This window comes from Aplidium turbinatum, chromosome 8 (genome assembly GCF_918807975.1).
Source record: "Aplidium turbinatum chromosome 8, kaAplTurb1.1, whole genome shotgun sequence".
Taxonomy (NCBI): domain Eukaryota; kingdom Metazoa; phylum Chordata; class Ascidiacea; order Aplousobranchia; family Polyclinidae; genus Aplidium; species Aplidium turbinatum.
In genome coordinates, this window is record NC_137479.1 from 24,000,769 (window position 1) to 24,068,638 (window position 67,870).

The 67,870-nt window shown below is 37.4% G+C and overlaps 2 protein-coding genes and 1 pseudogene across 2 annotated transcripts; 2 read left to right on the forward strand and 1 right to left on the reverse strand.

The window, feature by feature from the left end:
• The first annotated feature begins 25,695 nt into the window (after nt 1-25,695).
• LOC145775296 (RNA-binding motif, single-stranded-interacting protein 2-like) lies at nt 25,696-45,103 on the forward strand. The gene is made up of 14 exons (XM_082586560.1): nt 25,696-25,917; nt 31,435-31,602; nt 31,947-32,083; nt 35,215-35,273; nt 36,335-36,426; nt 37,762-37,919; nt 38,017-38,093; nt 38,655-38,799; nt 39,256-39,310; nt 39,705-39,767; nt 40,878-40,988; nt 42,399-42,464; nt 42,972-43,038; nt 43,263-45,103. Exons 1-13 carry the CDS (start codon nt 25,834-25,836, stop codon nt 43,026-43,028), a joined length of 1,272 nt encoding a protein of 423 aa, XP_082442686.1. The 5' UTR covers nt 25,696-25,833; the 3' UTR covers nt 43,029-43,038; nt 43,263-45,103.
• Nucleotides 45,104-45,729: 626 nt separating this feature from the next.
• LOC145775773 (cytochrome b-245 light chain-like) lies at nt 45,730-59,267 on the reverse strand. Its single transcript, XM_082587139.1, has 6 exons — nt 59,137-59,267; nt 53,773-53,857; nt 53,292-53,366; nt 52,493-52,573; nt 47,599-47,680; nt 45,730-47,467 (listed from the first exon to the last, which is right to left on the reverse strand). Exons 1-6 carry the CDS (start codon nt 59,204-59,206, stop codon nt 47,300-47,302), a joined length of 561 nt encoding a protein of 186 aa, XP_082443265.1. The 5' UTR covers nt 59,207-59,267; the 3' UTR covers nt 45,730-47,299.
• LOC145776486 (U6 spliceosomal RNA) lies at nt 48,827-48,923 on the forward strand (annotated as a pseudogene).
• Nucleotides 59,268-67,870: the final 8,603 nt, after the last annotated feature.

Here is a 67,870-nt window from a genome sequence, read left to right on the forward strand (position 1 = left end):
AATTGTCCTTTTTTTAGATTTTTATACTCAAAATAAAACATTTTATCAACTTTTTTTGTTGCAGGAATAAAAAATTTGATCACGATTTCGAAAAAGAAAGAGTCAAACCTCAGTCATCATAGATTTTTACCCGTTTAAGGAGAATGGAAGTTGCATACGTAACGGCATTTATAGTTAGTCACTGCTTGTTAGCCAACAAGGGTTTATCATGTGGAGTGCCTTCAGCAACATAGATCTTAGCTAAATCACGATTGCTAATACTGGACCTCTAAGTTGTCATGCGTCGTTGCCAAAAGCTTTAATGTAACCTATAAATGTTAATCTTTGGATTAACAGCTTATGATAAAATAGTGAATGCAACGAAGACATTACAATTTGCTGCAATTAATGACAAGATAATGAAAATTGCCACGAATCAAACCAAAAGTATAAAAATAATAATACTAATAAGTAATAATAAAAGTAATAATAAAAGTAATAATAATACAAATAAGTTAAAGTTAAAATTCTTGCACAGCGAAGGGTTAAGAAAACGCATTGCAAATAAATGTAGCATACGGTACATTGTAGATTTCCTTGATTTTATAAGTTCATAAATAGGACGAGGCGTTTGTGTAAGCGAGAAATCTGTGCAAAATTCCATGCGTGTCTGTAATGTAACTTATATAGCGTATGACTAATTGACTATGCCAATATGTGACGTATTACAAAAGTAGCCTAGATGCTGAACAATGGATTTGTTGGAAAGATTCCCACAACTTGAGCAACATTTCACTTTTCACTGCGCAATGTGACCTATTGTTTTATCACATTTTAATGCAAATTATAAACCATCATCACTATCCATATGGTGGCAACTGACTTGCAGACTGCATGGTCGCTCGTTGTCGCCTTGTCAAGGTGCCACCGTGCCAGATCGATATGTAGCACCACAATTGACATAGCCTGCTTAGGTGTCACTGCACACTAAAGTCGTGAAGTGCGTTGCTAAGCTTTCAATATAGCGATCTATGAAACAAACCATTGCGATGGAATGAAAGAATATGAATGAATGCTGCTCACGGCAGTGGAAACCGTTATTTTAAATTTCAAGCTGTTAGGTTATTTTAATTTATTAAAATGTTTGCAGTTGTCAGCTACTGCCAAATGATCGCCTGTGCAACTACTTTTCAAGCTTACGGACAATAAACTTAAAACGAAAATGATCTCATTCAAATAGTTTGAAGCAGTGCGCTCCAGTTTGAGTCAGCACAAGCTTTCCATAGAACTAGAAAAAATTTTCAAAATTAACGAAACAAACCTCAACAAATTTTTTCAAAAGTTTTACTTTTTGGCAGGAAAGTAGGTGCAAGTTCGTGACGTCATTACGAGTTCTCAAGGTCGCAACAGTGCGTTGCGAAATCCATGTTGGAGCCTTTCACTTCAAACAGTGAGATCTGTTCCTTTTCGTGTGTCATGGCCCGACAATTCAGCAATTTTCACATCAAACCTATAGGGTAACTTGGCTATTCTTTGTGGTGGAAATGTTTAGAGTGAATGTATGTTTTAAATGCGTCAATGAGTCATAAATTCGTGTGAGTAGAGAGCGACTGCACAAATAAAGCGAACATCTTTTTTTCCGCCGAACCCAGCTAGAACCGAACCAAGCCGAATTATGAATCCATATATCTGCAATATCTGTTATAATTTTCTTATAATTAAAAAATAGAATACAGGATGAGACTATTTACCAGGATTTTAATTATAAACTAATTTCTTGTATTCTTTCGGTGACTGGTAGACTAGACTTAGAGTACTAGACTATCACAAGATGTTGAAATGATAAATAGGTTTTATTTTTGACGTTTCGTCTGTCAGCACGACTGATTTTTCAAAGGGGTTGAAGCAGGTAAAACTACCTGCTCAACAGCAAATGAAACAACAAAGAATCACATTAAACGAAATGAAAAATTACCAAATTCTTCATTTTGTTTAGGCCATGGCGATCTATACTACTGGCCTTCCCAACGTGACAACAGCCAAATAATGTGGGGGCCTATACGAAAATTCAATTTACCAATTGAGATAAGTGTTACAACATATTTTCAGCAATTTTCATTGGTCAAGTAATGTTTTTTAGCCTAAAAATTGTAAATACAGTGCCAAAAAGTAATCAAAATGTAATATTATTAAATAAGTTGCAAGAAAGTAAGACAATAGCTACATGTTAAGAATACCATGAGAATCAAGATGTCAACAGAATCAAGGTACACGAAACCAAGACTGACCCAACTTTCAAAACACTCAGTATGTTAAAAAATTCGTTTTCTAATCCAGAAGTGTTTGTTTGTTAGTAATAATTCATGCAAAGACGCTTTTTTGTGCGCCTAATACTTGCTAGTTAAAACTTATAGGCCCCACATTATTTGGCTGTCGCTACGTTGGGAAGGCCAGTAGTATAGATCGCCATGGTTTAGGCTAATATTCTTGTATTGGAAACTTTAAATACCAGATTGGAGACTTATCAAAGCAACTGAATTTTAGGCAACAGAAACAAATATCCTACAAACCACTCAACTTGTAGGCTAAGCAGAAACCTGAAGTGTAAAAAAAATCAACAAATCGCCAAAACAGAACCAACAATTGGAAAGCGCGCAACAACAAAGAGGAACGGTAGACCTGAAAGTGCGTATTCAGCAAAGGCTGTTGAATTGAATTTGTAAAGCTTGAAGAATTCTAATTACAAACTTAAGTTTCCGACTGGGTAAGATTCTGATCCGATCCATCGAAACATAGGCTCAGCAAACTACAGTGAAAGCGTGCTTTAATCAGAGTTATTAAACAGAAAAAAATCTGATCTACAGTTTGTTTTGTTGAAGTGTTAGTCATTGCACTGGTAATTTGCCGCTGCAACTAATTTGTTCAAAAGTAGATCACATTTACAAAATTTACAAATATTTTTTTTGTATTTGCTTCCATTTCTGAAGTTGTTGTGATCGTAGACGAAAGAGAATAAAAATATGTGTGGGTACAAACAAAATTTGCCCAAATCTTGTCTTTGCAAATGTATTTTGTAAACGCAGCAATATATATATTTTTTACAATTTGACGAAATAACTGGACAGTGTACATATTCCCACAAGTTCAAAGTGCTTTTTTGTAGCGTAGGAGCAACCACTTTCCTTCTTGCACCCCCATCGCCAAGGGGTATGGTTGTGACCGTGTCTAAATCCTTGTATAAAGTATAGTAAATATTTTCTCACTCGAGCAAGCATCAACGTCAGCGTATTGTCACTTCTATTTTTTCCAAACTCCTACTATGTTATGACAAGTGATATAATTTTTGCTTTCATAGTCAAAAATAAAAAAAAGTAAATGAATGAACGATCGAAAATTGACAATTTTTTATTCGTGGCTGGCAACTGTCTAATTCTATGCATAGTTGTTAAAAAAAGAGAAAATAGTAGGTCATCGAAAAAACGACTATTAATACCACCATGTTGCATTTGTGAATCTTACGCAGATCAACCTATCCGCATAAAGCCACGGCTTTTTCTGAAATTAAAACTTTCTATAGTTTCCTTCAAACGATAGATTAAGTTTGCTTTGCTTGCGTAGCTCAAACGGAAGTGAGTGTTGCAAGACAGTGGACGTTTGTTTCTTTTACAAGAGTTTCACCACTTCCAAATGATTCTATCAATAGTCAATGTTAACACCTAATTATGTTTCATTTGGGAACTCGCACCGACTGCATGGCTATTTAAAAAATGTAACAAAAAAAGTTTGAATCAAATTAATTTTACGTTGAATTATTTTCATTATTTTGACCGATTTATAAATAAACGAATTCAGTTGTCATTTTAACTACAAAAGATAAAATTGCGCCATTTACAAGTAGGTTACAAAACAGGATAAGTTTAGTTTGTTTTTTAATTAAGATTTTGCATTTTGTGAACATTTTGTTTTTTGCATGCCCGTCCAAGAATCGAACTTAAGTCCTCTGAAAGTAGTTCCTTGGACTTTAACCAACAAACAAATATGCCACATAAGTAATCTCTTAACGGTCGGTAGTGGTTAATGGTAGAGTAGGGCCCATGTTTTCACAATAAAATATTTTAATTTTTTGTTTACATTAAGAGCCTAAACATGTCGATAGTGTATTTTGCTATTGCATCACTTTCAAAATGTGATTTACGTATGCGCCACCTTACTCGTATCGTCGCCTCTTCATTTGTACTTTTTTTGCAGTTATTCCCTGGTAAAAACTTTTTGAAATTTAATATATTTCTTCTGTTGCAATTATTTTAAAATGCGAATCTGTCGTTCTCTTCAAAAGAAAACCCGTTCGGTGATTGCATCAAGCGCGTAATTGGAGGCGTGAAATGGGCGTCGTCACACTATTTCAGACGTAATCCTTTACACATTGGCAAGACGTAAGTATTTTAAAGTTCACTTCTAAAATTTAACGCGTCTCACGTCTTTTCAGACCACAATGGCGCTTTGCGATATTATTGAAATATTCTATTAGGAGAACATTTGTACCTAAACAAAAAACAGAAAAAGGGAAATTAGATTGTTTTCAAAAGAAAAATTCCCCATCAAGTCGCTTTTATAACCCAGGCCTGCGAGTGATTTACATCATAAATTAAAGAGAAACTCTTCCTGCAAACAACACAAGGCAGTGCAGACAACACAAGGCAGTGCAGACATGGATATTATGGAAAGAGTAAGTTAAACAAGATTATGTTGGAATGTTTAGTTATTGCTGTAGATTGAAGTTTGTTTGATGATTTGCATTTTATTATATATGCACGCCATAAAATAAAGTACAAAGAACAGAGATAAAACAGCAAAAAAAGTTTTTGTGTGAAGTGATCGAGTGGAAAACGCATTTTGAGCATTTGAATTCACTTGTTACATAAGTAGTTATCACAAAATGCAAATGGTATCATTTTTAAATAAAGGCAGCTCGATGATTACGAACCCCCATTGTTCTGTATTGTGTGCTGTGTCTAAGTTTGTTTCATCACAGAAGCAACGTTTTTCACTGTTTTGCTGGAACTTCATACAATAGAAAAAAATAATTGACAAATTTTCAATGTCAATTCAGCCACTAAAATTATTTTTAAGATTTCAAAAAATATCGAAACATCTTTTTTACAAAAAAAAAAGTTAGACAAAGTAGCCAAATTTATTGTAGACTCAAAGTAACCTTTTAAGAGTTTCGATTCATGCAGTACCACTGCTCTAATTGTCATTTGCTTGCCTCTCTACTGTAATTTTGTACGTTGTCTCTGCTTGGCACATTTTTTTGCGAGACCAATTCTGCTTAACGACTTCAACCCTGGCACTTTTCCAGCTAGAAAGTTTATTCGCTAAACGTCTGCAGACGTTAAATAAATGTAAAATAAGTGCTCTATCCGAAGATGATCGAAAATCAATAGTAAGAAAAAGTATCCACCCACACAGCCTAATGTACAAGAGTATTGAATTTAAATCAAAATAACTTCCCCGCATAAAAAAATTAGTTATCAGCAAGGTGGTTACGACGACAAAATACCCTGGTTAATTTGTTCTTCATTGTTCTGTTTCAGTAAAAGAATTTACTTTTAACAAGCTGTACGAAATTTCTCTGCTGCTTATCCAAGAAGTGCGTCTATTTTCAATACAAGCTAGTAAAAATAAGCTCTTTTTTACATTGATTTAACGTCTGCCATAGAATCAGTGGGAAAAAAGATCAACGTCATGACAATGACTTCCCAAGTCGCGTAAAAATTACAGCTGTTATTTCTTCAATGGAGAAAAGGGGTATGGGTAGTTTATATCCTACTTGCATGCACTGTCTTTGTTTTCTTTCCCCATTAAAACCTTGTCTGTTATCAAGAATCTTACACCATTTATATTTTTATAACAGATCGTTTTCATCATATACCTGGTGGTTGTCTTCATTGACTTGATTTTTGCCCGTTCAATGAAACTAACTCCACTGAATACAAACTCTCGAAGGGGAAATTCTCAGCCAACAATCCAAACCCCGATTGTATGGCCAAAAAGGTGAGCCTAAGTAGTTGACTTATTTCATCACGTTTTGATCATATTTCATAAGTAACTTAGATGCTTTTTTTCCATAAGGTTGTTTCCATAAGTATTTAAATCAACGCCACACAGTGCAGTCACCATGTAGTTTGTTGAAAAATATTTTTTTATTAGTTTGGGTGTCAACGTTTTTTTACCGCACGTCACATGTTCGCAACCAAAAAAGTTGGCAAATTTCCAATGCGATTTTGTGCAAAATTTTTTGCAAAATGTTTTGCTTTTTATACTACGTGTTTTGAGCAATAAATTGTAGACATGTTAATTCGTTTTGGCTTTAGATAAAATCTAGCAAAAGTCATATATATTTTGTCAAATAAGCTCTAAGAAAGGGAAGGAACACTTTTGAATGAAGTAGGCTTACTGCCAGTGAATTGTTAATGATACTATTAAATGAATCCACTAAGCAACTTGTTTCTATTACTTTTTCAAAAGATGGTGCAAAAGCGTAAATGTATCTAATTGCTTACAATATTTGTGTTGAGCAACAACACCGCGTTCAACATTATAAAAACAGAAACAAAATACAAAACGTTTTTGGCTATGCGTTTGCTGTTTTGTTTCTGTTTTTATAATTTTGAATGCTGTGTGTTTGCTCGGTTATGTCTGTTTGTGGTTAAAGAAAGTAATCTTCATTATGAGATGATAAACGAGGTCATACTGGGTCATAAGATGATAAATCTTATATCAGCGATTGAATTCGAAGAAGTATTATCTGAAATCAACAATAGCTTTCTTTTAAAGCTAAAATTAACTCAAGCGAATGCTATTCTTAATATTTGTATTTAGTTTTTGTATTCAAGTTTCAATTTATTAGAAATGTGACTGACTCGGATATCCGGCTTAATGTACTATGAGTTACAAATTCAAAATGTGAAGCAAACAAGCAATCGCTCAAACATCTCGAAATGCAGTTATCCCAGCTAGCAAAATTGATACTTATTAAGTTGGTTCAATGTCTGCAGACGTTGAATCAATCTAAAAACTATCTATTTTGCTGACTGGATAGCAGATTATGATCATCCATTTTGTCTCACGACATTTCACGAAAGCCAATGATGCGTTGCATTGTGAATTCACAACACAAAGCTACACTTCCTGCATCGCGTTTAGTCTATATTTCGAGTTAGTCAGCTGTTATTCTTATTATAGTAAGTCTATTGCAAATATAGTTCGGTTTTATTTATATAGACATTACAAAAATACTGCAACGCAATAGTGAATAAAAATAAAACTAGTTTCAAACATATCAAGCTACAGAATGTACTACTGTACTAATAATGATAAAAGTTTCATGCAATGGTATTCGCTGATTGTACCTATAAATAAATCTAACATCCATTTTCTTTGAAACAAATCGTTGTGTTAACAATGTTGAGTTTACTTTTGCTCTGGTGGTTAAATTCGCCACTTAGTTTTCTAAAATCGCATCATGCACAGTAGCTTACCAAAGTGAGTCTAGAATACCTTTCTAGTACGATATAGGCCTAGGATAACCTACACTAGAAAAAGTTATAGACAGAGCCCAACCAAAAGAATAAAAAAGTATGTTTGTAAATCTCTTTGAGTTAACCAAAAGCTTTTCGTCACATTTTCAAATTGTGTTCGATATAATGAAACATTAGCGGATGTGAGCAATCAGATTAATGTTTTCACCGAATGCAAAACAAAAAGCATGCTAATAATAACGTCGCGGACTTGTTACTGTTTCTCAACAACTCAAAAACAGATGCTGGAACTAAGAAAGTTTTAATGTTACTGTATCATGTATTTTTAGTATCACTGACAAAGTGGAGACGAGTAGCTTTCAGCTAAGAAGTAGTCGCTACCAGACTCAAGAAAGGAGACCGGTTAGTATGACCTGTCTATTCAACTGGTGATATAATGTTATGCAGGGGCTTCGGACACTTCCTGAGAGTGGGGGGGGGGTAATTTAAGCAGGGGCGGGAATGATGTTTTGACGTCGACAGGGGGCTTATTGGATTATCACATCACATATACTTCTGGGAAGTCACCCCCAGACCCACTTCCCATTACTGAAAGCTTCAGTTTCTTATACACCGTCTTAGCCGACATGTTTCGCGCCAAAGGCGCAAAATTTTTGCTTTTCAGCAAGATTTAAAATCAAAAAATTATTTCAACAAATCTGAAATCGCGAGCAAAAGCTTTTTAACATTTGCCACATTTTTTGAAGTTTTGAGACAATTTTGACTGGAAGAGTACGCAAAAATACCTCGCAGTATTCTTCCTTGACTCAAGTCCTTCAAATTTTGCACTTCAGACAATAAAAGGTTACATTTAAAAGATCAAAAGCCCAAAGCTAGGCCTGCATTCAACTCAGAAAAAAATAAAATTAAACCTAAAATGCATTAACTTTTACAACAACTGAAAATAGAGAGACATCTTGATCGATACTACAGGAAGGCCTACCATCTGCGCCGTGCAAGAAATAACACTAAACAAAAAATGGAATTTTATAAATAATAATATTATTTAAAAATAAATAGGAATTTAACTTGACTCAGAAAATAGCTGTATCTTGACTCAGCTATCCCTTGCAATCAATTTAAAAAACTACCCATCGTCTCGCCATAAGCAAAATCGCATGGCATGGCAAAACCATCAAGCCCGCATGGTTCAAACAAAGGCGAAGAAAAGCTGTCTCCGCGAAAAAAGCCGCCGAGTTGCAACGATTCAACGCAGAAAGACATTGAAACAGTGCAACTGTAGTAGATTTCGTTGGTGAGTGGTAAAAAGCGAAATTAAACACTTTGTAACAGTGAGAAATTATGACGTCACACATACCGCATTCTGATGCGTATATTTTTGACAGGATACATATTACATAGTTTGGCGTTGTTTTGCGAGTCGGAGTTTCCAAGTAAAAAACTCAAAAGTTGTGCAACAAAATAAAAATATGAAAATAAGATCTATTAAAAATGAAATTTTTATCTCTACATTAGTGAGGGAGTAATTTTCATTAGTTACCCCCCACTCCAATTGGTGGGGGGGGGTAATCTCCCCCCGCCCCCCTCTAACGGAGCCCATGATGTTATGGTTTTACTTATTTTATTAAAGACCTTAGCAGTTGTTGAGCGACAGGGCTCATTAATTTAGTATCAAATTTAGAAAGTCATTACATTATTAACTGACTTAAATTGGTTGTCCCGAGAATCCGTCATGCGTAGCTTGCACTTGAGTGATCTTATGGTTTTATTATAAGTATTTTGTGGTTACAAACCAGCAAAAAGCGTCCTCAAGACAATTGCGTTTTCTTTTTAATATGAGTTATCTGTAAAATATGAATCGTGAGAGCTTGAGGAAATAGTATATACAGTTGTAACATAATCCGCATGATTTTTCAGACTTTCTGCAAAAAAAGAAGAGACAGCTTCATGTGTCCTTATGTCAATCCTTTCATGAGATTCTTTTCGTACACTACTCTTCAAAGCAAAAGCTTGAGCCCGTGGCATTACATGTATGTTAGTTTTATCGAGCAAGCTTGGGAATTAAAAATTTCAAATAAGAATTCTATGATGTACTTATCCACTTTGCAAGACCAGTAGACATTTTTCTATAGGCTGCTCATTCAAACGCTTTTAATCACTACGGTTTTCAGCAATTAAATCAATTCGTGTTCTGTATTTACTATAATATGAACTATCTCCTAGCAAAAGTTATCCTTGATATCATAGATTTTTCTTCTTGTTAAAGTATCTTACGTCGTGAAAACTCTTTGCAACGTTATCTTAACGTGTGCTGAATTGTCTACTTTAGATCAACTTACGACAACACAAGATACCCTGCCACGATTTATCAAGCGTGTTGCAGCTGCACAAAATGTGTAAAGAAGTTTCAAGCCACCGTCGGAACATACAGTCGTGAGATAATCGTGCAAGTGTTGGTTGGCAGAAGAAATTCCGAGGGACATTACTCCACTGAACACCAAGATGTATCTGTTGGTTGCACTTGTGTTAGTTCAAGAAGTAGCAGAAACGGCATTTTAAGCTAGACCCAATCATCTGATCGAACTTTAAGCGCTTTCTTCCAAAATAACAAGAAAACAGTAAAAACTTTTGCACTTTTGTCGCAATTTATATTTATTCACTTTTTCATTGTATAGGCTAATATTAGATTTCTTGTTTGGTTAGCTTTTTCAACTGAACTTTTTGAACGCCAAACGACTACCTTTTTATAGTGTAATACTTATTTATTTAATCGTTATTATGTCGTGCAACAGCAATATCTTATTTAAGAATTTTTTCTACTAACTTATGACTGATGTTGGCGGTGAGATGGCGCAACGGATAAGGCGTTGGCTTTCCAATATTATGTAAACCTGGTTCAACTCCCGGCTTAAGCTGTTTGTTGAAAAACACCGCTCACCTCTACCCAGGGTGTAATAAATTGGGTGGGCGTAGTTGCTGAAGTAAAGGCGGCCGAGAGAAAGGAACTGCCCACCCTTCTCTCGTTAGTGACAAAGGCTTAGAAAAATGAGAACCTTATCTTGTCATCCCCGGATGCTTGGATCAAGCATGGGACTCACCTTTACCTATGACTGAAGTTATGTTATATTTCAATACATGGTCATTGTGAATTTGTTCATATTTAATTTTCAATTTTCATGCAGAGTTAATGCACTTACTTTTTTACGTTATGTCAAATGCGACGTGTTTTGCCAACCCAAGCAACGCAATATTATGAATTTGACCCTCCCTCGCAAAGATAACAAACAATTCTTTGTATTGATGATGTGCTGTATCTAACCAGACAGCAAATCCATCATTTTTTTCATTGATTTAACGTCTGCAAACGTTGAATCAATGTAAAAATGACGGATTTTGCTGAGTTGATATTACGATGTTACGTTTTATAATCTAACCATCGACTTAGCCATCGCATTCCATTTGCTGTATCACCATTTATGATCATCTATCGTTTGTAAAATGACGAGCAAGCAGATTGCGTATGCATATTTATTACAATTACTGTTTTCTTACTTTTGCTTTGAAGATTATATTTATTGGTATTGCAGTTTTTTCATTTTTCCATGTAGCCAACTATGCCTTTTAAAAGTTCTATTCATGTGCCAATGTTAGTTTGCATCATCATTATAAAAAAAGAAGTTTGAAAATATGATACACCCTATGCTGAACTTTCAAATGTTAAAAGTGATTATCAGATTTTACACCACAAAGCGCCTATGCCTATCATGTTTTTGAGTTTTAAATGTCTGGTAAACAGTTGTTTAAAATAATAATGGAGTTCAGAATTTTGGGTTTGTTATGTTGACCGATTGCACAATAGCAGCTGGCAGCTTAGTACCAAGCAAACACAAACTGTTTTCGCATCGTTTCAACGCCAGGCGACGTGAAACCGATATAAAAGCAATTCATGTTTGTCGAAAGCTAGTTGAAGGAACAATGAGATAAAAAAAGACTTTCATGTTTGTTGAAAGCTAGTAAAAAAACAATGAGATTAAAAAAGAAAAGTTTAGATTGAAATTAATTTAAGATAACTTGTTCACTGCTGAGCCACAATTTTTCTCCTCAACTAAGGAGATATCACATTAAAACCTAATGGAAGTCAAAATATGCCAGTGTAGCCTACTTCTATTAGTTTTTATGGGGATAAGTACCGTAGCTCAAATATTTTAGTTTGTTTTTATTTTTGACCATCACAACGAAAAACAATATAGGCAATGTTTAACTTAGCAGAGGTCTAGACTTAGGTAGAAGAGGCAAAATGCGAACGTTATAACGTTTTTGATACCAAAACAGGATAATCCCCTGGTGAGCTCAGTAATTACTCGCGACGCAAGATCACGCGTTGCTGGTTCGGCTCTCGGGGTGTGCGCTTGAGCAACGCATTTCAGGACTGCTCTCCATTCAGCGTCATCTAGTGGATGGAATATCTTTCTTTAGAAACAACATTTCAACAATCGGAAACTTCACTCTGTCAATCTTGGTAACCAGCTCTGCGTCAAAAGTCACTCGTCAAAAGCTAACCCGCCCTGCGTCAAAAGTCAAACTCAAAAGCCACTATAAGTAGCCTATGTGAAACTACCAGGAATAACCTAGCAATGCTTTGTCAGTCAGAGGATAAAGATTTCAAACTAAACCAAACCAACATGTTATGGTCGCAAACAAAGACGGCAAGTCAGCATGCACAAAAAAGACGGTTGCCTATTCACATTTCACAATCATTCCGTTTCAACTTTTGAAGTTACACAACGTTTACTCATGTAGGACATCGCTTTGACAAGATAACGCGTGAGATATTTTAGAAATTGAAATTTTGTAATGTAACTTTGCGACAAACCGGTGGGTTTTTGAGCGGTCCAAACCATAGGTGTACGAGCCGGGGGTGCAGGGGGTGCAATAGCACCCCCAATCTGTCGAGAATTTGGGCAATTTTTCATATTTGGGCAAGATTTCACACCTATCTATCCTCCTTAGTCTTCAAAAGGAAAATTTTGGAAGATACAAATAATGCCAACCAACAAAGCTTGAAGTTGATATCTGAATTCTACACCGTGGAACAGGATTTCCTGGAATCGGAACATCAACTTTTTCACCAACTCACTCGCAACAGAGAAATCAGAACTGTTGTACAATGTACAAAATTCCTAATTTCAAATGGATTAGATAAAACTATGCCCCACTTTGCCAAAGCTGCAAAAATTCTAGCACAGTTCCTGCAACTTCATGTTCAGCTGAGAGTTCTTTTTCCGGATTACGACGATTGAAGACATATCTGAGATCATTAATGGGCCAAACACGACTGTCAAACTTCGCTTTGTTGCACTTAGAAAGAACAACAACAAATAAAGTGGATGTCAATCGCATTGTAGATATATTTGGACAACGAAGTTGGCAAAACAAATACTTCTTTTAAATTTGTGTAGCCTATACCACCAGTCTACCACTAATCAATACTTTTTAGTTCAGTTTTGCAGTTTTAGAGCCATGCACTGGTAGTACTGCATTCTACTGGTTCGTTAGTGTAGTGTCAATTACTCCCTTCAATTGTCTTTTGATGAATTTGTTGTTTTGCAAATTTGCATAGCCTAATGGTATACCGTACCGCATAAGCGTAGCCAGGGGAGGGCGAAAGGGGCCATGGCCTCCCCAAATTTTCAAAGATTGGATTCCGAAGTTGAGCCCTTTGTTGAAAATATAATAAAATTTGTAGAAATTTATAAAGTTTTCCTAGACATCTGGCTATTTACACCCCCAAGGATTTGTTTTAGACACACAGAAAGACACCAATAAATTTTGCAAATTGTAAATCGCGCAAAATTTACGCGATTTACGTTTCTTTTAACTAATTTGTGGATCAATTTCAGAATGGCTTACTCTGTTGGGTTTTTGTGTAGTTATTGGGTTTTTGTGTAGCTGAGTTTTTGGTGTTCTCTAATTTTAGCCGCAGTTTTTGCCCGTTCGTGTGTAAGAGCTACCTTTAATAAGTTAATAGCTGTTTTTCTGATAATAAATTTCATACAAATATTACCCTAAAAGTGTTTCCAGATAGCGCTATAATCCATTATTTGAGTCTAAACTTGCAAAAATTTTCCGCGGGAGCATGCCCCGCCCGGACTCTCCTAGAATACGCGTGCCTTCGGCACGCTCTAACCCCTCACCCCTTTTATTGCTTCCCTTGCTCAACCCACCAGGATACGCCACTGCACATCAGGTGCCGATGACTTAATCAAACACTTTGTTGTTCTTTTCATTTCATCAAATATTTGGCCTCTTCAAAAAAATTTTGTGGCTGCGCCACTGCCGTACCGTACTTATCATACCAGTGGCTTTGTGGAAGACTTGTCAGTTGATGCCTTATGCTGTTTTTTTAAGGCTATATTATTGCTTTTTCTTACATGTATAGTACTTTTGTTTAGGACAGTTGATTATATTTGGGCAAGAATTCTTTTGCACCCCCAAAAAATATGCTTCCCGTACACCTATGGTCCAAACCGTATCATTTCGAGCGTTGCGTAGGACGCAGACACTAGGCCTACCCACCAGAGGCAGTTGCGTTAACAGGGCGGACCATGATAGGTTCACCCAGGCCATGGTTCACCGTATGTCTTCTTTAAGAGGATTTGTCATCTTTTTTTAAGAAAAATAAATGGTCTTCCAAAGCCATTCTAAAATGCTCAAATGTCGTCTTTTTTGCCATTTTAAGTTTTCTTGCTTACTTATATTTTCTACAGGATTTTATAGTTTGATGACTTTTCGGCGACGGCTTGTAGGCTAGGTTGTTTGATTTCCATGAATTTTTTGTTCCAATGTAACATGCTGATTCATAGATTCTACAAGAATTAGGTACACCTTGTTGAACTGTTATAAACAATTTTAAACGCTTATTGTAACATATTAAACGCCATTGTTTTGCGGTTATCGTAAGTAGGCTAATGGTGGTTATTGCAAAAGAGTTTATTACGGTACATTTATATTTTACGGTCCTTACACTTTTACAATATTTTATTCTTTTTACTAAGTATGTTTTACATTGATTCAACGCTTATAGACGTTGCTAATTTGCTCCTCTTTGCCTTGCTCTTCTTTGCTATGAGCTAAACGAATCAAGACGTGTTCCCCTTACGACCATCAGCACTCTTGATAACGCACCATGGCCGATCTTCATAGCAACTGTCCATACAAATCTTAAAGGCATACTAAAGGAAAATTTCAAACCGGAATTAAGCATTAAAATGAGTAAACTGAACATTCAAGAATACATTTCAAAAACAATTACCCAAAAAAATTTGTTTTCAATGGCGCTGGCAAGGCCCAAAGTCCAGTGTTTCATTTATTTTCATTTTTTTCAAAATGACCAAAACGTGCAAACACAGCTCAAGAATACGTCATAAAGTCCAGCAATAACAAAAGCCACGTTACCAATCTGATGTTTTGAGCAAACTGTCTGCTGTTTTGATGTTAAAATGTGCTGTTTTGATGTAAATACATACATAGCCTACAGTCAAATCGCCCGCAGTAACAATTATTGCGTGATCGGTTGATTGCTAGACTTTATGACGTAGACTTTATGACGTTTTTTACAGTCGCACGCTTCGTTGCTCAGGCCAATCTCGTTTTGAAAGCTCTGACAAAAGCACTCGCACAATGGTGGTCAGACCGCAATGGGGCAAAATTTTATTGAAAATCGTTTTATGGTAGCATGTTAAACACAAAGAACGTGGAAAATCGCCAAGTCAGGTTTTTCCTTTAATACCCCTTTAAATATATCAGCTAAAGCTATGTGGGCTAATAAAGCTATAGCCTAACCCTAAATATATGTTGTTTAGTTGTTTTTTTTTTTGTAACTTTTTCTTTTTTTATTTTCCCTTTATACCTTAAATTTTTCTGAAGGTGTTGCGACCGTGCCAAATTTCTTTCAACTCAATAACTTACTTCGGTCTCAAATCTCAAGCACGTTTTAACGTTCGCGTTTTGTCGCTTCTACCCTTTTCTCGACCTTTGCTATGTTGACGTTCACTATTGTTTTGATATGATGGTCAGAAATAAAAACAACTGAGCTGAACTGAAATCACCAACTTAAAAGTTTGGCTCATTTGTTACGTCAAACGAATCAAAAAGAATATCCAAAAGTGCATGACAACTAACCTACTGCAAAAATACATAGTGGCATGGATAGGCTGTGTAAATGCAAATAGAACACATTTTATCCATGATGCAGCCACAATGGTGCAAGGAATAAACGGCCTTTTAGTTTTTAGCATCTTCACAGTTATGTATTATTTCAATCATCATTCTTGCAAGTGCTTTTATAATTTTGTTAAAAAAACATCCCTTACTGAAAAAACTTTAGGCATGACTACCGGGAGATGCCTCATTTGTCACATATTATAAATTTTGGCGATCGTTGCTGTCTGACTGAAATTTTCTTAAAATCAGAATTTTTTCACTTTTTGGTGGCTCTAAATCTAAATAATATAGGCTACTGTAAAATCTTTTTGTTGCTTTAGGGAAGCAGGAAAAATTTAGAAAAGTAAGTTTAAAAACGTTCTATCAGATTTTTAGCAATTACCTAACGGTGTAACTGAAATATTCTAGGTCAAACTGTCTTCGTTTTTCCAATTCTTTCAGAGTAAAATAACGTTTCGGAAAATTCCATTGAAGCTGGGGAAGTTTAGAATCGTCGTCGGTGTCTGGCAACATTACATTGTATTCGAGTTAAAAATTAAAAAATGGGTGGGGCGCTGGGAGTGGGCTGGAAGAGGGTGTACCGGGTGCAAGCAGCTGTGTGGTAACTCGACAAGCTCTCAAGTTACGCATATGTGGTTACGCAAAAAAAAAAAAACATATGTGGATTGGCTCGTCAAGTACGGTACTGCAAAGGCTTTCAATTTACAATCACGGTTATACTTGTTTTTTTGTAATATAATGCCTAGAAAACATTGCTGACAGCACTTTTGACGTTGCCAAACTTTTCCAAGTGTTTTTTTAAAGATGGATGGTTTATGTTCTTTGTGGCAATATTAAGTTGACAGGCTAGGCTACGGTACTTCAGCATAAAGAGTCGTCTGAGCTGGACACATTGACGTTGCGCTGCAAAGGAGTAAGTGGAGTAAGATGGTGCATAGATTTTCTTCTCTATTTAAGATGCTTTGTAATTTCTTACATACCGATGTTCCAATTTTATCGCGTATCATCCATTCGGTGTACTTGGCAAAATTGCATAGATCTGCTTTTTCTCGTAAGTCAGTGAGGAAAAAGTTAAAAGGTTCACTTACGTTGGTTTCCCAGAATCTTCGAGTGTGAACGAGTTCGCGTTCTGCTTGTGTGAAGAAATTTTGCAGTTTTTCTAGCAGGACTTGTGGATTCTTCTTGTCTTCTTCACTTAAGTATGTGAATTGCTTTGCAACTTTGATTGCCTCAGGACCAGCACAGTTGAGTATTGTTGCTGTTTGAACTTCCTGACTTTTCTTGGACGCTCCACTGGCTATCATGTAGATTTCTACTTCGGTTTTCCAATCTGGGAATATTTGCGCCACATTTGCATTGTGTATCATATATCCAACAATAATGGTTTTCTCGCGTCTAAGCTCATTGTAGTTGCTTGTCTTCTGAACTTACTCAATTTAGCATTTCATAATAATCCACGCTGCCACCATGTTGATTGCTGTCGTATCTATTTAATGAAAGACACAATCAGGGATGTATTGGGCTTGATACGGGCTAATACAACGTTCACCTGGCGAGACAAATAGCAACTGGACTGATAGAGCGAAAGGTAACATAGATTGCGCAGCAAGGACAACTTAAAGGTCACGTGATAATACGCACACCAGTTCGTGTGTTGCAGATGCAAAGGGTAACATCCAATATATCAACACACTGAGTATGAGGTTTATTTAATTTTGACCATGAAAGTCAATTATTTGGACTTTGGACTTGTTATAACATAGCAGGAGTCTAAAATAAGTTGTCAGCAACAAATTTAAGACTTTGACAATATCATAACACTGACTCACAATGACTTTCGTCATTTAGCAGTAATGTTAGCGATACGTCTGAACAGCACAACCCAAGCATTAGACACAAGTCTAACTAATTCGGGTTTAGAGTCAATGAGTCTTGCAGCTTTTAGGTCAAGCGACGTACAAATTGCATATTTCATACAAATTGCATTATTTGGGTTTGCGCATTTGATAATAATGCCATCTACAATAATACACCATCATCGTAATGCCATCTACTCCAATGATCATCAACTAAGATTATTACCATTCCATTATACATTTCTAAGGTCATTATCAAACAAAACGGAGAGTCACCATACTCGAGTTTCACTCTTGTTTGGAATCATCAGTATATGCACCACTGATGACCCAAGCAAGGGTGAAACTTGAGTAGACATGGCAACCTCCATTTTCATTCGATTTTGGCCTTAATGATTGATTGATTGATTAATGACTTCTACAAATCCCCACATTTCTAAAATTGTACATTTGTCTATGCTTTTTCAATTGTGAGTAATAAAGTTCATACATGTGCATTTTGTGCAAGCATTTTAATTGTGTTGGTATTCGAAAATTTGTCTACCAGCTGGGTTTTTTTTTCGCTGAGACTTCGGTCATTTGTCCAAAATGACTTGAAAAAATTCGGTCATTGTTTATTTATTTCGGTCATTTTTTCTGATGAAAATGTTTCCTTTCAGGTATAGGCGCCTAACTATTTTTTTGGCCGTGGGGGCAAAAGTGTGTTTCATCAGCAGCAACGTAAATTCAGCAAAATGCCACGCAAATTGATGATGTAATTATGTCGTCACACTAGGATTGCTTTCATTGCCACACTCGGAGTTATCGCTACGTTCGACCTACAGTTAATTATTATAAACAAAACTCGGCCACTTCAGTTAAGCAAACACATGCCATGTGTCTGCGTTGGCTAGCGGTTGAACGACTGCGACTCTATACCCAGACAACAAAATCTGTCATTTTTGCATTGATTCAACATCTGCAGACGTTGAATCAATGTAAAAATGACAGATTTGTTGTCTGGATAAGCACAACATAAACTTTAGCAACGAACTAGATTTATTAGCATGAAACACGAGACGAAAAGGTTTACTAAAAGGTATTCAAGAAAATAAAGTATCTTCTGACAGGTGTCAAACCCACAACAATGCTTGATATGAACGACTCGGTTACATGTCTTGTAATGCAAAGAAACGTGAACTGACTGATGATTGAACTGACTCGTGTGAAAACAAATTTCTTTGCATTACTAAAAGGTATAATCGTTTATAGCACTAGTTGCAACAGTATTCAGCAAAAGGTATAATGTAAATGGAATGACAATGTTTTAGAAATGGAATGCAAATACTAACTTGATCATACGCTTGAAAATATACCTGTTGAAAGTGAAATCATTTATGTTTACGTCAATTCAAGAGCACGTCACCTTGAATCAATTTAGAAGTTGCTGACATTCGTAAACAGCCCTAGAAAAATATCGTAGTTACGGAGAGACGTTTGATTAAGTTTTTTACTTGACATTGCTTCCTTTTCACTACAATACAATATCGCAACTTATGACTGACCTGCTTTCAATTTGCTGTAAAACGCCCATTTTCGTGTTGCAGATGAAACAAAAGATGAGCATATTCCCGCCTTTGATCGGGTTTCTATGGCAACGGTTGTGTGTGCGAGTCCGTTACTGCGTTGATTATGCCGTGTGTGCGCCATGCGGTTTGTACCAGCCCTTGTTGCGTTGGTTAGTGTTGGTGGTAACCTCGGGCCGAGACTTCAAGTTCATTTTCACAGCGAGCGATTCACTGCAGAGGTTTCGACTTTCGAAACGACGTCGAGTCTTTTGCAAGCGCATAAGCTAAACGCACGCTCCATCTACGTAGCAAATTACGTTGTTTTTGGGTGCATTCAAATCTGATGACATTGAATCCATACAAAATGGTAGATTTTTGCCATCCCAGGCAGTAAAATCAGTCATTTTTACATTGATTCAACGTCTGAAGAGTAGACGTTATGGTGTGGGATTGTAGCATCGCTACTCGTTCTAGTGATTCACTGGCCGACACAATTTTTGGTGCCGGCGGTTTTTGAACTGATTTAGACTAACTTTGGGGCGCTGAATCCGAAAATGCAATCAGTTTTCCTCCATCAGGTCAACTAGTCGGCTGCATAGCCGAGTGGTGAGAACACTGGAACGGCAATCGAAAGGGCGCCGGTTCGACACCGCTCAAGAGCATGCGGCTGTGTCTGTGGCAGGACACTTGAAGGCATGCCTGAAGGTGGACACGAAGATTGGCTTCCTTGCCTTCCCGTCCACTTAATCTAAATCTTCAACCACCGGGTGTAAGCCTGGATACGACAAACAAAAAAAAACAAAAAGGTCAACTTTTTAAGTTACAGTGATTCCACTGCATGAGTGAACTTGTGCATAAGGGCCATTCCGTGTCAATTCACACAGTCAAGAAATTCAACCTTTCGATTTTCTTTAAATTTTACACACCTTTTTACTCTTCTATATGATGAACACTTGCAAAATTTAAGTGAAATATATTGAGAAACACGAGAGTTATGAACCATTTAGTTTGGGGGGGTCTGCTGAGGGGTACAATTTTTTTATTTTTGGCCATGTTTGAGGCCCTATTACTGCTAAACTAAATTAGGTAACAACCTAATTTTTTTACAGGTGATAGTACTTCTGCCAACTATTGAAAAAACAACATTGTTTACTTTGTCACTCTAAAAGGTCAAAGGTCATAGACTCCCAAAGTTGGCCGTTTCCAGCTCTCGGCTAAAATTTTCCAAAATTTGAAAAGCTCACCAAGACCCCATTTTTGATTGATTTTGGCTAAAATTTGGTGGAAGTGTTGTTTACAGGATTCTCTATGAACTGAAAAAATTTTAGTACAAAATATTAAATAGGTTGGGAGATATTTTATACGAAACATGGGTCAAAATGGAAAAAAAGCTAAAAGTGGGGTCCTTTTAATATCCCGGTTACCCATGACCCCAGAGAAAATTTGCACTGAAATTTTATCCACATATTCACTAAGATATGACAAGTCCACCATGTAAAATCGATCCATGGTTCTTAATGTTTTATAGAAAGTATGCGTCAAAGTAAATCCAATTGTGGCAACCCTTCAAAAACAGGAACAGGAAGTTCTTCACTGTGTACAAGTGTGTAGCACTGGCCTGATTGCTGAAGCTAGGTTTGGATATTGCAAGAAAATCCTATTTTTCCTGTTTATGTCTTTTGTGTTTACTGCACAAAAACAGCAGTCGCTATTATGACATTTTGGCTCATGCCACACCATTAGACTTCTTTTGTTTCGTCCATTGACGTAAATGTTCTTTCAAAGTTTTGCAAACAATGTGGGGAGCCCAAGACTTATCTTGATCCCCAACTTCACTTTACAGTAAAGTAAGCAAGAAAACTTTAAAGTAAACAGTAGTAAAGGCGTGGACACACAACACCTCCAGACTCCACACCTTTACTTTCCTACTGTAAAGTGAAGTTGGGGAAAAATTTTGCTAAAAAATTGGTCAATGACCGGTAGATGAATTTTTGTTTGCGAAAAGGAAATGTGGCTACGTTTTTGAAACAAAATTGCATGCAATCTCTACTGCACATTGCACAACTGTTTGCTCTGATTCACTCAGCCAAATTGTGCTAGTCTAGTTTAGTGTGGGGGAATGACTGCTCGTACACGCTGCATTTTTTTTATTTAAAAGGAGTAGTTTTGGTTGCTGTGCAAATTAACAAGACTGATTTTTCAGGAATATATTTTCTAACTTTTTTTTTGTTTTGTTGATTGTCCTTATACAAGTACCGGTACCAAATTTGTATATCTATAGTGTATGCGCAATATTACATTTTTTTGCAAACTTGAGCATGTACTGTCATAATTATAGCAATATGATAGATATTGTAAGCACTGAAGTGCTTTTTTATCTTTCTGATTTACATAATGCAGTTGCTGTCAAATCAGGTTAACAGCTGCACTTTCGTAACTAATAACAATGAATAATATCTGATACCATATTATACCATAAATAAACCTTCGTAAGAGGTAATTATGGAAGCTCAGTATGCAAAATAAACACTGTCATATATTATATGAAAAATACACAGCACAAGAGTACTGTAACTTCGAAGCAGGACATTAAGGCGCAAACAAAACGGCGCAGAAAAAACGGCGCAGAGACAAAATGGCGCACAGGCAAAACGGCACAGACAAAACGGCGCCAAAGTCAATGTATAGAACGATAATGCTCTGCAACCATAACGAAAGTTTATGTGTGAATAAGCATTTTTGGAGCTGGTATACAAGTCCCCCCCCCACCACCCTTGGGCCTTGGCAACTCATGACAAAGAGGAATTGACCAAAACATGTGAAAAAAATAAGGAAAAGGTTTTGAGCTTGTTACGTTGACTTTGGCGCCGTTTTGTCTGCGCCGTTTATTCGCCGTTTTGTTTTGCGCCGTTTTGTTCGCGCCTTAATGTCGTGGACCGCTGTAACTTTATATAATACACATATGATGATTCCAAGGTAAATTTTAATGGATCACTGCTGCAGTGATTATCAAGCCTCGCCTTGAATGCATGTAGGCTAAGTGCATTTATGACTGTTGAGTGTTGGTGGTAAATTATTCCAGGCATTTACGACGCGTACTGTGAAAAAATTACTTCTTAACCTTGATATAGTTTGTGGCTTATACAATTATAAGTTATGGCCTTTTGTCATATGTATTTGGATGCATTTGAAAAAATACAGTATAATTTACTTTATATAAATCATTTGAATATTTACTTGAATATTATGGCAAAGAGGTCAAAATGCCAAATTAGGCAAGTATGATTTTTTCTAATCTTGCAGGACTAATCATACTTGAGTAATCCAAGGGTCATTAGCCTCGGTCTTAGAAAGAAAGTTCTAATTAGATAAATGATGCCAATAGATATAAGTAAAAACTGTACAATTACTATAGAAATAACTTTAAAGATTGTTATATATTTTTTGATGGTAGTGGCTGTACCTGCATGTAATTTTGTGTTTTTTAGTAAAACTTTTGTTTTATTTTAAGTTTTTGTAAGATTACCTGACTATAATCTCAAAATAAAACACTAAAAGCATCTATTTTGGACAGTTAACTGGAGGAGCTATTTTTAAAGAAGTGGCATAATTTAGTGTGTCGTGCATAAGCCACTTCATCTGAAAAAAAAAAGTATATCTAGACTGTGGGTTTATTAAAGTGACCAATAATATTATGGGAATTTCAGATTTGAAGATCTTTGCTCAATATAGCCCAAGCTCTTGAAAATGCTTTGGTGGGGAATACGTTTCTGGAGGTAGTATCATCTATCTCTGAATGTAATGAATTAAGAAGTTAAATGAAACCTGTAAATTCTGTGCTTCTCCATCCCTGTGTTGGCATAGTGATTGGTTCTGCTCAGTCAGTTTTTTGTTGTTGCTGTTGCTGTGATGCCTAACAGTTTAGTACCTTTGTTGGCAAATGCTGCTTCCTATTTCTATATGCCGGTGCTCTTTAAATTATACGCACAATACTATCTTTTATTTGAAATAAATAGAAACCTTCTCAAGATCACATTTTTTAAGGTGAAACAGGTTAATTTGATTTTTTAAATAAATAGTGGTTTCATTTTAAGTATGCTGCTCAATGCTCATAGCATGTAGCACTTTCTATCACTCTCTATTTTTTAAAGGTGGGACTTCTGGTTGTGCTGGGTTATATATTTTTAGTTTAAAATAGTAATGCTTTTCTGTAACTTTGTGCCCTTGTCAAATGAAAGTCCGTTCCAATGTTTCTTGTTTTGGTGAACGTTTAGAGAAAGAGGTAATGATTGACAACACGATAAATAGGTTGAATAACTTTAAATCAATGTAAAAAGAGCACCAATTCAATATAAAAAGAACGGATTGTGACATTGAAGCACAGTATTTGAATTTATACTCTTTTCCCGAGATCATTCATGCACGTTGTGGCGTGCTTGAGCTGCTACGTAATCACAGGCGTGTCTTGGATTGTATGAGCTCAGGAATGTAGATCTGACGTTTGCGTTTGAAAGTTGTAGCGGACTTTACTCAAAATCTCACCAAACACTGTGTCCTCAATACGTTTTTACACTAGATAAACACAGCCTTTTGTCGTTAGTATCGGACAATATCTCTTCTTGATCTGGTAAGGCCTTTTTTACTTTTGTAGCCATTCTTTCTTTTATAAGCTGAGTGACGGTTGGTGCCGTGTTTGTCCTGGCCACAGTTGCTCGGTAACTTCGTTATTTGTCTCGGTACAACGTAGGTTTTTCTTTTTGAAGCGTGATGGATAACTCTTAAACTTGTGAAAGCAGATACACAAAGGCAGTTTAGGCAATAACTCGGACTCATCGCATTGTCGTTGCTTTGCGTGCTTAATCACGTCGCAAACTTTAGAAAAATGTGTAACGAAGAAGTTAAATGCATGATACAGCGAGCCGTTTGATCAGGTTTGGTTGTTTTCTGAGTGGGTGTCGTAATGTCTAATTAGCAAATTTTTAACTTGTGCAATCACCGGTTAGTTTTTAACTGGTTTGCTTTTAAAGTCCGTCAGTGTTTTGTGCTGTGTCCTATTAATGAAGTCTGAATCAACATAGACAATCAAATACATTTACTGGGAGTGGTAGAACGTGATTTTTTCCCCTTTGCTACCTAAATAAACAAAAAGGCAAAATACCTGATATCGGTCGAAATAGCGTAGTATGGACAGATTAAGCTATTCTCATTTTCTGTCAGATACATTGCCAAACCTTAGGTCTGTGGAAGCAGACCAACTGCTTTGTGCTGTGTAATGCAGACGTTTTAACTGCTTAGAATGGTTAGGCACTGACCATTCTAATTTATGGGCATTGAGCATGGATGAAAAAAATCTGGGATTTCCAAAGAATTTGTTTAATTAATGCTTCTTCATGTTGTCTCACTGGTCTGTTATTCTTCCGAATGTGTGAGGTGAGTGTGAACAGAAGCAGTGATAAAAAAATCTGATGTTGAAAGGCTAGGTTGAAAGATTAGGACTAGGTTCATGTTTGGATAGCAAAGCAAGAAGTTTGGACGTATCCTATTTCATGGAAACAGAAAACTCTGGACAGTGGACAAGCGCAAGTGTGATTGCGCATTCGCTTGTTCCTCCGACTAACCATGATCGATCGATACTAGTCTACAAATTTAGATACTACTACAAATTACAATCAGGTTCTATCTTGTAATTATTTTCCATTTTCTCTTTGATCTCAGTCAGATAATACTCACGGTGTATGATAGAAGTGTTTTACCAAAGCTCTTGGCCTGTGTAATTTGGCCAAGCGCTGTTTTAATAATAACCTACCAAAGAACGTGGATACTCAGCTACCGATTCTGCAAACAGCCCACACAACCTCCCACCGTAGCGCCGATACAATTTTTGATATCACAGTAGCGGGGCAATTGATAAGCCTGTGGAAGGCTGTCTGACTACCTGACTCCATTGTTGTGTACACCTCTGAAGGAAGCCAGCTAGCGCTAGCCCGGATGTTACGTTCAACCCACGCCAGTATTTCCACTTTGAAAATAACGCTGTGCATTCAAATCGTGATAAAAATTCGTGTGCGTTCGATTATATTACACTGCTTGTTTTATCTGCCATAATGCATCGGTTCTCCAGTCTCCATGTCACCCCTCAAGTAAAACAAGAGTAACGGTATGGTTAATATTTAGTGATGATATGTGTGGCAGAGACAAGTGCTTTAAAAATAATTTGCATGTGCCTTTCCCATTACGCTCAGTGCTGTCGAAACGTGTCGTTTTGCATGGGCGAGCGTGGAGAATGAGTAATCAGCTTCTGTTGAGATGATATAGTTTTATTGCAGAGATTTTAGCCAGGGTACAAGATAGCTCAAAGCAAATACTGGGTAGGGTGGTTAAAGCGACGAGGGTAAGATATTTAGCTGTTTTGCAGCCGAAGGTTACAGCACAGTGTGATGTATTCTGTTACGTTGAAAGGTCTTACTTGAAGGTAGTGATGAGAATTTTACCGAATGTAAGTAATTGATAAGTTTCCGTTTACTTTAACGATTTTCTTTTTTCAGGTATCTATCAGTGTTAATTTGTAACAATAGCTCAGCTTGTATAAAATAGCTCTAGATTATTTGTACCTTTTTATGTAACATAAACTGCTTTCATATTGCACCAACTACCGAAACCGTCCCAGATACCTGCACTGTCTGTAACATGGCTACAATGGCGATACGTGCTGATGGCCCAGTGCCAGGAACATTTTACTTTGCAGCGCCGCCTCAAGTTTATCAAGCACAGGTAAAGTATAAGTTTATTGAATTATTTCAAAAGAAGCTTTCTGTTCTTATATATTTTGTGTTGTTCTTGTAGAAATTTCACAGTCTCGTCCTCAAAGTGTTTTGCCAGGAAAGTATTTCACAATGAATCTTAACTTTGCGATTCGTTTTAATTAAAGTTTTGTCACAAATTTGTGGTTTCCGTGTCAACATTTCCAAATAAAAACGTCTTGCTTTGAGGAAACTTTTTGGCTTTTATTAGCACTAATGGGATAACAAGAAGATGCAATATCTCCAAGTGCCACTTCTGTATCCGACTTCAAGCTGACAATGTTTACGCGTGTTTTGTAAATTGATCTGAGACTTGCATGCTTTGTCGACTTCGGAGTTCAATGTCCACAATTTAGTCTTGGTTGATTAAAGTTCATCAAGTTCATTTTATCATTAGGATGGTTAGCTGTGTGCGGTGAATTGTTGATGTGTGTAACTGGATATGCAGGAATTGAATAGCAGTTTCAACATTTTCCTGGTTTGTATAAGACGTCAGAAAACAATTTCGAGGTTTGTCGGGTTGAAATTGCTAAGTTTTTCTCAGGACAGCTGCCAATTCATTACTTTTTTAAGTTTAGCCACGAATAGCTTTCGGGAATTTTCTTAGGAGTTTCCCCATAAAAATGTCCATCGTCAGAACATTATTTCAAATTTGTCGGCTTTTGCCATAGAAAGTTCACGTTGGTAAAATGGGCGAATTTTTACAGTATAGATTTCTTCTTAGTAATAGTTTGGTTTATCTCGTTGCATAGAAAACGGACAAAAATGCGTTCAATGACTATAGGTGTAGTAGAGCATTTACAGAGCGCAGTGTGGAATAATATCCACAATTATATACGTAATAGTCATTACTGTAGCGGTATGAAGTTGATCAACTAGGAGCTGCAAAGGGACAAAAATTATTGTCTTCGTGTCAACCAGCCACATTTATAATATGCAAATGGAATGACATTCGTCATACCGCAAATGGAATATATGCCTGGCCAAGTTTGACTGGTCGGCCTTATTTTCTACGTTATTGGCTCTGAGGCAAATGCGACGGCCACTTAAAGTAAACTTGTGTTTAAAACAATGTTTTAATAATTTAAATACGGTCCAATTTTTTAATTCCACATTGGCGCAACTAACATGAAATGTGGCAGGGTAGTTAGCCTCCTCCAGCCAGCAAATCAGGCTTTTTTGCATTGATTCAGGCGTTCAATCAATCTAAAAAGGCTTGATGTTCTGGCTGGCATCCTATCAATGTGAATATTTACTGGTGGAAGACAGCTCATGAATAAATACGCATTTAAACCGACTTGGAACCTCCCATTCATTGTTTGTTCTAACTCAACGAAACCTTGAAACAGTCTGACTGAAGGGTATCTCCATTCCGTATTATCAAGCAACCGTGAAAATGATATTCTACTGTAACAGATTTCATTTACCTAGCTAGGCTATGTGAATATTAAAAACCCCAATTAGTGACAAGGTGCAAAATATCTCAGTTATATCATAACTTTTTCGCTTTAACTATGCGGGGGGCCACGGTCGTTCCAACGCCATTTCGTTTTTGTTTTGTTTTTTTCTGTAGAGAGAAATATCGTTTTATTATTCGTATTGTATTCATGGGATTGGGATTATCGTTTTATTATTCGTGCGTAACTTGTTTTGATGACCAAGAAAGGATCAGTTGCAACACGCGGTATACTAGCACGACGGTGAAATGGGAATGGTGGCGAAACCTTCTGAAGTTTGAAACATACATGAACTATTGTTTGGAATACTAAAATGTATATAATACTTATAGGAATGTGGACATTAGTCAATCAACACTACAAAAAGTCTTCAATGCCAAGTAAAAAGCCAAGTAGAGTGAAAGCAACTAATCACCCAAAACTTGCCTGATAGCCTTGTCAGCCAGTTTCATCCCGATTTGTTTTCATTTTCAAGGTCGATAGCAATTATGTTACATATATCAAATAGCCTAATCGTATTTTGAATATAATTTTCGTATTTCGAATTTAAATATATTATAATTCTATTTGAATAAGTGTTGCGCCTGACGATTGCTAGACCACCTAGCATGAAACTTTAGGTAGCGCATGACTTAGCCAGTTCAGTCGTTTTTTCAAATAATATAGATATATAATAAAGCAATAAATACTATTAATACTTCAAAAAGTGATCAATGCCAAACATAAAAGTCAAGCAGAGCAAATTACATCAAATATCTTATTACTTTCTAAAACCTCTATAGCCTGTTTCACCCTAAAAGGGGTATCATAAAAGGTATCCCTAAAAGGTATCCCTAAAAGGGGTATCATCAGAAGGTCCTTATTCCTTATTCAAATAGAATTTATTCAAAAAGATTGTACTATTGAATAAGGACCTTCTGATGATCCCTCTTAAGATGAAACAGGCTGTAGTGTAGATGTTTTAGAAAGTAATAACTATGTTTGATGTGGATTTTATAGAAATAGCTATGACCAGTTTGACACATGTCTATAAATCGTATGACCAGGAAACCACCTACATGTTTCTATACTTGATGAAAGTTTATTGCGAAAGAATTGGTCTCATTTGTTATTGCATTGACGCGCTACAGACAATAGAGTGCTGTATTATTGCAGTTCAATATAGCGTTTCTCTATATCTGGTTTCATCATCACCTGCTCAATGCTAGCTTTTCTTGCTTGGTTTCTTGACACAATGAAAACTGAATAGACCTTATCTACAAAGTCATATCCGCGTCATGATGCTCAGCTCACAAATCAACACTTCTCTCATGTTGAACTCGGGAGAAAAGAAGGATGCTTCTTCATATTGTTCCTCATGACGTTAACCTTGAACTCGAGTGACCCCAGTCAGTCAATCAGTTGCTTTTTACATCGATTCAACATCCGCAGACGTTGAATCAACGTAAAAATGGATGATTTGCAGGCTTGGGCATCACTCGTTGCCTATACCTGTTTTCGTACATTTTTTTGAACCAGCACCTACTGCATTCGTATTATAAATCAAAATTTGAAAGTGCCGTTTGGATGTTTACATAGATCTGAGGTTTCCCCCAATTCTAAATGTTGATAGATGCATTTTTGAAGGCATTGATTTGGAGGCCTTCTTTTTTGCTTAACATTCAAAACAAATGTATGATGGAAAAACAAGAGTGCATTAGCTTACTGACTGGTGGGTGTGCTTATCGCTGACCGGCATCTCGACTTGAGGCATGATACTAGATAAGGCACAACGTAGACTGTTTTCTACTGTTGTAAGCTTGATGTTTAACAGAGACGAAGATCTTACCTATCATTCACACAGGCGACATATTGTGCTGACATATTTGGATAACCAACTATTATAAAATTAAAAAAATTTGGGGGGCAATGGAGAGTTATATCAAATCGTCTGCGAGATGTTACGACGCATCTGCTCTGAAACAAGCCGAAGTACATTGCCAGTGCGCTAATCGACAACGTACTGTGTGCTTCATAGAAAAATTCGGTGGATCCCGGGTTATTAACGCCCTGCGAAAAACCGATGATGACCTACTGGAACTACATTGACTTTTGAAAAGTGCGGATGCTCATTAGGATTATTTTCCTAACAGTAACTGCAGTGTTTATTGGATAAACATTAGTCGTTGTTACAAAACTCGAAATTAAGGATTGTATTGGGGTTTCACTGTTTACTGAGGCAATTGTGTTTCTCCTGATATTCATAATGCGTCTCAATAGTTCATCAAACTTCTCTAAATATATAACTCCACTCTTGCACGGTCCATACCGCTTCAAGATGAGCACTCTAACGTAAGCCAGGCCTTTTATTTTCTGCTTCATTTAGCATCCTTGGTCGTCCACTCATCACAAGAGGCTTTATGCGCAGGTTTTGTTGGTGTTTCAGTCGTTGCCTGTTCATAGAAATCAATGCGTTTCAGATAGGCGAGCCGCATCATAATACAATGTACCAGCGCTACATACAAAGCGGAAATGGCTTTCCGCTTTGCAATTCTGATACGCTAGTATGGCTTGACACCTGTGCTTATGTATGCACTGTTAGTCTGCTACAGATACACAATGCTTCTGCCTAGCTTGATTGAAGCCCGCTGAGTTGAAACGACTGCGTTCCGAACAGCTCAACTATGTGAAAGATTTAAAAGTTGCCGTTTGTTATGGTGAATTACCGAAACTTAGTTTGCTTTCAGGTGTTGCGATCCAGTATTTTCGCCTTTTAGTGTTTCAGTTATCATGTGAGGATTTTGTAATAACGTCATCTGCTTCAATTTTTCGTGTTATGTCCAACTAGTATTCTGAAGGCGTTAGTTGTGTGAGAAGATTTTGGAGAACTCATGTCAGTGTTGTTGCATTGCTTTTGCGTTTTAAGGTCTTGTCCCAGTATCAGCTGAATTTAAACAAGAATGTAAGCACTCACGTATTTTTACAGTGGCTGTAAAACTTTTCTGCTGCTGAAGACGAAAACTTCTAGACTTGGGCGTTTTACGAAGGAACAAGAATCAAAAGCGAAGCCGCATGAGAAAAAAGTTAGCCGGTATCTCGTGACGCCTAGAGCACCGGCCTTCTTCGTGTGATTACGTGATTGCTACTCTGTGCTCGTCATAAAAATAGCTCAAGCCAAGTCACAGCGAAACTGCTGGTTTTTGTCTGTTAGCTCAGTAGCGCAAAGGCAAAGCAAGGAAATGAGCTTCAAGTAGTGGCTAGCAGAGCCATCATGAACTTTATGAGATTTAAAATAAAGGACAGAAAGCAATACTGTAATGCGTATTTGAGATTTGACGATGGGAAGACGTAGCCTGTGATGTAAACCTTAGTCTTTGTTTTTCAGTTACCTGTATTAAATTATTATCCTCATATTTATCAATTGTAATCATTCCTATAACCCCACAATACTGTAATTTTGTAATTAACCGGGCAACTAATACGAAACTGTGTACGCAACGTATCCATTCGTACACAATCGAGGTGTCTATACTAATAGCTGGCTACGAACGCATCATATTACCTTCTTCTTACTGACCATTTTCTATACCGTTTAAACTACATTTACGATGTACATTTGGACAAGCAACCCTGTACCTTACTTGGTGAGTCGCACTTTTAGTCGAGCTGATTCTTTATCAATAGGTGAAACGACCATTGATTTTCTGTAGTTACTTTTTGGATAGCATTACGTTTTTGATTTTAGTTTTTAGTAGTACCGTTGCGTCTGTATATCCAGTATTCGTTTGCATGTTTTTACACTGGTGGGTTGAAGGAAAATGTACACCTTTGGTTATTGACATTACTCATCCACTTTGGGACCACGGGGATGGACGAATATCAACAAACCAGCAAACACAAGTTGTTTTTGTTACATCATTTTACTGCTTCCCTGTTGCTTGTGAAACGCACAGCTTGTGTTCATTGGGATGGTTTTATGATCCTCAGTCTATCAGGTCATTTAAGTCTTGAGGCCTGTTTCTAACAGAGCTGCTTTGTATTTTTGTCTTCAGCCATATGCCCACCCGGCCGCTCTTCCTCCAACCACCCGTAGTATGTCCTCGCCAAGTCCATCCACTAGTAACACATCTTCCAACCAGTCCAACAGCTCTGCAAGCGGCTCAGGAAGTCCACAGAACGTGCCAGTAACTCCAGCTATGAACCATGTTATCTCCCAACCGGTATGTCATGTTGGCTGCATGAACCTTTTGCATTGGATGTTCAAAACGTTATTTGATGTCGATTCGATTTGAAAACTGAAAAACTGGTTTTTGAAACCATCTTCAACCACTCAACTTGTTTAGATACATGTTATCTTGTTTGTCGTTTAAGCATTAATATAGAACAACTCGTATTATTTCGTTCTTGTCTTGGAAAAACAAGATTTATTTAATTGAAAATTCATCAGTCGGGGGATTTTTTCCAAGTTTTTGGTCATTTAATATTAATATGACGTGCTTGTCTGTCGCTATTCTTTCCGCAATTAACTGTCATCATACGTAAAAATACCCCGTTACTTCCTCAGGTCATCCATGGATTGGGAAATGGAGTCAGCCACAATCATAATCTCAACAACTCTGACCAGTTGAGCAAAACTAATCTATACATTCGTGGATTATCTGCCACGACCAACGACGAAGATCTACACAACTTGTGCAAGCAGTAAGAGCTTTAGGCAATTTGTTACCAACCTACGGCATTTGAAATTGTATGAGGTAGTGATATAGCACAGTTTGAACACATTCAAACGTTTATGAATGTAAACAAAACCCGGCCTGATCGGATCCAGTTTCATTTCGACCGCGTCAGTTAAAGGGCGAAGCTTTTGGATGGTCTTGTCATGGAAGAGCGTTTGAGTGACGTAATCAGCCGATTGTAACTATATTTGGTGGACACGCTTCACTGAAGCGTGAAGCGACTGCATTGTCATGCTTTCCTGCTCTGAAATCAAAGGCTTTCTTGCAGTTTACTTCGTTCTTGGATTTAAATATTAAAGGACAGTGCTCTGAATATAGGAACTTGAAGTTTTCTTTCGCGAAACAGATTGATAAAGAGGTTTTAAATAAAATTATCAAGTAAAACAAACAGATTTGATTTCTGGACAGGCAAAACTAATGCTTTACCTTTTACGATTTGTTGTTTTAATCTGAATGCAAGTTAGCAGTACTATCCACTCTTGCTTGCGAGGAAGTTTTTTTGGGGCCCTTATAATTACGAAAAACACCAATTGTATAAATAAATTGCAAACCACAACCCTTTAGGTGCAGAGGCAGAAATCAAGTATTACTATTTTGCTTGGAGATTCAAAACTTCTATTTCATCTGTTTTCAATTTAAACTTTGTCGCGTTTGTAACTTTTGAAGTCAAGTACCATTGAAGGCCAAATATGTTTTAATATTAACCATTGCGATTGGTTTAAGAACTCAAGACTTTTACTGTCTTCAAGAATTTAAGTCTCGCAAGGCCATAACAGGTTTGATTGTGATGTATTAGGATTTTAAAGTTTCAATGCAGTGCAAACCTAAAGGCCTGTTTGCTCTGTGGCTTTAGAGAGGATGGAAGTCATCGTGGTTTGAGCGAAAGCACAGACCACTGATTCACGAAACGATTTACCGGTGCAAGATGTGACGTCATTTCCGACCGACGGTAGCCTTATCTTTACTCTGCGTGACAAAAAGATGTTGCTAATGCTTTTTTTCTTCTTTAAATCCACTTCTTGGTATTAAAATTTATGAAAAAAATGCAACCTAGTGATATCTTAGGTATTGGTTCACTGGTCATAACCTGGCCACTCAACAGAGCCCTGTTTGATATAAACAGGATGCACAATGATATCCGGATTTTGCGTTCGAGTTGCCGGAAATTATGCTGCAAAATGGGAGCTTTTAAACGTTTTAAATCCCGGGTGCGTGTTAAAGGTCCATGCAGGTGGAGAATCCAACTTGCTCACAACAAACTGATGTGATATTATTGCTACCTTTTTTTCAAAACACAAAAGAATGCTATTTAACATTGGTTGGACGCTTCGCATCTCAAAGCATCAAGCATTGAGCTAAGTGTTAATACCAGTTTCCAGTCAGCAAGCCAGTACTTATCGTCTGCAGACGTTAATTCTATGTAAAAAAATTCAGATTGGTTTGCTGGGTTGATAAAAGTTTATGGGAGGTGCTGCAATGGAAGGTTTCTAATGCACTAATTCCTTTGTACTCGTTTGACTTGAGCTTTTCGCTAAAGCATCCTCGTGTCATAAACCTTTCCAATCCTGCTTTCGTCGCCTTGGTGAAACGTTGATTGCAGCATCGTCTTTGCTTCATGTTCGAAATCTTATCAACATCTTCATCTGAGCTCGAGACATGTTTGACTCAAAAGCAGTGCAGAGAAATTTCTCACTTGAACGCGAACATTTTCTGCAAATAATAATTAAACTTCCATGCTTTTTTGTTCAGAATGTAGCTTTTCAAATGCCACATGTTACGTCATCATGTATTAAATGGCTGCTGAAAATCGATATATGGAAATAACTTCAGAGTTGTTTGAGTAAAACCAACTGAGTTTTTCTACACGGCTTCATCATAACATATTTTACTACCAGTATCTAAGGTTCTTTTATTTATTCAGTCGGTCGTTTGCCGGTTGTGACGTCATCGCCGGTCAACCGTGAAATAGGAAGCTTGGAAACGGAACGTTGACGATAAAAAAGCTTTCAGAATAACATCGTAAACTCTCGAATTCCAACTCAAGCGTTTTCAATTGCTTTTGCTTGGTTGAAATTTACGCAAGGAGCTATTAATTTAATTTGCATTAAAGAACCAGAAATCTGTCTGACAGTTTGACTTTCTTGCACAACTGGTCTGTCGATGCGAAAACAAGATAGATAGCGCAGTGAACTCCATGATTTTGGTTTTCGGTCACTTGTTTGTTGTTCGTGTGATCTAACAAGCGCGCTTGAAGAAACTGAAAGTTATATCTTGCCTTGTAGGCATGTTTCCATTCTGGCATATACTGCCATTGGTACGCTACAGAGGAATACAGTTGGTACGCTCTTTTGCGTCTTTTTAATTACAATTCTTTCCAATTCAAACTGTGATCTGTCACATTGCTACCGCCCAAGGCAGAAAGGACTGAAACGTAAAACGAAGAATGCGACGCATTGCTGTGGAACGCCAATTCGTGGTTTCGTCTTGTTTACCTTATCAGTGTGGTATTGGCTGTTGGAGGCCCATATACGGGACATTGACACCGGATTATGGCCATCGAGAATTATACGTCTAGTTTACGTCACTCTCGCAATTACGTACAGTTCACCTCAGAATTTTTCTTTTTAGTATGAACGTGTAACGGCCATTTGACGAAAATCGCGGACATGCCTCAAAAATGTCTCCGCAGTTGGTTTCAGCTGTTTCGCGTTCAATTAAGTTGTACCTGGTACATTACAAAGTCGAGTGTGTTGCTGTGGTGGTGTATGTCGCTTGTAAACTTGTATTGCTTCATAAAAGCGAAAGGATGTGAACCAACCTGTCCTAACAAATAGTTGCATTGAAATCTCCAACAGCACTGTGAAGCATTGCGTTTCACCGAGTGAGGCTGCTTCACAGCCACCAAATCAGTTTTTTTCACATTGATGCAACATCTGCAGACGTTCACTAGTTTACTAGCTGGGATGTCATACAATGTAGATGTAGGTTTCCTGACGTGAAACTAGTTCATTGATTTGCATGTGAACTGAATGCATTCACATGATCGGTGATATATTGATGTGACTTTCTTTTTCAAAACAAAATCTACTTGCGCAGGTATGGAAAGATTGTATCGACCAAAGCTATCATCGATCCAGCCACCAATCTTTGCAAAGGTATTATCTATTTCGCTGGTTACTTTCAACGAGCAAATTTGCTCTTTTCACGTTGCTTTGATGTTTAAAATAAGAAACATTTACAAGCTATGTTTGCGAGCCATTTTTACATTGATTCATTGTCTGCAGACGTTGAATCATTGTAAAAATGACGGATTTTACTGTCAGGGTCAATGGAAACAAAGCTTAATTTCACATCTCATTACGCTGTAATTTGCCAAATTATAGAAAATTCAATTCAATTGAAGCTTGTAACTATGCACATTTTGCAATGAATCGGGATAATATATATATATGAAACGACCAAGATTAGGTACCGTACGCCATTGCAGCTGCTGTATTATAATTACGCAGAAGATTGGAGCTGCAACAATTCTTTCGCCTTTGGCCTTCAGTAAGGGTCATCAGCGGTCAGTTGTTATTTGTGTTTATCGATTTCTCTTTTTGCACAAGAAGCAATGTCAGGCTGATGGTTTACTTGTCAATGCGTTGGCCGATGGTTCGCCAATAAATTGACATTCCCATAGCTGTGCTTTAACTTTGAGACTTTCACTTCAAGAAAATTAATTAACTTGGACTTAATTTAGTCCTAACCTCCAAATCAGTCGATTTCACATTGATTCAGCATCTTTAGGAAACGCTTAACCAACCTAAAGGAGGACCGATTTGCTGGCTTGGGTTGCGCAGCCATTGCAGAGTGGAATGTGAATGGACATTTTAATTTTTTCAAAGTTTGCAAACGTTTTTTCCAAGTACAGGCAAGACACAACAATACCACAGGGTTGAGCATTACAACAGTACATATTTTACATATTTACAAAATAGTTTAACATTCGAACGTTTTCGGCTTAACCTAAGCCTTCATCAGGAATCTGAAAATATTAATAAAATGCAACAAATTTCAACTTCTTAAAGGTAATTAGCTAACTAATTGTAAGTGCTCATCACTGTTCGTTCGAAATAGTTTGAAAGCAAACAAATGGACAAGTCGCTGCACCTTTGAGCGTCATTGACCAGCCAAAGAAGCGTATCCACCTCAATTACATTTCATGTATTCACAGGATATGGCTTCGTTGATTTTGACAGATACGATTCGGCGCACAATGCCGTACAGCAGCTCAAGCATAAGGGAATCCAAGCGCAAATGGCTAAGGTTGGTACTTTCGCTGCTACAACTAGTTTATAAACTTGCTGTTTTATATCGGTTCAACGTTGAAATGATGTGAAAACTGCAACTTTCTCGGGCTGAACAGTTTCAGCTGCAAAGCGAATCACTTTTTGTTTTAATCTTTAGTCACAGAGCGTCACATCAATGTAAAAATAGCGTAACCGATGTGGGCGTTTTCTCTGTTTGCTCTTGTGTACGCCTTTGACCAAACAAGATTGTCACCCACACATAGCTTTTTTGACAGCTAAATAACGTTTAATTAACACTCACTAGACGTGCAGTTTTTGTCAACTTCCTCTGGGCGTAGCAATTACAACTCAACAAAGAACATTTTACAGATTTGTTTTCTGGCAGTTCACGCCTAAATGTGGTTTTGAAACTTGATGGAATTTGTTGAAATCTACCGTGGGCAAACGCTAATGAATGAAGCCGGCGCCTGCATTCTGGATTTTTCAAATTTATGATTTTGTTGGTAGAGCGTTTGTCGCTTCGGTCCGATGGTCTCTTGTGCTTTGTTTGAGTTGATGTGACGTCACACAAAAAAGAAACTAAAGAGCAGAGAAAAAGGAGGAAACTGTTGTCGCCTCGCTTTAAGCGGAAAGTTTTCGGGCGGAAGCAGCCCCCGTCATGTGCTCATATGATTTTTTTTAAATGCCCAAGCCTGATGTAGCATGCTGTTAGCTGCGATGTCCATAATTGCACTATGTCTATCAGTTTTTGCATTGTCATTCCTGCATCGAACAAAAATTTGGTTTCATCACAGTTCATCAAGTGACAACAGAATTTCATTTTATGATTCGAACCTTTGAATAATCTGAGATTCATTAAAGATTTTCGAAACTGAACGTTTTTGAGTAGAATTAAGATTTTAAACCACCAAGCATTCAATTAATCTTGAATTGTGTGCGTTTTGCTTGTCTCTGAAGACAGTTTGCTTCTTTCACGTTTTTGTGTCGTACTTCCGCCTGCATTCATCCATGTGGCCTAGCGCAGGCAAGTTTCGCACTTGACAGTTTACGTTATTCATCTTTTGGATTACGTCAAAAAGATCACAAATGTTGAGTGCGCTGAAAATGACTACAATGTTAAAGCGGACGCATGACTGTTGTGGCTAAAACGCTATGCAACAAAATTTTTTATCACTGCGTTGGTTTTGGAATTTTTCATCATTTATCGTGGAATTTCAATATGTTTGCCAAACTATATCCTTTTGATACACACAGTCTGGTAATAGTTTAAAGACTATTGTTTTGTTGTATACAGATGTGTAGTTTATCGTTGAACCGGTTATGACATTACGTTACAATCTACGCTCTTCAGCAACAAGAGCAAGATCCAACCAACTTGTACATATCGAACCTACCTCGTAACATCAACGAACACGAATTGGAAAGCATGTTGGCACCGCACGGACAAGTCATCTCGACTCGAATTCTTCGCGATAATGCTGGTGTGAGCAAAGGCGTTGGTTTTGCCAGGTAAGGATTGTCATTTTTGGAAGCTTGTTTAGAAGATTGTCATTTTTAGAACTGTCGAAGCGCAAATGCCGAGGTCTAATTCAAACAATCTTTTTAGAATGGAGTCGAAAGAGAAATGCGAGCAGATCATTTCGAAGTTTAACGGCAAATACCTTCACAACCTTGGCGGTGGAAGTGAGTTTGTCTCGTTTTGCTATCACGCTTTGCACGGCTTTACCAGCCGGAAAAGCAGTCAATTTTTGCACTGCAGAGGTTGAGTCATTGTAAGACGAGACTGGTTTTCTAGCTTGGGTATGCGGAGTGATATGTGTTTTTTTGTTTTATTTATGGCTGTGGCCAAATAACCTGGCATGAAATAAAGATACCTTTGGAAAAAGAAGCCTAATTAAACCTTCCGCAAGTGCAGACTATCCATAGCTTGCACAGAACAATATGTCCTTCACTGACCCACACTTTCTGTTTTAAATGCTGGAAAAGGTGGAAGTTTCTGTCACGCACACAATTTTTGACCTTTGATGATTTCATATGGTCCATACTGGTTGATGGGCGTTATAAGCGAAGGACAAAGTTTTTTCCTTCTTGCTGCGTAGATGGGAAAAGTGATTACAATATTTCAACTTTCTGTATAAATTTTCCACCCTAAAATCTTGCTTATTTTTTTCGTTGTTGGCCAGAGAAGAAGTTTTCCTAGAACTTGAAGTTTTCCTGAAATGAGATTTTGCGTTTTTTGAACAGGTCAAGCTACAGATCCACTTTTATGCAAATTTGCTGATGGAGGACCCAAAAAGAACAAGCAGCATCAAAAGTTCATGAATAACGGACGGAACTGGAGGGACGGAGACCTACAATTCGCCTATGATGTCCCTACCATGCACAACGGGTAACTATCCGCCGTTGGGAATGTCTAGCAAGTTAAAGCACCCAGTTGAAAAAACTTGGTCTACGATGATTCAACGCACGAAGACGTTGAAGCAATGTAAAGAGGTCCGATGGAGCAAAGCGCAGTTTTAGTCCCATCGTGTAATCACTGTTTATTAATTAAAATTTATTTTCTTCCATGTTATTTAAATTTATACCCAGCCGGCAAAATCCACCTATTGCATTGAATGTGAAAAGGCATGGCCACCTAAAGATACGGCCTGATTTGTCACATGAAACCTCAAAAAGTAAAAACATCTCAAAACATGTCAGTCCAGCACTAGCAGTAGCTGTAATCAAAATCTGCAAAATGTGACAAATCAGGCCGCATCTCCAGGTGGCTATGGAAAAGGAAAGGATTTTACTGTCTTGCAATGCTGCGTGATGTTTCATACCGTGATTCTATTTTTCCACTCAGGCTTCCACCGAATCGAGTGATGGTGCAGCAGCTTTCCAATCCCTCTGGATACCCGGTAAGTAGTGAATTTTACGCCCACGCTGCAAAACCTGTTGGATTTGTTTTTTATGGTTTATCTTAAACGTTTTTTATGTCATTCCAACCGAGCTTTGTTTTCTGCCGCTATCGTTGAATTTGAGTGACTGGATCTGCATGCAAGCAATACCATGCAAGTGCCGATGTAGAAGGTCAAACTGCACTTCATTCGATGAAAGCTTTTAATATTTCATATGTGACCACCTGCTGTTTTTAAGAGCAATATAGCAATGATTTCTTTGCTGGCATTGCAAGTAGAATTCCAATCGCTGTTTTAACAATGTCACATGACATGCATGTTCCAATTGTTCCATGCATTTACCCACCCTTCTTTAGTTTTTGTATAAAGCCATTTTTTAACTTTTTCTTTTTAGATGCCTGGACCGCCAATGTGGGTACAGCCCCCATCTTATGTTGTTCAACCTCATTTGGCTCCGGTGAGTTGATTCACTTGTTGCAGCAAATGCTAAGCAGTTGTATTTGTAAAGTAACTGTAGCGACATCCAATTTAAAATATAATGCCGCTTTACTTTTGGACACAAGTTCATTGTGAATAGCAGTTGCAATAACAATTTGTGAATAACAGTTATTCATTCGTTGATAAGAAGATATCGATCACCTTAAACCATTCGTATGCAGTTTGTGCAGTCAGTTTTAAGAAAGCTTTTGAGTTCCAACAAGTACGCGGCGATCAATCATGACAGCGAGTGTCATATCACTTCTGAACAATCTCATGTAGAAATGTTGCTGTTCCATTTATAGAGGAAGCTTAAACTCTTTTAGCGAACTGTTCGCTTTGTTTCTCTTCACCGCCGCTATTGTGACGTGGTTAATGGCTTTCATTCCTTCAAAGTCGCGTCCAATACAGGAAATATTTAAAAAACGTTGTTGCAACTAAAACCGTACAGCGGCTCGATCAAGCAAACGATTGGTTGTGTTGCGCGCTGCCATCTACCTGCGTTGTAGTATTTCCTATTAGAGTTTGAAATGTGGTAGAAATTTATTTTTTTGAAACTGTTGCACGTGTGTGTGCGCACAAGTTAGTACTGTACGCGTATTTGTAATCGGTAGGTCGCTGCAGCAGATGGGGTGTTTTGACCGGTAGACACTTTAATCAATGGAGAACTTTTCCTATGACCCAGCTGACTGCAGTCATTGCGACTCTTCTAGCATTCAGTCCAGTCAGAGAGTTGGTGCTTGCTTTGAACTTTATTTGGTAATTACAAAAGAAAAAAAAGTATAATGGCAAGAGAGGGAACTGAACCCACGTCACCGAAATGAATACTTCCCTAACCGTCAAACCGCTAGGCTACTCTGCTGACGGAACACTTAATTTACTTTCTATCGGAAGTGTTTTGAGAGGAACACCATATCACGTGCATGAGTCGCGTGACTGCAATCAGCTGATTGAAATCTTGCCTTTTGATCGGTTAATAACTAAACTCATCTGCTGCAGCGACCTGCAGATTACAATTTCGCGTCCTGTACACTTTTTTAGAGAATCACACTTGAATTCACTTAGCGTAATTCGAAATTTACTTTTTCAGGGGGGAGGAGTGATCCCATCTGTTGATCCCAACATCCATCCGGTTGGGGTTATTCCTCAATTGACTGCTCACATGAGTCAGCTGCAGCTTTCTCATCCTCCTGCTGTGCCGGTAAATATAGTCGACATTCTTCTTTCCTTCAGTCCCAGTTCGCCAGATCATCAAGAATATGACACGTCTGCCATTAGAAGATGGAGTCTGAATGATTAGAGTGAGCTTTGTATTTTGAGAGCTGGCCATGGCAGGAATGTTCCCGCAGTTACAAACAGAATTTTGTTTTCAATACGGTACGTCAGAAAACTCAGTTTGATTTTGCTTGGCCAAGTAAGGGAACGATTTAATGCGAGGCTGCTTGCCGTACAAGGCCCTACAGAGAAGTTTTTTTTCTTTCTTTTTTGAGTTCATAAAAGTGAAAGCGTTATTAATCGACTTTCAGAAAGCTTTATAGCTGTGTGCAATGCTATCGGAAAAGCTAAAGTTGCTGATTGATGGCTACAGGATAAGCAAACAAGACAGTTGCAATTATTTTAGCGTTTTTTTTTCTGTGATTGACTGTATGAAATGAAAGTTTTACAATTAGATTTGTACTTAGTGCACAGCAGATTTTCACTTGTAATGTTTCGTTTAGCAATTTGTGATCGTTGGTTTGTTTATTTATTTTTACGTCGCCAATGAAATGAGTTCGAAATATAGCAATACCAAGAAGCAGCTAAGAGTGAGTTGATTTTGCTACTGACATGCAGGCAAGCGAGAAGTATTCTTTCGAATAATATGGTTTGCAGAAAACTGTTTAGTTTTCGAGTTGAAGCATCAGCCAGCAAAGGTAGGTCCGCAGTTGCAAGTCATGAAGATCATTTCCACACACAAAGTAAGGATATGATTGCGTTCAGCTTTTTTCGCCGAAATTCTGCCCTTCTTTCTGTAACACGTAAAAGATGGGTGACTATTGAAAATACAACAGTCTTAGTAGATTAAAGCGATGCTAATGGAACAGAATCACTTTCATCTTGCGCTAGATTTACCTTTAATTCATTAGATAAGAACACTGTCTACCTGAAGAATTAATAAGGTGCAAAGTTCTAGGGATGACAAAGATGCTACAGATAGCTTAGTCTTAGATCAAACCAACAGCTACTTTCATTTAAAATTTATTTCTTAAATATTTTGTTAAAGATAGGCTTTATGACTTCATTAAATGCGCACTTGGCTAAAATCCGATTTCTACAATCAGTTGTGTTCGAAATCGTTCTTTTAATTCTAAATTCTTTTGATCATAAACCATTACAAAATTGTTTCAGAACTGATGATCAAATACCACTAGGCTATGTTCAAAAGTCGTTCGCAGTATGTGATCAATCTTAGCATCATATTATTTGTTAAATTAGTTGAGTTACTTTTTTCATAAAATTCTTTGTATTGTGCATTTTTGTTTTAGTTTACCGACAAAGCTTTAAATTGCAAGGGCATTATTGGGGTTTATTTTTAAAAACCACTAAACCTGGTAACTTTATCTTTCAACAGTATGGTGGTAACGCTACTGCACCACCTATCCTTCCGCACTACTCGAACGGACAGGTACCAATAACGGTAAGTGAAAATGATTTCAACAAATCATAATTACACTCTTGTCCTCCTTAACAATTCATTTGTTGCACGTCGTGCATCGACGTTGACACAACGTAAAAATTGCAACATTTTTTGCGAATTTGTAAAGTTTTATGAAAAACAATAAATGCAAAACCAGAATCTCCTAATGTGTCTTTTTCCCCCCAAAGACTTATTTCAGCTGTTTGCTACCTTGAACCACCCCTAACCTCTCATAGACAAGTAGAGCTCGAACAATACCGTAGACTTTGTAAAGCATGTAGGGCCCGCTTTTGTGCTTTTCCTGGCAAAGTGCATGCATCTGTGCAGAGCATTGCTTACCGATGATCGGTAGCCTAATGCATTATACAAAGCGTGTTAAAACGTATTCACGATCCTTTTGTTTTAAACCGAAACGAAAATAAACTGTGCTCAAGCGTTGCGCATCAAACGTGAAATTGTGGTTGGTCAAATTAACTTAATCATTCGTTTAACTGTAAACTTTTGCAGCATCATGATGATTCAGTGGAAACTTCAGAACCAGCAGTGGAAGTAGCGGCGGGGTAATGAAAAACAGGTAAGACACCCACAGGCCACAGTAGCATACTTCCTGTATTTAAAATTACCATTATTATCCTACCTACTGAAAGTGGTCTCAAACTTTTGCATAGCACTGCATCATGAAAACGACACTAAAACGAGCAAGTCTAGAAGCCTCCATTCGTTTTCAGATAAACGTAGGCCTACGATAGCATTGTATAATGTACAATTGTACAGACTAACGCTCTTTTTATGTTACAGGGATATGGATTTCTTGCTCATTTGTGTGATTACATCGTGACGTATGAACTCACGTGATTACATCGAACGCTGTCTGTTTCAAACAGTCTCGACTAATTCATTTGCTTTTTGTAATAATTCTCTCGGCTGGGCAAACGCGCTCTCAGGTGTCAGATCCCTTTCGTAGAGTGCTGCCAAGCGCAACCGAGACGTTTTGTTTTCTACAGTTTCATATTTTTTTTGCTTTTTGCTGCGATTTGTTGTTAATTTTTTGCTTGCCTCTTCCAAGCAAGTCAGAACCGGTTCCAGCGGGAACGATTGATGATAATCTTCTCTCTTCCAAAGTAATATGGACCACGTGCAATGGCAAGTCGGGTTTGAATACAGCTATCAAGCACTTCAAAATAACTTTACGAAAAGCATTACTTGGTGTAATCGGGACTTTGAAAGAATTTTAACAACACTGAATTCACTGTGTCCGTCGAGGGTCTTGCCTCAATAATTAGGAAATTTATGTCATGTTTTACCAGAAAGTATATATATTTTATAGGAGCGCTCATTGCGCTTAATTCCCTTTTTTTTTTTTTATAAAAAAAAACCTTACCGATGCAGTGATGTAGAATGGCCGCATGACTTGTCTGAACGTTGTTTTTTGTCCAGATGTTATTTCGATTTGTTGTTGGTCCGCAAGTATCGGTTTAACTTCCATCACATCTTGTGACGATTACACTTTAACGTGTTATAAATGTTGTAAAGTATATAAATCAAAATTTTATTTTTCTTAAAAAGATATATCGTTGGCCTGTGACGGTTGCTATAGCACCAACGGCGCTCCGTTCGTGCAGAAGACTGCTCAAACGGCCGCTTTATTTTGATCTCGCCTAACAAATCGGTTCTTTTTACATCGATTTGATGTTGGATCAATGTAAAAAAGAACTGATTTACCAGCTGGGGTATTTTTCTGTTCTTTGTAAGACTGCTGTCGTAAGGTCGTCTTCCGTCGTCATGTACGATCTACAGATTTTCTTGGGCGCCATTTTTGTGTTATGATTCCTTGTACATAATTGATTATTGTGCCCGCCGGCGATGAAGAAAAGATTCTTATTGTGATCACGTGATGTCGTCGTCGTTTGTTCTGGAAATATTCTTGTTGAAGATTATAGAAATGTTCCCTTGCACACCTCAGCCCAGTATTCCCGTCCTTCGACTGACCATGTAGTTACTTTGCAATACGAAAGGTGTCCCAGACAGCAAGTCAGTTCTCTTTTTACGTTGATTCAACGTCTAGACATTAAATCAATGTTAAAAAGGGCTGATTTGCTTTTGAGGCTTCTGTTGGCAATCTGCTTGAATCCTAGTTCATACACATCATGCTCTTGCGAACGCCTCTACACTTCTTTGGTTATTGGAATTCTTCCCACTGCTCAAAAACACGGTCAAGGAGGGCGGGGTTTATTTCACAAGTGCCTTTTCACATTTTCTTTTCGCTCAAGGTTCGCATTTAAAACTTAATAAAATTTCTATGGACTCTTTTCATAAATTTTGTTTATTTAAACAACGTTTGTTTCGTTACGAAGATCTTTTATTTGTAGAAATGCCGGATTCGGCTTTTACCGTGTAGTTGAGCTGTTTTGTGAAACTTTAAAGCGTGGTGACGTACATCTTGCGTTTCCCGCTCGAATTATGTCTATGCAAGACAAATTCTAAATGCATCCGCTAGATGTCTCATGTGCTCTGTCCATTTCACTAAATTTGTTCCAGACTGAAATCCCATTTGTGGGATGGATTTCACGAGCCATTTTGAAACATTTCACCGTATGTAAATAAATAAATTGTGTACAACCTGTCAACTTAAAAGGAGTTGAAAGATCGCATGTTATTCCGTAATTGCCGAGAAACCGAAGAGTGACAGGCAAGTTAATTTCCAGGGAGCCACACGCAGGGATTTTGTAATGAGGATCTTATGCAGCTGTAGGTAATGTCGTTAAAGCAAAATTTTGAAGCTTGTGCTGAAAAAATTGTTTGTGTTGGCAACTGCGCAAGAATGCGTCTAAACTCACTTTATCTTCGGGCTGTATAAAACTAAATCTATTACACGGAAAACTGTTGTCCCTAGTTTCGTTTTGAATTGGGAAATATTTTCCCAATATTATTCAGGCTTAAGTGGTCATAAATAGGCTAGGCTTATCTCGTTTGTATCGACAAAAAATTTGTTATCTACGCTAAACAAAAAACTCGCTTCAACTTGCCTTTGAATAAATGATAAGCATTTTACATCCAGTTGTTTAGGGTGACCAGGCTTGACAACTGCTGAATTGTGGGAGACACGCAACACATGTGCCTGGATCTAAAAACTTTCCTTCTTCAACTGAAATTGTTTCTACCCTACTCTAAATGGTGTAGTAAAATTTTCACGTTTTAGTTCTACCTATCGTTATGTGAACTGCTTATCGACCAAATTTCATCACGCTTGTTCTTTTATGGGCCGTTGTAATATAGATCATCATATGTGCCTACAAACATAACCGTCAAGACATCCCAATGGCATTGCACGTAACAGTACAAAAACTTACAGTTAGAGTACTGACATAACATCTTCGCAACGGCTTCGCTGGCGCTCGTTTAAAAATGGGAATTGTCGATCGACAAACAACAAAATGCATCATCAGTACCGCGCGCACGTAGCTATCAGTGTTCAACTGACTGGAGGAGTTGATCAATTGACATGCTGAAAACATCTGTTCGAAACAAGCTAATGGTAGCCAAGCTGGTAATGAGCTGGCTTTCCGGACTTGACATAAGATTGCGAATTATTTCTAACGCTGAGAAGTATTGTTGAATAGACTTAGTCATGCAAATTAAACATTAGAGTAACCCCACTTGTCGTATGAAAACTTTTGCAAACTACTCAGTTCTCAAATGCCACAAGACTAAATAAAAACATTCTCGTAAAGATCTCATAATCAAAATGCATACATGAAACAAATGCAAAAATATCCATAAACAAAGAATAAGCTAGCATTAGAAGGCCTCGGGATGCACGTGACTCGAGATTATTGGTCAAGTGCGGTTCAAATTATACGACGTACGTAAGTAGACATGACGCAATATGATGATTATGATTCTCCCCGTCTCGAAAGTGTCATGTGATGTTCAAACAGCTCTTTTGAGCGTTCATTTCAACGTTTTTAATAAAAAATAAATCATTTTTATTCCAGTTAATATAAATTGCGTACCAGTAAAACATATGCAGGGAACGTTATAATGCTTCACTTGATAGCAAACACCAAATATAAAATACAGTACGATAAAAGAAGTGCGATACGATTTAAGTGCACAGAGTGGAAACTGATCACGAAGGTAAATTGTTCAGCGTGGAGATAAAACATCTGAACTTTTGTAATAACCAAACCTTTTCGACATTATTATCCAACAAGTCACATTTGCTACCACATGTCAATTCTTCACAGAATAACGGTAAACTTTATAGTTTTGGAAAAATTGAAACATTTTTCACTAAAACACGTATTGAGCAAGCAAGGGCACACCACGCCGTACTCTTTGAATAACAATGAGAGGAAGGATATGACAAACTGAACACACCTGAGGAAAGCGTTATAATAACACAACATTCAATCACTGATATGATTTTGAAAAGAACTGAGCTTCTTTTAAAGTTATTTTACTGCAGTGTATGAAAACAGGATACAGGATATTGCAATTAAAAGCGAATCTCGTGTTATATAATATGTGGTTACTGCCCTTGAAGATTGTTATTGAGCATACCACATGTCGTACAACAATTCAAGGTCGCGAGGTTTTTCAACTGCTGTATATAGGAATTAAGGACAGCCCAATCATCAAAAGACGAAATATTGCAGAAAAAGTAACATCTAAAAGTATTCTAACATGTTGACGTCGTTATATATACATTAATGCAACACATAACGACTTGAATTTGGTCTGAATTTAACCTGAGAAGTCGCACCGAACTAAAACATGATTCTATCGTACGTGATATAACCTACTCATCGAAAGACACATAAATAATTGTTTCGCTAATAACTGGAAGGTGGCACAGGAGCTGGTCGTGCAGGGCGGTCATGTGATGGCTGGACGTTGAGACGTGGGGGAGGCCTGGAAGGAGGCAGGTTCACATTTCTGGTCTGTTCCTGCTGTTTTTGTTGTTTGTTGACGGGTGACCAAACCTCCCCGTCAAAGGCCGCCTGCAAGCAGAAAACATTATTAATACTATATATACAAAAAGGAACATTACATTAAAACTAACATGTAGTGCTGTACCCACTATGGCCTCAGCCAAAATACAGTCGTGCAGTAATGAAGCTTGTATACTTACCCGGAAGTATATGATGGAGCCGATGATGATACATACGGAGCCCAGCAATGTCGGGATGATAAGCACGGAGGGAAGGCAGACGCTGTAAAGAAACAAACGTTTAGCCTGTAATATCAGCACATTTGCTATGTGTGTGTTCTCATATGAGAACATCCTGACACGTTGAGAACCACTGCTCCTACCTAGAGCAGTGGTTCTCAACGTTGTTCAGCTTGCAGTGCACTAAGAAAATAAAACATCGCGACGCACTTACTCCAAAACAAAGTTGCGTTAAAAAATCTATGAAGTTTGTTTTAAAATATGTTATTACGTAGATGCCAAACTCATGTTCAGCAAACATGTTTGCTGAACATGAGTTTGGTATCTACATTTTGGGCTCTTTATTTTTTGAATAGATTAACCAGGCGTTCCAACCATTTTGCTCCTATGTTATTACGTATTATACACTTATACAAGTCTAACAATTTAACGAAATTCTAACGTGACATTTACCCTTACTAGGTACCACAATGACAAGACATTAGGTCAGGGGTCACCAACCTTTTTTGCATGCGGGCCACTTTGGCACTAAGGAGAGCTGTGGCGGGCCGCACTAATAAAATGTTAGGTAGGTTGACTCTTATGCTTGAAAAGAACGCATTTCGTATCCAGTATCTAGCGTTACATGTTGTTCATATTTATGTTAGAATACCGCAGCAACAAAATTAATCGAACAACGCTACTGCCAGGCCAAGCTCCTTTAACAACACTTTTGACTTTTTTAACAATGCCTAATAAACGAGGCCACTTGTTTTGCGCACTTATAGCGAGGCGAGCGGTTTCATCAGAATATTCATCGCCAAGCAAGAGTGGTGTTGTCACTTCGCTTCACAAAAGATATCTTGCAATTAACAATTTCAGTAAACAAGGAAATGTTTGACACATCGCAGTACAGGCAACAATAGTGACTTGCAAACATATCAGCGAAAAATAGGCTCCAATAACAGGGAAAAAGAAACCAGGCACCATAAAACAAACGCTTGTGGAAATCATCGAAAAATCGTAATTCTATCGTAATTCATGAACAGTCTTCCCTCTAAAAAAGCAATGAGTTGGTTTTTCATCCTTTTTGTGAGAGTCTATAAAACCGTCTTTCTTTTAAGTTATTATAGACAACTGTCACTTGCGGTGCTTATCAGCGTGGCAAGAATTTGTTGATTAACAACATTTTGTAGTACTTGCTTCGGCAGTAGGCCTACATATACTAAAATTGGAACGATACAGAGAGATTAGCATGGCTCCTGCGCAAGGATGACACGCAAAATCGTGAAGCGTTCCATATTTCTTTAAAAAAAAAAAAAAAACGTTTTGCAGTAGCCTACTAAGCTAAATATTTTCATAATACAATCAGAAAAAAGTCTTTAAATTTATATATAATATTTTGCCAATTTATTATAAATGAAGTTGGCACACCGACCTATTTTGCCTACAAAAACTTGCATAAAGAGAACACTGCTCGTGAAACACAATAACGGTGAAACGCACACTAAGTTAGTGTTTACATGACATTTGCAAACTTAAATTAAGCCACCCCATGCTCACAGACAATTTCGAAATTCGAAAACAGACGTTTTAATCAACCACTGGAACAGTGTGGTTAGACATCGCATTGGAATAACTTTAAGCAACCCCCACCTAGAACTGTAATCTGATTGGTCGGTGGTGAAATCATATGCAAAGCGAAAATATGCTTCTCGGAAAGTATTTTTTCCTTCGTGCTCTTTAACTCCTCAAGAAAAGTATTTTTGGTTATACTTGTATGCTGATGCCTTTCGCGGGCCGCAGCGATACAGCGTGGCGGGCCGCATGCGGCCCGCGGGCCGCCATTTGGTGACCCCTGCATTAGGTAAATACCACAGTATTATCAGTTACTGTGCAACTGTGCATTCAAGTCTTGCTTGTATGCATGTTTGTGACGAGAAGGTCATTTTTTCAAAAATTCAAAATGTTCCGCGGCACACCTGCGAACTAGGGTGGAGTGAAAAAACTTTTTTGTTTAAGTCGAAAAAAACGGGGTTCTTAAATCCCGACAAATGACCTAAAACTTCATTAAAAATTGACTTTAGGGGGTTGCCCCCATTTTCCAGCCGGCAACCCCCCAATTTATGCGCACAAGGGGGTAAAATTGCCTATCTCGGTAACCACTGGTCGTAGAGTCATGAAAAATAGCTCAAAAGCTGCCAAAACATCATGTTTCTATCTGTCCTAAGAAGAAAGTTTGCTCTATTTACAATACAAAACGAGTTATAGCCAAAAAACCAAAATATACACACATTTTGTTAAAATTCAGCATTTTTTCTGACAAATTGTGATCTGTCATTAGTTTTTAAAAAAAAAATCTATGTTGCACAAGATATAATAACACACTGATAATACCGAATGTGAAAGATGCAGGGAGGAACTACGGCAAGAAGAGCAACAAAATTTCAGCCTACTTTGATGGACATAAACATACAACACAAACGGTTGTGCAAGGTCCAAACGAAAAGCACTACAGATCTGTTCAATTGGAAGAACACTATAGTTGGCAACACTGCAGTTGGCGAGCCGGGGAGTTATTACCTCACCCACTTTTCTCCTGAAGATGGCAAGGGCAGAACCATAGCTCAACATCTATTCAATTCATTACAATACAAGGTACAGAATTGCAAAATAAACTGGCAGTTGTTGGTACTGATGGCACTGTATCAATGACAGGAAAACACAACGGATGCATTCGAGGCCTGGAAGAGTTGCTAAATAAGCCACTTCAATGGATAGTATGTCTGCTACATAGGCTACTAATGAATTGCCTTCGGGACATGTGTTTGCAGGTCTCGATGGTGCTACAAGTGGCCCAGACACAATTGCAGGTTCAATTGGAAAAAACTACATGAAACTGTATCCTGTTGGCCAGTTACTCAATTCAAAGAGCTCTCGCAACCACTTTTGGCCTTTCCAAAGCTCCCATCCGAAGTTGTGAATGACTTAAGTGCGGACCAGTTCTATGCTTATAAAATGTGCTGGGCAATTATTGAAGGAAACGCTGTTGTGGTTGGACCAGTTGTGCATTCAAGATGGCTAACTTTGGGATGCAGAATTTTACGTTATTATGTGACAGTGGATGAACCGCCTTTGAACCTGGAGATTCTGGTTCGTTTTTGCCTTGAAGTATATTTTCCGACTTGGTTTGAAATCAAGCTAAACAACCATATAACAAATGGATCCATAAACTTTTTCAACTTGATTCAACGAGTTTTGAATTTTTCTGACCAAAACATTCGGGAAATTGCTTTGAATGTGGTGACAAGAAACGGTTATTTCGCACACCCCGAAAATATTCTGATTGCAAACATTCGCAAACTTGCAAACATTGCAAACATTCGCAAACATGCCGCTGAAACAAATTCACTTATGGACATTGAAAGCCATAGCAGTTCCAACCCATTGAACTGCAGTCCAATTCGTTTGTTCTGTGTTCCAAAGTTGAACTTGGAAGCAAAGGCATACCACGAGTTAGTTGATATTGAACCTTATCAACAACTTTCTCCAGCAACTGAGCACTTAACCGATGCAGAGTTGGAAGAATGCTGCGAGAAGCCTCTGATTTTGTTGCATCCATGCCACAATCTAACAGTGGAACGACATGTGAAGCTCGTAACAGAAGCATCAGCACAAGTTTCAGGATTTGAAAGACGAGATGGACCCATTCGCCAAAAAGTTAAGTCTCGTAAACTGATGAAAAAATTTGACACAAAAATGCATTTTAAATAAGTCGTTTTAATTCAATTGACATTTTTTGTGATTATCATGCCATCAGAAGGCCTGAATTGTCATTTTAAAAACAGAGCCTTTTAGGATTAGCAATGCTCACACTTGAAATATTTCAACTGAGGAATTACAAATCAACGAAATTATGAAAAAACGTTAAGTTTGGGGGCGACTGGGATATGAGTTTACCACTCTTCGAGTCTCCAGCCACCCAAATATATGTCAAACACAATCTGCCTCCAGCCGTAATCAAACTCGTGCTTTGCCGCTGCAGTATTGAAAACCACGAGCAGTTCCGCTCGGCCATGTCGCTAACATGTCACACCAGGCAAAGCAACTTGTTTTTGCAAAATGAATATGAGTTCTTTGAAGTTCATCACCAAACACTTGTGATATTTTTGCACTGCTGCAATTAACATTATGCTTAATGTGAGTGCTTCATTATGATGTTTTGAACTGATGTTAAAAGGACTGTGTTCTGAATATTTTTGGATTATTGGCCTAATCTTCGGTATTATCAGTGTGTTACTATATCTTGTGCAACATATCAGATTTTTTTTTCAAAGAACTTATGACAGATCACAATTTGTCAGAAAAAATGCTGAATTTTAACAAAAATGTGTGTATATATATTTTGTTTTTTGGCTATAACTCGTTTTGTATTGTAAATAGAGCAAACTTTCTTCTTAGGACAGATAGAAACATGATGTTTTGGCAACTTTTGAGCTATATATCATGACTCTACGACCAGTAGTTACCGAGATAGGTAATTTTACCCCCTTGCGCGCGTAAATTGGGGGGTTGCCGGCTGGAAAATGGGGGCAACCCCCTAAAGTCAATTTTTAATGAAGTTTTAGGTCATTTGTCGGGATTTAAGAACCCCGTTTTTTTCGATTTAAACAAAAAAGTTTTTTCACTCCACCCTACTGCGAACCTTTGGCGCACCACAGTTTGAGAAACGCTGACCTACAGTTCGATGGAGTACCGGTAGTTTATGCTCTGAGCCTTTCACATAGCCGAAAATGTCAAACCTTTGTCTAACATTGAAGTGAAAGTATAAGAAAACAAAGCGTTTGTAAAAGTTACTGAAAAAAAACAAACTTACACGAAATATATAAAGGAACGAAAATAGAAAGTCTTCATACATGGCAGCTTATTGACAAAGTTTGATAACAGTTCTTGATTCCTAAAAAAACAGCAGATGGAATTGAAAAGTTTCTCTTTTCTGTAAAAAACTGTTTAACCAATGAATGACAAATAGTAAGTATCAAACGTTTGCATTTGCTTGATGTAATGAGAATAGTAAGAGCAATCGTACACTTAGTGAGTTAATTTAAAAATACTACACCAAGTGCTATCAACCACAAACTTAACCTAAAATAATTCCATCAAAAATGGTCATTTTACAAATTATGAGTATGTAACACCCATATGATATGTAGGTGATAATAATGCCATAAGAAAAACATGGTTCCATATTCAGTTGGACATAGAGTGTTAAGATAAGCTTCTCATTGTACCACATAACTAGGCGTTGACACTGAAAATAGGAGAATGACCTTTTTTTTTGGCTGCCTCACCTCTAAACAGTTACCTCTAAAATAATAATTACCTCTAAACTAATAACTCCTAATTACCTAGCCTCTAAACAGGGTTAAGGAGCAGTATTCTTTTAACTATATACCAGTTAAGCAAGGTGTCCAATCAGAATTGAATGATAGGAAAGTGCTGCTGCCACATACCAAAGAGTAACCATGCCGCAAGTAGTCTTAACAATATGTAATGTTTATCGTGAATGCAGTTAGAGAATATGCATTTCAGAAGTGGAAAACAAACTAATAATTTGACAACTCCTCTCATGCAATATATTTAAAGTAATAGGGTTATCAAAATAAAATGCTTACCAGCGAGTTATTGTATTTCCTTTATTTTTCTTGCCTCGTGGGTATTCCAATACAGAGATTAGCAATCCAAACACCCTGTATCAAAAATTTTCAAACACGATTACTATATCATGCCATTCTTTCCAATAAACAAAAAAGCAAACATCACTTACGAACATTTTTTAATACTGTACTACCAGAGATGAAAATAAGCTGTGTATAATTTCACTATGACCAATTCTCGAAAGTTCTTAAAATCATGCTGACAATTACTGGGGCACAAAAACTTTGGCTGTGAAACAATGATTTTCAGTAGAAACACATGTAACAATTTAAATAAATCTACACAAACATACAATATGTTTCTCGGCAGCCGATTTGTAGCAAGAATTGACAGCGATAGACACCGACACGTGCTCAGCCTTGTGCTGATAGCCGGGAAGAACGCCCCCTTCTTCACAACAAACATACAATATTACTTATGCTATGCGAAGCGTCTTACATTCCATATATTCCTATTGGAAGCCAAAACAAGAAATTTTTCAAAACTCCACCAATGATTCCAACTGCTCCTCCAATCAGCATCACTACAAAATCAAGATAACCATTTAAATACAAAGCAGGTGTTCCAATAATCTATGATAGTGTGGTAGTAATGAAGCCTAGTGGGAGTAGTGTAAGAAGGTATTATATTTAGTGCACTTTGAGACATTTTTTCAAGATGTCAGCACTAAGTTGAAAATGAATGCTCACAATACCATCACTATGAACGTTTCACAAAAATATATGTTAAAGTGCATGACATCATGCTGCATTAGGCCAACAAAAGGAAATCATAGCCTCAGCCTAAAATGCATGGCACACACACATACAATTAATCAATTAGATCAAAATTAGTTACCAGTTCACCATATCACCAAGATTGTTTCACCTTAATAGGATCATCAGAAAGAACTTATTCAAATAGAATCGTATTCAAGAAAAAGTTTTTAAACACGATTAATATATCATGCCATTCTTTCCAATAAACAAGCATCACTTACAAACGTTTTTTTAATGCTACACTTAAGTTTTTAGAGATAAAACTAGAATGATATTCTATTCGAATAAGTTCCTTCTGATGATCCCATTAAGGTGAAATAAGCTGTTAAGGTTTTTAGTGAACTAGTTACACCAATTTTGGTGTAATTCGCTCAGCTTGGCATTGAGTACTTTTTGTAGTATTAATAGCATATATTGATCAATTATACTATTTAGTATCCATTGTGACAATATATAGCTAAACATAAATGCAATCTAAGACACAATAAATAGCTAAAGCAACAAAAGACTATACAGTCATCGGGTCAGCTGCTCTTATTTTGGGTGTGTAATACTGTATTAGCAATATCGCTTTCAGTTCAATCATGGTTTGTACACATCACTTATTACACATTATTACATGTTTCATAAATACTAACATTCTATTTTAATACACCTGCTTAACATAAAAAATTTTAATTGCTTTTTTAACAATGAAAATGAGAGACTCTTGAGTTAATTTGCTAATCAAACAATCTATCACTGGTTTGTTTTTTTCTTAAAATGTCACAATAATACAATTGAAATGAAAGACGCAGTGGAAGACCCTACGAGTGACCTTGTCAGCTACCTCCTGCCAGGTTTTTCAGATAATGTTACCAACAAAAATTTTCTGAAAACACCAGAAAAAAGGGGTGTAACCTACTTCATCCCCTGAACACGCCGTCTCCTGAAAAGATCGAGAAAAAAATACAACAGAGCCTAAGTCGCTGATCGGATTTGCCGCAAACATTTTATAATTTTTCCCTTTAAAAGATCGAGCCTCTCAATGCTAGACTGCAGTTATATCCGCCCCGATAGCTCAGTTAGTTAGCGCTTGACTTCTGGAATGAAGAAACTTCAAGATCAAGCGGCGCTGGTTCAACTCTCGGGGTGTGTGCTTGAGCAATGCACGTAAAGGACTGCTCTCCATTCAGCGGCATCTATTGGATGGAATAATTTCCTGGCAATAAAAAAAAAATTTCAACCATCGGAAACTTCACTCTGTCCAATCTCGGTGACCGGCCTGCGTCAGTGATTCAAAGCTTCTACAAGTATGCAAAACTGCCAAGATTAAGCTCTGCAAGAAGCTTTCCCAGTCTGAGGATAAAGATTTAATCATCATATTATTACCACTAAATCTAATTAAATTAATGTTCATACTTTATCAAAATTAACTAATGTGATATGATATAAAGAGTTGCTGTGTAAATCAAGAATCCCTGCAAACTGGGTTTTTTTCTTCGCTGAGACTTTTTGGTCACTTGTCTGAAATGACTTGAAAAAATTCGGTCATTTTTTATTTAATTTGGTCATTTTTTCTGATGAAAATATTTCCTTTCAAGTAGCTGATACAAACCAAAATTTGCACATTATGACTAGCTACAACATTAAGTTTTGCTGAGAAACTTGTTTTTTTTTGGACATTTTGACCGAATTGACTATTTATTTTTTGGACATTTTGACCGAATTGACTACATTTTTTTCAGACATTTTGCTAAAAAATCGGTCAATGACCGATAAATGACTAAAAAAAAAACCAGCCTGTAAATGACTGTTTTCTCATTCTGACGTAGCCTACCATAACAGGAAATAAGTAAGACAAAGCGAAGCAATTGCATTGAAATTTTCTAGCTGTTAGTACAGTAGCATTGGTAACACAACGTAGGCTAATGACAGTGTTTTATAGCTAAGCTATAAGCTACGTAACCACTGGCGCCAACTTACAGGGTGGCCACTGGCCACGCCACTCCATAACCGCTGTGGTGGGGTGGCAGTCACCCCGTTTAGGTTACATTACTTACTGCAAGTAAATGTAATTTGAATGGACGTTTAAATTTTTTTTGATGATTGGTTTTCACTTCAAGTCAACGCAAAGCAAGAGGTGAACCAATACAGTACCGGTATTGCGAAGAAAATGATTGTTTTTGTTACAAGCATGATACTCGCGTAACATCAAGCAAGCTACGTGAAGATTACGCAACACGTGGCTACGAGTTTTTTCCTTGTTGTTGTTGTTGGGATTGTTTTATTTGTTATTTGTCATAAGTCATTGTTACGATTGTTAGGTTTACAATGGGATTTATGAATCAATTAAATACGATCTTTCCATTGCCTCCCTCAAAAGTCTTTTTTGAAAAATTTTAAACTGCTCATAATATCGCTATAAATTATGACAGCTATAAAATACTTGGAAATAAAATTATCTGGATGATTGATAGCTCCACCCCCTAAATCAGGGGTCGGCAAACTTTCTGTACTACTGGGCCAAATCTACAAACTTCCGGTAACGTGCGGGCCGCATAAATTTCAATCTATAAACAATCGCCACTTTATCCTTAAAATCATGGCGCACCTGCAACTCCTATTCCTGTGTCTATTGCACAATGAGACGTGTTTGTTGCCGTTTCATATTTATTGTCAAACACGTATTAAAACGCAATGCATTGTTTTTATTTACTTATCATTTATCAATGTGAAGGATGATGTTGTTTCTGTGTCATGGCCAAGGTGTTTAAATCAGCTGGCAAGTTTGTTGATGATATTTGCAATACGTCATTCAAATGACGATCTGACAGGCGAGTGCGAAGTTTATTCTTTGCGTAATTCATTTTTGAAAAAAGCTGCTCACAGCAACATGTGGTTCCAAACATGCACATCACACGTTTTGCATTGTCATACAGATGAGGATAGGTGGATTTCTGGACATATTCTTTATAAAAGTTGGCAATTGGAAGTGAATCGTATTTGGCCTTCAAAATGTTGGATGATTGAAGTTCAATTATTTCCATTTGCATCTCATGTGACACAGTATTGACATCCATTGAAAATGGAATGGCAAATAAATCGAATCTGTCTTTTTGATTTTTCAAATCGCAAAATCGAGATTCAAAGTTAGTTTTAGTGGAAACGATAAGTGATGTGTACTTATCAGGGTTGGAAGGTTTACAAAGGCCAAAATTGAGAAAATGAGCAAAGTTGGAATTGATTACCGTAGTTGAGTTTCCCAAAGACGTAGCTTGTTTACGAAGGCAGTAATATGATCATACATCTGCTTAATAAATTGCTCCTTTCCTTGTAGTTGTAAGTTTAGCTTGTTCATATGAGAAGTGAAATCAGTGAGAGGCTAAATCTGTTAACCAATCACAATCACTAAGTTCATCAATGCCGAAACCTACGTTTCTTTTGTTTCAAGAAAGTTTTCGTTTCGTTTTTTATTTCGTTTCGCAAATCATAAAACCGTTATAACATGGCACATGCGTAGATAATGATGAAACTTTAGTTCATGCACTAAAAGTAAGATCGTTCGAGGGCCGCAAAAAGTTTGTCCGCGGGCCGCATTTGGCCCGCGGGCCGCAGTTTGCCGACCCCTGCCCTAAATGAATATCTATTTTCAAATTTCATTAAAAAAATGCAATTTTCGAAACTTTTTGAGTTTTATTTAAAAAGTGCAGTTAGTAAAGTAGCAGTTTTAATGTTCTGCAAATTTACACGTTTACATGATTCTGAAAAGTTTTAGGTTATCATATTGTGCTATCCGCCACCCCGTGCAAAAATAAAAGTCGGCGCCTATGTACGTAACAGTTCATCGATTTTTCTTGCATATATTTTTAAACTCTTAGAAACATTATCGGTCAATACACAATTTGAATTAAGATTGTACGGTATATACTGTAGCCCCTCCATTACAAATAATCACAAGCTGCCACACTGGAATGATCTATTCACTTCCAACTAACATTTCTAGACAAAATTACAAAGAAAAAGTCACACTTATTTTGTGGTGGCCCACAAAAATTCAATGATTAATTCAAGGAGAAAATTATTAAATTGTTTGCGGAAACTCTGATCAACGACTTGGGCTTTGTTCTATTTTTTCTCTTGATCTTTTCAGGGTACAAAATCAGCGGACAAAGTGTTCAGGGGACGAAATAGGTTGCATTAAAAAAAAATATAATACATTATAAGGCTACAATCACAATGTGGTAGCTGGTAGGCTAGTAACATGGTGATCTGTATACACAGGCCTTGACAACGTACGAACTGGAGATCTGACTGAAGGCCGATGTATTTTCAATTTTGAAGTTTAAGTTAAATTCACTTTATATTCCTTTTAAATGATAATTTAAACAATTTAAATAGCCAAAGTGTGATCACTGAATCCCAAATCACTGCAAAACTCCTCAAATTATGTTGACAAAATGACAATATTTTCCGAAATACCGCTGCTGCCAGACGTTTTTTGGATTCCACTACAAGTGTCAAAATCTAATCCGTTATTTGAATGGTAAAAACAGCACAAAAGTAACTCAAACTCTCAAAAAATGTAGACAAAGACTCTATTTATCAACTAATACTCAAACTATCAACTTATACTCGCGATTTTGGCTACTAACAGATCGGCCTTCAGTCAAATTTTAAGCTGCACGTTGCCATGGCCTGTGTATAAAGGTCGCCATGGCTAGTAAACACACCAGTCAACCATGAGAAAATTTAATATATAAGAACATAATATACACAAATTGGATCTCAAAAGCCTATCGCACCACTACATTCATTCTACAGAAAACTGTACAATAGAGTTTCATTTAGCAGTCTGCGTAACAAATGATTAAGTACGTTGTTGCCATACTTCTGTGGTATGGTCTTATAGGTATACTCTAAAGAACCATATTTCCAAATGACCAATGAAAAAAATCCTAGATAAATAAAAAATTGAAGCCTTCCTTTCCTGCAGTAAAAACACTATAGTACCGGTACTTCATGTGAAATCAAATCCTACATCAAAATTTTACTAGATACTCACCATAAGCACCCAACAATGCACTCTCATTAGCCCACATTGCCCATTGTATGGTTCGCACATCACCAGCCATTTTCGTTTAAACTTTTATCGGAATTATAAAAAATATTGTTTTATTTAATTCCACTATAAACTTTTTGAGAAAAAATACAATGTACCAGTAGTGATTTATATAATACACAAGCAATGGTAATAATTTAAGTTAGATGTCCTAGCTAACTCCACATACAAATCATTTAAAATGCAACATCAACTTGACAACTGCTGACATTTCAGACTTAGAAAATCTAAAGCTTTTCGTTATGATATCATAAATAGTAGCATACCGGTAGATAAAGTTCATTGACGCAAAGTCTGCAAAGACATTGGCAGACAACCAGAATTCAGAAACCGTGATATGCTTTATATGCAAAGTTGCCAGATGCTTTTAAAATTTCAAGTCCAATCGCTACTGACCAGCAAAAAGCCGCAGAAAATATGGCAAATTCGCACACTACCAAACATAGGAAAAATTGAAAAACATTTTGTAACAAGTGGAAAGAAACCAAACAACAAAAAACGTGACTGCTAAGCCTAAAACTTTTCAGCAACTCCAAGGTCTGACTGCTATCGTAAATCGAACTACTGTCTTCATTATATTCAATAAGACTATGCAGGTTGAAAAGGAGCGATCTTCCTGGCGTCAGCACTACCGGACTACTCACTATAGAACAGCGAGCATTGTGTTTCGCTAACCATACCGGTGTAGCCTCCACACTAGCCATCAAGACTCCACGCTGACGCCGGGAAGATCGCTCCTTTTCAACAGTGTATATCCTTGGCAACAGTTGGTTTCTTGTTTTCCTTCCACTAAGGTAAGAGTCGCCCGGCCATCGCAGGCCATCTTTTTGGGCTATGCAGAAAGAGCCTGCTGTCTCCCTGGCCTGCTCCGCCATTCTAAATTTGCGGACGGGTCATGTAACGTTTTCGATCCACACTCTCCCTCCACAGGTACCTCGACTCCCCAGCCTGGCCCCCGCGACCTAAGCTGGTGGACTTACCCCTCCGGATGCATCGTCACCCCTAAATCAAGCCACTCCCCGCCACCGCGGGGTGTGCTAAGCGTCCAGAACGGTTCAAAGATGGAGGATATATTTACGATACGATTTTTGCATAAAAAACACATCTCGAAACATCTTCGAATAAAACTATGTTCCGCAACACGTGCCACTTAAAAGAATCCGATGCATGCAAAATTTAAGTGGCACGTGTTGCAGAATATAGTTTTATTTGAAGATGTTTGGAGATGTGTTCTTTATGCAAAATCGTGTTAATTTCTTGAATATCTTAAGAATATCCTCCATGTTTGAACCGTTCTGCTGGACGTTCCTCCCAAATGCCCACCTATTGATGCACATCTCTGGAAAGGTAATTTAATACTAAATCCGATGCATGCAAAATTTAAGTGACACGTGTTGTGGAATATAGTTTTATTTGAAGATGTTTGGAGATGTGTTTTTTATGCAAAAATCGTATTATTTTCTTGAATATTGTAAATATATCCTCCATGTTTGAACCATTCTGCTGGACGTTCCTCCCAAATGCCCACCTATTGATGCACATCTCTGGAAAGGTAATTTAATACTGAAACCGATGCATGCAAAATTTAAGTGGCACGTGTTGCGGAATATAGTTTTATTCAAAGATGTTTGGAGAGGTGTTTTTTATGCAAAAATCGTATTATTTTCTTGAATATTGTAAATATATCCTCCATGTTTGAACCATTCTGCTGGACGTTCCTCCCAAATGCCCACCTATTGATGCACATCTCTGGAAAGGTAATTTAATACTGAATCCGATGCATGCAAAATTTAAGTGGCACATGTTGCGGAATAAAGTTTTATTTGAAAATGTTTGGAGAGGTGTTCTTTATGCAAAATCGTGTTATTTTCTTGAATATCTTAAGAATATCCTCCATCTTTGAACCATTCTGCTGGACGTTCCTCCCAAATGCCCACCTATTGATGCACATCTCTGGAAAGGTAATTTAATACTGAATCCGATGCATGCAAAATTTAAGTAGCACGTTTTGCGAAATAAAGTTTTATTTTAGATTTTTCGAAAGTATGTCATGTCGCAGTGTATGCCTCGCACTTATTCACGGATAACTTTTTAGGCGGAAAGCGGAAAAACTATTCTGCCAGAATGACGATGGTCTATTATTATTAGGCAGTGGCTATTTGACCGGCTCCGGTCTTTGAATCTGAAACACTATTTGACCGGTCATGACGTCACTACATAAGCACTTTTTTCTTTCAAAGCAAAAGACGATAAGCGCGTTAAGTTTTAAATTCAACACGTTTTCTTCAACTGAGTCCGTGGCGCACACGTAACGTCTCAGGCTGCCATTATAGAGGGAATGAGTTCGATGCTATCCGGAAGCGTTCTTTTTTTTTTCTTTTTTTTTAACTACAAAAGGATACAAACTGATATGAATGAATCAACAAGTGAATAAAAAAGCTTTAAAACGAATTAAAAAAGTTTTTTCTAGTTTTTATTTTTAACAAATTCCTTTCATTTCTTAGCACAAATTCTCTGAAAAAATCACACCTTCTAATAGGCTGTAAGATTACGTTTCGCTGAAGTCCGAAGTTAAAAATTAAATCCAGTCTCATTGTCGCACAACAATCAGTCAAGTTTCAAATCATCATCTCAACCAACCCTTCAAGACAACTTTCCACTTTTAAAAATTTAGTTACAAAAAAAAAAAAAATGCTTCCGAATAGAATCGAACTCATTCCCTCTAGAATGGCACCCCGAGACGTTACGTATGCGCCACGGATTCAGTTGAAATAAACGTGTTGAATTTAAAACTTAAGGCGCTTATCGTCTTTTGCTTTGAAAGAGAAAAAGAAAAAAGTGCTTATGAAGTGATGTCATGACCGGTCAAATAGTGTTTCAGATTCAAAGACCGGAGCCGAACTCATTCCCTCTAGAATGGCACCCCGAGACGTTACGTATGCGCCACGGATTCAGTTGAAATAAACGTGTTGAATTTAAAACTTAAGGCGCTTATCGTCTTTTGCTTTGAAAGAGAAAAAGAAAAAAGTGCTTATGAAGTGACGTCATGACCGGTCAAATAGTGTTTCAGATTCAAAGACCGGAGCCGGTCAAATAGCCACTGCCTTATTATTATGACTGCTCATCCACATCAATATCGGAACTGGCAAATTCAATCCACAACACTTTTCATTAGGCTGTCATTCATTACTACATATGTGCTTCTCTCTGTTTTTGTTTTATTTTTTGCTATTTGTTTTTTTGTGTTTTGTGGCCGTGCTAACCACTGATATATAGCCTAGGCTACTACATAATTTTTCATTCAGGCACGTTTTAAACCTTTCAAGGTTTTGCCACCTTTTCCCGTCCGTTAACGTGCTGGTAGGTTTGTATCGATTTTTGTAGTTAGTATCTTTTTCGTCCCGGACGCGTTAATGACGAAAAATAAAATGATTGATTGATTGATACCCGTGCGCTGTTGATGCGAATAAAACAATCAATCAATCACTGGTTTATTTTTTTTCTCAAATTATCACGACAAATACATTGGTACATTACATAGAAGTGAGAGAGGCAGGAAGCGAAAGACCTTATGAGGTCACCAAGTCAGCTTCCACCCCGGCGGCAGTACCGTATTTTACAAAAAGATACTACCAATGAAAATTATACTGAAAACACTTAGAGAAAATAATGAAACGTTGAATAAGGTTACAATCGCAATGTGGGGGTTAGTAAATGCAAGCCAAAACATGAGAAGATTGTATATGAACATAACATAAAAAAAACAAAACAAAAACAGAGAAATCAAACAAAACACAAATTAGATCCCAAAAGTTGTCAGACATGTCAGATCAATTTCACTGAAAAACACTAGTGGTACGGTACTGATGAGCCCAGCCTAATGGGCGAAACACGTGTCTATCGCTGAGTTTCTGCTACACTCGACTGCAGAGAAACACTATGCAGGTTGTTACTTAGCCTTGATGGCTGCCATGGCACAAAGATATCAACAGTCATCGTTTGTTAACCTTAAATCTCACGAGTCTGGTTGGTTATTTGAACAAAATGAGCTTGTAATTTCATTTCAATTACTTTTGCGCCGCAGCTGCGTGTATACTACTGTAGCCTATGCCTTTTTTTCCTTTTATGTGATTTGAATATGGACATTCTTGTCAGATACAAATAAATAAAAACAAAACTAGCCTAATTCCGGAAAAAATCGCGAAACTGGCAGCTTTTAGTGTATCAGTCAATACAAAGGTTGCCAATAAAAAACTTCAAAAAAAGTATCCAAAAGCTAAAAGTAACCAAATCGTGTAAAAAGCACCCCAAATGTTAGTTTATTACCATGATTTGAATGTGTCAAAAAATAATTAAACTGAAAAGAGTGTTAACAAATACTTATGTATATTTAAACACCTTTTGTATATTTAAAAAAACATTTGCAAGTACGCACAGCAGGCATGCAACAGTGGTTACGAGCCCGACTCACGCGTCGCTGGTTCGGCTCTCAGGGTTTGTATGTGTGCAACGCATTTAGGGACTGTTCTCTATTTAGTGGCACCTAGTGAGTAGAATAATTCCCCATCAACAACATTTCAACAATCAGAAAACTTCATTCTGCCAATCTCAGTAACCGGCTCTGTGTCAAAGCCTCTAAAGCTAGAGGCTACAAGTATGCGAAACTACCAGGAATAACCTGCCAGAGCCTTTGTCATAAAGACTCAAAGCCAACCAATCAAAATCAAGAATGTACGGGGAAGCTCGAGTTTCGCCATCTCGGTAGCTGAGAGTAGGATGAATTACGCAAAAGTGTTGCTGGATTGTATGCAGCCTAAACTTCCAGCAAAAAGCTATTTTTAATCATTCAGTAAAACACGGACTAAAATTAGCAAAAACTTTACGAATTTATTCTAAGTGAATTATTACGGTATCAAATCATTGCTTAATATAGGCTACCTTAGGTAAGCTTAGTAGCAGAGTAACAGGGACGTGTAGGCCTATATAGCCAGCACAAAATTTCGGAGGGTGCACTGGAAATCAATATTATTGCACATGTAGGCCCTACTCAAGAGCGAAAGCGAAGCACCCGAAAAGTGGTCCGGGGGCCTCTCTATAAGAAATTTAAAAAAAACCTCAAAATTAGGCATTGTGAGAATACTTTCAGCCTAAATCAATAGTAAAACTCTGTCAAAAGATAATATAACACAGGTTGAAATGTTTATTAAAAATATTTTGGGAGGGGGGTAATGAAATTTCCCCCTTTGACTACGCCCCTGCAGAGTCGTATTGTGAGCACTGTGCATATCTCATATGCGGTTTCTTTGGCGCTTTAAGCAGTGTTTGTAAATTTCGCCACATGTGTGTATTGCTCCATGACCGTCTTTTCACTCCCCCAATCCCATGTAGGCCTATATACCTGTGAAATAAGTTTTGCGCCAGTAGAAATCCAGCTTGAATTGAATTCACTACAGGAGGATGACATTCCATTGCTGAAAATATGAATTAGTGTTTATTTGATGTGCGGCCCTCCTGTAAGCATTACATTTTCCTAACTGGCCCTTGTGTTAAAAAGGTTGCCCACCCCTGAATAGATCGACGTCCTGAATGCTGGATTCGCAGGGTGGACATCCAGGGCTGCTAAAAGTGCCCGACTCATAGAGTGTTTGGGCAGTGCGAGCGTGTTTGCTGATAAGGAAAGCCCATTCTTGTTTGTTTGCTGTATATGGAATCCTGGAAGAGCTGTTATTGGGTCGGTGATGACGTCAGGGGTAAGCCTGGATACGAAATAGGTAGGCTCAATTTATCGAAGTAGCTAGCAAATTTGTTCTTCTACAAAAAGTGTTTAGGTCAATATTGCCATATAGTTAAAAATAAATTGATTGTCGGCAATTATGTTGTTGCAAGCTGCAATGTATAGCTACTCTGGCGTTTCTTTTTTTTTTTTTGCACACCTGTAGGTTAAGTTAGGCTAGCCTACTTTGAAGTTTTATGAGACACGAAAGAAAACTTATCCGTTCACTCTTTGATCACCGTTTAAAGTATTTTTGCAAAACGCTGATGGAAGATAAAGTGCAAATCTATTACTCTACTAGGCTATATGTTTTTTTGCTTTCCACAATAGCCTACCAATAGCTTTCCACAATTGACACAGTTTACCGACACAATGTGGAGCAACTTAAGATGAGGTGCAAATTAGCAAATTAGACAATGCTTCGCTCGATGCTTTTTATCGTTTTTTTAGTGAACAACGACAACAGTCTTCAAATCTTTGCAACTTACAAGGAAAGCTATCGCTCGGTTGCAAATTAATTCCACAAACTTCTTCATACAGCTACTTGTTTTGCGCTTTCTTGCGATATCAAACGCCACGAGGATGTTTTGAAGAAGCGGGTTTGAGAGTAACACTGTTTTGATAAACAAGATGCCTTGATAAGCTATGTTAATATTTAACGGGATTCCTTATCTCATACAAACATGAATAAGCGGAGGAAACCACAAAAAAAAGACGAGCGCAAAATGACAGTGATTTGTTGTCACATCTCAAAAATGATTTTGTACATTCGTTTATTTAATTTAAATCTGCTAATTAGACCAATTTTTACTCGAACCTACAAGTACAGTCTTTGTAGGCTAAGTTAAGTGCAGTAGTAGGCTATTTCAGCAGCACGTTCTACAACATGTGAGGCTTTACGGATCAGTCTTCAATGTTTGAAAGTTTTGCAGTTGAAATTGAAAGAAAGCTCATAGCCTACATTTTGCGAGGTTCAATTCAAGGTGCTGCTCTGATTCAAGTTCATGCGACACCAATTTTTGGTAAGTAGAGAAAGTCGAACTGTAGCATTAGCAAGTGATGCAGTTTCTAATGTCGTCTTCCTTCTTAAAGAAAGGAGCAGTGGCTATAACTGCATGTAAGTTATTGAATTAGATTAGTGTAGGTCTAAGCTCTCGCATGTAGACCACGATACGCAGAAAGCTCATCAGCATACAAAAACTAAAGTTTGATGGAAAAATGTCACTTCAAAAACAAGGTTATCCTGCAAATGAGACGCCGAGCTGTGTTCTAAATAAAACTGTTTTGAATTTTCGAGTACTTTGTAGTGATGCAAAATTTCTTGTTACGGTTTCGTTTGCTACTTATGTTTTGTTTTGTATCATTTCAAGAAGATTCTTAGTCAAGACTTTCATTTCAATATTAAAGAAATTTAGTTTCATTCCCCATACGTAGCGAAAAAGAATCACTTAAGAAAGAAAACGCATTGCGATTCAAAGCGGTTTGGAAATTTCTAGCCGTTGCGTAAGCACCCAAAACAATGAGATTGTTGGTTTAAATTTATCTTCAGCTTACAAATTTTTAGCTGACAACAACAGAGATAATGAAATGAACGGGTCAGAAACGAAAATTTTGTAAGTGAAACAAATTACTGCAATAAACGCACCATTTCAGAAGTTGTTACCTCAATATTTCGTTTAGAAAATGCTGTGCACTCAACTATAACGAGGGGAATATGTCACCCAGATCATATAAATCACTATTATTGTTTCTAGCAGTAGCTGCAACGTTCATCTGATGAATGCCCATAAAATAACTTTTTGTTTCTGCTTTTACTTTCGTATTCATCAGACGAACGTTGCAACTACTGCTAGAAACAATAATATTCCCGGTGAACACTCAACCTTTTCAGTATTTACCATTATCTTGATGAATAGTCTTCATGCCTGTTTGACACGGTTTGAAATGTGGTTGTAATTTCATTTCACCTCAACTTGTTTTGCATGATTTCAACTGTTTCAGCCTGTACAAAATCGTTTGAAAGTTCGACAAAAAACAACCATGCTTACAGTAGCCTACATCTTTTGTTTCTAACATTTTTTTCCTTCACCTGTATTACAGCATATAGTTTCGAAACTTTGCATTGCAGCCAACTGTAGGCTATGCACCTTTTCAATTTTATTGTTACTTCAAAGTCCAACTTTGCAACCAATAAATTGAAAAAGAAATGCAGACATGCATAAATGCTTCAAACTTCCTCGCACTTTTGTCTGCTCTGAGAAAGCCTCTTGGTGTAGTACGGCAAAACCTGGAACGGCAATCGAAAGGGCGCCGGTTCGACACCGCTCAAGAGCATGTGGCTGTGTTTTTTGCAGGACACTTAAAGACATGCCTAAAGGTGGACACGAAGACTGGCTTCCTTGCCTTCCCGTTCATTTAGGATCTAAATCTTCAACCACCGGGTGTAAGCAAAGCGGTGTAAGCCTGGGTACGACAAAAAAGTCTTATACGACGACAATTACTGGAAGTCACGTAAACAAGACGTTTAAGCGTCAAAATTACGAATTTTCATCCAACAATCTTTTAGCAAATGCCGTTAGTTTTCACAATTGCAATATCAAGTGTATACAAATGTGTTGAAAAGGTGCATTGCCAATGAAAACAGCATCGGTGTACCAACCTCAACCTTTTCAAGACAGATTGCGTGGGTTAGGTTCTCGGAATCAGAAAAGTTTTTCATGATCTTTTTAAAATTGATACAGTTTAAATAATATAATTATGCAATTAAGAACAAGTCCTCCGCAATGTACCTTGCTGAGCTTCTGACATTTCTCTTCTCAGTAAACTCAAGTGACAAAAATAGTCTTTTTAATCACGTCTGCAAACGTTGGATCAATGTAGAAACGAATGATTTTGTAAACTGGG

What these genes read in the sequence shown, in the direction of transcription:
- LOC145775296 (XM_082586560.1), top strand. Translation starts at nt 25,834, where the DNA reads ATGGCTACAATGGCGATACGTGCTGATGGCCCAGTGCCAGGAACATTT. An exon ending in CTCAAGTTTATCAAGCACAG is followed by an intron (nt 25,918 to 31,434) that starts GTAAAGTATAAG and finishes TTTTGTCTTCAG; the next exon opens with CCATATGCCCACCCGGCCGC. An exon ending in AAAGGCGTTGGTTTTGCCAG is followed by an intron (nt 37,920 to 38,016) that starts GTAAGGATTGTC and finishes CAATCTTTTTAG; the next exon opens with AATGGAGTCGAAAGAGAAAT.
- LOC145775773 (XM_082587139.1), bottom strand. Translation starts at nt 59,206, where the DNA reads ATGGCTGGTGATGTGCGAACCATACAATGGGCAATGTGGGCTAATGAG. An exon ending in GGAAATACAATAACTCGCTG is followed by an intron (nt 52,574 to 53,291) that starts GTAAGCATTTTA and finishes CTGTTTTTTTAG; the next exon opens with GAATCAAGAACTGTTATCAA. An exon ending in GCTCCATCATATACTTCCGG is followed by an intron (nt 47,468 to 47,598) that starts GTAAGTATACAA and finishes TTCTGCTTGCAG; the next exon opens with GCGGCCTTTGACGGGGAGGT.